Consider the following 70,193-nt stretch of genomic DNA (forward strand, 5'->3'; position numbering starts at 1 on the left):
TGTTGCTCTGAGGGTTTCTTAAGTCTTTCAAAGAAAGGGAAGTTATCCTTATGACTCAGCCTCTTCAAAGGCTAAATTTAGCCAGGTTTCTGTACACGTATTTTACCTCACCTTTCAGTGTATATAAAAACCAATTATGAATCAATTTGATTGACATCATTTTCTTAGAGAACTTTAACAGCTAATCTTTCTGCGGTTCCAAAATGTTACAAACTGAAAAGAAAACCAATTTATTAAGGTCTTGAACCAGGTTGGTCAAATCTTGTAGTAAATTGATTGGCAATAATCAACTGAACTCTGATGTGCTTAATCGTTTCAATCTTTTGTAATTTTTCTAATAAACATTCGCCTGTTACAAATTGGTACTGTATGTTTTTGTATTAGCTAATTTGTTCTTATTAAACCACAGGACCTTACTGACATCATATGTATCACAACAAGCTGATGTGACACTAACACTGGAAACACAATTTATAGATACATTTTAACTAAATGGAATTATTGAATTTGTTAGAATGTTAAACACAGTGTAGCACATTCAGAGCCAATGCACAATTGTTTTACATACACACACACACACACACACACACACCTTGCACTATATTTTCAGCAACAACAGGAATTCACAAGAAAATGATATTAATAGCTGGTATCAGCTAACATACAAGGAGTGACAAAAGGTGAATGCACATGTGTGCATACGGCTGTCAACCTTACAGTTAAGATGAAACCAAGAACTTGTGAATTACACATGTGATAAGGCTCCAACTTACACTGGTCCCCGTTCACCTTACATTTATGTATGAACTCCACCCAATTTAATATTTTCCCTAGAGGTTTAAATCCAGGGGAAGATGTTAATACCTGTCACCTGAGCAGACAGACACTGTAGAAGCTCAATTGTATCAGTTCAAATTAAAGCTTCAGTGGTGCAAATGATACAAATACTGACAAAATTGTACTACTCTCTTATCCTAACACCCTGTACCTGATAGAGTTGTGTTGATAGGTGAAACTAATGGGTGTGTTCAGCTAGAGAAGAGCTACTTCATGATACTGAGGTGGATTACAGGGTGCAACAGCGCATTCTTGTGGCCAAAAGAAAAATACATATTTTTAACTGACAGCACAGTGAAAGAGGCCTTTTCATTTCTGATGCTACAGGTTTAGATCAAACTTGTTTGAGGGTGCCTATTGCCTATTTGCTGTGGGGAACCACCGTTAGAGGAGGTCCAGATTATCAATTCAATTTAATTTCATTCATATTGTCAAATAATAGATGCTAGATAGAGTATGTCTAGACCACGCTATTATTTACAGAAACCCAACAAATCCCCCAAGAGCATACATTTAAATAAATAAATACAGAATTGTGACTCATAATAATTATAGAAATAGGCATAATGGAATGACATCATGGCAATTATAGTACCACATATATTATACATAAGTATTATGAAGTTTAAGTTTATTAATTATTATTAAGTATTATTAAGAAGTAGGAGTAGCAGTGGGCAACGAGCAGGATCCCGGCAGCAGGTGCAGGTGCCACCACAATCCAAAGATATCTGCGAGGCGAGAAAAGCACAAGGACTCCACAAGGAAAGCTATTTAGTAACATGGATTAATGGGACATGAAAGCACACCGATGGAGAGAGAGGAGAAGAGAGGAGCTCAGTTGTCATAGAATGTCCCCCAGCAGTCTAAACCTATATAGCAGCACAACTGAGCAAGTAGTACAAGGCAAACCTGCGACAGCTGTAACTACAGTATAAGCTTTATCAAAAGAGTTTAAAGCGTTCTCTGCATTCTGGAAACAGTGTTCTAGTGGGGCAGTAGCGTACTATGAGCTCTTTAAGATATGGTGGTGTCTGACCATCAGGTGCTTTGTAGGTCAGTAGGTTATTACCACCAGATGACTTAATAATCCTTGACCAATACTGCAAACGTTCAACTTCAGCTAAACTGACAAAACTAATTTGTAATGCAAGTGGTGTAGTGGTATGCTAAAAGTGAAGCTCATGAAAATAGACAACAAAAGAGATGAGATCTGGAGCTGTGTGGTTTAGAAGATATATCATATGTGGTATATACAGTATTTATAGCTGAGTCCATCCATGCAGAAAAAACAATCCCAAACTCTGAGGCAGAGGCACACACATACCTGCACACATGGTGAATGCACACATTCACTAGAAAACACTCAGCCATTCATGCCCATAGCACCTCTCACACTATTCCATATCATGGACCCTTGCACACACATTCACATTCAATTACATGAATACAGATGCACTCATGCAAGAGGGACCGCACACAAACACCCAGCTGCATGCATACAGCTGTGTGTTTGAGAGTGCATCCACATGTGAGAGCGCAGTTTTTAAAAACAATACATACATCATGGAAACAATGGCAGGCTGGTGTGTGGATGCACCCACTAATGTCTGCAATGCTGCCAAACAGGCCATGCTGTCACTCTGCTGGCAGGAAACCTAATCTTTATTCTTTAAAGACTTATTTTTAGCAAAGCTAGCAGCATGGCTCAGCTAGGTATGGCAATTTGTTGCAATTGACTGTTGATTGGTCCATCACTTTAATCCAGAGGAAATATCTATTAAATGGATTTACACATTTTTGTTTAACAAAGATTTATGGTCCCAAGAGGATTAGATCCTGACTTTTCCTCTAGTGCCATTAGCCGGTTGACATTTTTGTTTTGACATTATTAAATAGATTGCCACAAAATTGAATACACACATTCACGTTCCTTTCAGGGTGAGATCAAATAACTCCCTTCATTTTTTTTTTTAAACGCAAGGTCAACATTTCATACCATATTAGGCATACTATAATACTTGTGAGATTCCTAACTTCAGTTTTACTTTCCGTTTAGTGCAAATTAGCAAATGTTAACATGCAATGGTTAACTGACATGGTGAATATTAGTGTGTAAGAGTTATTCTGAGCATAGTTGTATATTGTTAGCATTTCACGCAAAGCATTGCTATGCATAAGCACAACGGTTGTCAAATTTGTTTAGTCTTGTTAATACGCTGATACTGTTTGTTTACTGACACTGCCCCAACTCAAAGGTCTTACACCTGTTTCTTTTACACTCTGAACTTTACTTGTCCTCACATTCAGTTAAAATTGCCTTTGTGTTGTCCCAGATGAATACTAGTTTAATCTTGAAGGGCCAACAACATCCTTTTTTGCATCACATCACCTGCGGTGTGGTCAGTGTGCACTGCTGTTTCTAAATCCAGATCCTACAGACACTGCGTGCAGTTTTTTCTACGATGAACTTGTGCAGGATGACCAACGAATCATCCCATCTGAGGAAATGAGCCAGATGTGGCATGTTGTTTCTCATTAGTGACATGCAGCTCAGTCTTTTCCTTGTTAAAACAAATACCATGCCTTGACTTTTTGTATGACAGCTGGAGATGAGTACTCAGTTAAGTGGAAGAAAATAAATCAAAGCACTTGCCATCTTTTTGTGATGATTTGTCTAATTCTTGTCTGGCATGTCCAAGGGAGGGGCAGGAGATGAAGAGGGAGTTGAGGAATGAGTAATGAGGAGAGATGTTTTGAGTGTGTGTGTGTTTGTGTGTGTGTGTGTGTGTGTGTGTGTGTTGGGGCATGAGAAGAGAGAGAGAGACAGACAGAGAAAGTGTGTTTGGACCAGCTGCACAGCAAATCTGTTTATTCTGCACAATTTGGCATCAAACACAACAGACTGCTGAGTGCCTTCTCCTGCTTGTGGTGCCCCATTAAAATGGAATTTATTGCTGCCTTAAGAGCAAGCCCAAATTACACATTTTTCCCTCTACTTTCCATCCTCCCCCTTTTACTCACTCATTTGCAACTTTTCTTTTTCTCCTGCTGTGGTGATGGTAGTGGTGTAGGCTTTTTTTCCACATCTAGCAGCAGCTGTCAGACAAGTCGTCAGATCGGCTCATTACAGACCCAAACAGGCAAGTACGGTTGGCATGCCCAGCTACCTGTCAGCCCTCTCTGCCATCTCCACTGTCACCTGAGTGAGTGGTGCTCAGACATCAAATTGAAAAGAGCCTGCACCATCCATTAATGTGGTGGCATCTCATGCACTCAGTATACTACAGCGTAAACCATGCCCTACGCTGAACCATTTTAGGTTTTATTTTCTTCCATTCCCCCTCAGAGGCCAGTCATAAAGGTGTGTCATCACAAGTATGAAAACATTCTTGTCACTTGAAGGTAGCCTATGGTGCGTGGCTATTTTTTTTTAAAGGGCAGTTTAATGTATATTTATGTGTCAGTTGCATCCAGATAACAGAGACTAAAATCACCACATCCCTGTTTAAGCTTAAGGACACATAACACCATGAGCCTGACAACCTGCTACCCATTTAGTTTACACAAATTTGTAACTAGACTATGAACTTATGCTGTAAAGAGTGTGTGGACTCGGGGCCCACATCTCGCTCCATAAATCTCCTAAGCCAATGATAAATTCATATTTAATGACCATGGCCGTCGTCTGGGAAGGAGGAGCATTCTTTCATTATTGCCTCTTTCCCCTGCTGCTTGGTCGAGATAATTGATTTCTCTGTGGTAACAAGGTATCGACCATGCAGGGTAGCCGGCTAAGACGGCGGCTCGATTCAAAGGAGGGGTGGAGATAGGAGAAGAAAAAACAGAAGGAATAAGGGAAGAAGAGATAGAGTGAGAGCGCAAGAGCATTGAAAGCCAACAAGCCATACAATTATTTGCAGTTAAAAAAACTCACTGACTTTAGCTGGGTGTAGATTGGACAATGCCTCTTGTCGTATCTTGTTTTTCAGGGCTTTTATAAGCCTTGTGCAGAACGGTGTGGTATTTCAGTGTTGTATGTTTAATTCCCCAAATGGAAAACATATTGATCACACAATCTGTCACACAATTCACTGAAAACAGTGTCAGAAAACAATCTGGAGGACCATTTTTCAAGCACATGCTTAGCCTCCTAAGGAAGTATATTGGTCCTGGTCCACATGTTTATACATATGCAGCATTCTCTAAACCTGATTGACTGCTCCCCTGCCCATTATTATGTCATTTCAAAAGCAAATCTGCATGATGCTTATCCTGATCCAGCAGTAAATCATCCAAGAATAGTGAGCAGGTTCTACAAATGACCACCAGCAAGTGACAAAATATGTAAAACAATGTGTTTTATGTAACAAATGTACATACACAAGTGGTCAAATACAATAACTATTTGTCTTGTGGCTGACATGGCTTTTTGCTTTAACATATTGATTAGATACATGATCAGATGGGTGGATTTGACTGGCAGTTATTGAGTTGACATCTGAGGTGCTGACATTATTGACCCTCACCTCAAACAGACACCCACTTCACAATACACAGCAAGCACTTGACACGCATATGCTGAATGTCAATAACTAAAATAAACCTTATGAATTGAATAAAGTATTGATTGTATTTGGCTTCCAGAGACAGTAATAGTTTTGTTGGTTTGTTTTGGCATCACTGCCTGGAGGTCACTCTAGAAATAGAGGAATTAAATAGTGCTATTGCTGTATTTACCAGCTTACATTGTAATTTATTTAAGAGCTCTCAATTGGACTAGTTACTCATTTGGCCCTCGTTGGTCCCACAGCAGAATGGAGCGCTATCACTGCACACTGGGGCATGCTGGAATATGGAGCATACAGAGACTCACTGTACACAGCCAGCTGTTTGATGTCTGCAACCGCCAAGCGCATGCTGCACCGTACAGCATAAATAAACACACAATCCCCCGATGAGAGGACACATCGACACACAGGAGACCTTATTTCAGGCTAATGAACTATTAATGTTGATTTGAAATTCAAACATTTTCCGAGGGCCTTCTCTGCAGTCATGCATGGCTGTGTGTGTGTGTGTGTGTGTGTGTGTGTGTGTGGTGTGTGTGTGTGTGTGTGTGTAAGAAAGGATAGAAGAGAGAACAAACTTGTTTTGATGAACTCTGCCCAGCATATTTTGATTCCTCTCCCAAACAGCTGGGCTCAGATCTCAAAGGGCCTCATGTATTGTTGAAGCTCTGTATTGAATGAGGCCATACAAAATGTATGTCAATGAGTTCAGCCTGGCTTAGCACTCTCCACAGTAACTGTTAATGGAATAACTATAAGATGTATAAATGATCCCTGCTTTAATTCATAATAATGTTGGACCTCATCGCCTGCCCACTCAGCCCAACAGATTATGGAAATAGCTGTAATGACTATTGGAACAATGAACCGAATCACATTATGCTTCAGTGCCACATAGGCTTTGGAATAACAGACGCTGGGCTTTTGCTCTTTCACTGTAGATCTTGAATAACAATGGTCAACAATTAATTTCCACCAGGAAAATGAAGATAAAGTGTAAACACGAAGGTTTTGGGCTGCGTTAATTAGGCCTTAATAACATACTCTGTTAATAGTGTTACCACTATACCACGTGCAGGTGTAAGAGGAGTTTTTTAGGTTGAATTGCTGGTAACACAATCCACAACCCCTGCATGTTTGCCTTGCATGCTCTACGGTCTCATTTTAGCAGGGTTCCTCACCACACATGTCCAACTCATACGTGAACATCCCCCACCAGGACAAAAGAACCACTCTTGAGGTTTTATTTTAAACTCAATGATGGACTTTTGTGAAATCCTTTTTGAGCCAATACAAAGAAACAAAGTTTTACATTCAGTCCACAAAATCTTTGGTGAAAGTAACATCAGTTAGATAATATTTCATTAAAGAAATAAAACCATATAATGCAATACATGTAGAAGAAACATAATGTAGTACAACTGGAGTCTTACAACCTCAAAACGATGCACATTTCTTAATTTGCAGGCAAATCATGGTTCAAATGACTTTTTGTCAAACATTTCTCCTCAATAATTAATACTTAGTAAATAACGTCAACATCACTCTAAAATCTGGAGCATCTAAAGGGTGACAGTGAGAGCAGCAGAGAGGAAATTTCTTCAGAGGAAGCGTTCCTTCTTGTGCATTACTGGTGATGTAACTGTACAAGAAAGCCACTGTTAATACGAATATTTATAGTGAGTGAGTGTGCATGCAAATCGATATTCATAATTTAAACTAGCTCTACGTTTTATTTTGTAATGACCACACAGATGCGATTCTCAGATGTCTGTCTTGTGAGACAGAAAATATTGACTTAAGTGTCCTTGGTCACAGGAATAACAGTTTTTCCAATGATCTGTTAATTGTTTTCAGTGTCAGTGTTACTGACTGGTTGTGTGCATGATATACAGTAGATCCTCTTCATTGGCCAAGGCTTGCATATCTAAAGTGGTGCAACAGCAGCCTCTAGTGGCGTGTTTTCCCGGTAGAATACACATTTACTAAGATTGTTACATAGTGCAATATGCAACATTATTCCCATTTAGTATCAGTGTTTAAATTGCAGTATTGTTAAGGTATATAATTTGTCATGATTGGTATACATACTAACACACAATCAACATAAATAGAAAACAAAATGTTAAATCATGAAAACAAAAATGATGTCTTCAGGACAATGACAAGGCAACCGATGCCAAAAGAAAAGAAAAAAAGACACTGGCCAATAATACAATTGATTCCCTCTTTGTCCAATACAGCTGTGTACTTCACGTGTGCTTGAGCACCCCCGTTGCTGTGGTTACAACCACAGGTTCAAAGATGGACCTACACCAGTGAATGCATAGATTTTTTTTAACATCAAACCAACGTGTTTAACACAAATCAGAAGATACTGATCCTTGAATTGGATTAAAACGGTTGCTTCGTCAAAGCCTTCAAACCTCCTACAATCACATATATGGCGCCACAGTTTTGGTCAATAATAAATCATTAGTAATCAAAAGATATAAAGACAAACTCAAACACTCATGCAGGAATCTTTTCAAAGGAAAACTCTTGTAAGAAAGTATAAAATACTTGAATAAAAAAAAAAACTCAGTGATAAAACATGTTAAAATTGCACAGTAGTTTTCCCATATGATTATGTGAAAATATATTCAGTTTTTTTGCAGTTAGTACAATACGGCTATTTTGTATTTGTCCTTTGCCATTACTTCAGTTGTGGAGAGGCGAAGAAGGTCCCCTGGCGGTTAGAGCCAGCTGATGCTTTGCTTTTGCTCCCAAATCTAAGGAGGGGGCGAGAGACAACTAAGTTAGCTTTATTTGATTAACCATTTGACATGAGCTTGGACTTTTTTTTTTTGTTGAAAGCTAAAAATGTATCTGGATCTGCTGTTTGGGCTTTACACTCAAATCTGCAAATGTTCAAACTTTATCAAAACTGGATCTTGACCAATAGGCCTACTTTTTAGGATGTACCTGCTCTTCCACTAAGGGCCTGTGCTCAACCTGCAATTCCCACACAGAGTTAAAGTTTATAAGATTATTTTACATTGAACCAGACCTGTGACACCTCTGTGTCAAGCTGTCTACACAAGACGTTAGTATAAGCCTCTAGCAATGTTTCCCACACAGGAGCAGATACATGGCTGCATTACATCGGTCAGCAAAACATTTATGAGTAAGTTTTTTTTCCAGTGGGATATTGTTAATTTCCGTTTCTTTCTTCAAAAAAGGAAAATACCTAAATAGTCACCGTTTATTAATTTAATTAGTTTTTTATAAATCTGACCAACTCAAGCCGTAGAGTTAATGGCACACACACACACAAACTTTGCTTTGTTTTTAACTTATGCCTGATTAGACCCCTTCTCAGGACATTTGACTTGTCATAGTAGGAAAAGCACATGTACAACATTAACGATCGATCTGTTCATTTCAAATATCCCAGGAAGTCATGACAGTGAGCCATAGAATAGACAATACCAGGACCCTGAAACTAAAGTCATAAACTAGTTTATTTTTTATTTTATAGTATTATTTAGACCTGTGGTTTATCTACAAAATGTCCATTGGGGAAAAAAAAAAAAGATATTTGAATAAAATTACCATTATTATGCCATTCCAATCATCATTTTAAAACGCACAATGGAATGAAAATAGTTTCTAATGCCCCTTTGGAAATGAAATACTAAATGATCAGTCAGAAGGAGGTGAGGATTTTCAAACAGATAATATAGTAATTAAGTAATTCAAAGTTTTCTTTCATTTTCAGCAGCAATGTGCAGGGGCTCACAAGTTACCAGTCATATTTAGTCATACTAAAATTCCCTTCGGGATGAATAAAGTATATATCTATCTATCCATCCATCCATCCATCCATCCATCCATCATCCGAGCCCTGATCATAGTTTTTACTGTCCACACAGCAGTTATCCAAGGTAACTTTATCCAAGGTTAAAGGAACATGCCACCTTTTGTTGAATAAGGCTTTTCACGGTCTCCCCTCGCTGTAGATAGGTGGGGTCTTTTGTCTCAGTGTTTTGTTTTAGTCCAGTGCAATGAATGTTGCCCTGCTTTTTCTCTGATTTGTTTTAACAGACTGTGAGAGAGTTTGAGTGAGCTTACATGGTGGTGCTGGAGAGGGTCTGCCTCATGCGCTGGGACAGCGAGCTGGAGGAGGGTGTTTTGGCCATCGCCTGGTGCTCTGGAGTGGTCAGTGGTCCCAATATGCTCACTACAATTAATTAAAGATCAACACATCAACAGTTTTACACAACTGATTGTGTTATGTGTCAACCAAAGAGAATAAATGCTTAAATGGAGGTATTCCCCTTTTGGTGATTTACCTTGGTGGTCTGGAGTATCAGTGTGGCAAGCATTGTCCATGCCTGTATTATCTGGATAAGCAAACTGGTCCCAGTACTTTCCCGGAATGCTGAGAAGGCGCTCTACAACCTACAAAGACATCAATTAAATCCAGTATTTGTAGTCAAAACCGTTCTTATGAAAAGAAACACAGATCTTGAAGTTAACAAAAGCACATACACCATTTGTGCTGCTTCATAAACACTGGGCTGGGGCACTGAACGTAATGCAGAGCAGTTATTCTTTATTCTCAATGACTTTACCCTTGGTTGCCTGTTAGTGTCATGCAGGATGGTCATAGGGTCTGGGTTGGGAACAGCATGACCCACAAGAGTAGGGCCAAACACCATGGCCAGGTTGTTCACATCCATCTTGGTATCCACACACTCAGAGACCCTGGGAAAAGAAAGGGGAAAAAATGTCACCGTCTTAGCTAAAATGAAAGTTGATCTGTACTGCAGAGATGTATGAGGTTACAATTTGTCTTGTCTCAAATAATTTGGACGAAAGTCTTTCTAGAATACAGGTAGTTGTTTACACTCCTCTCTAATGGGTGGGAGGTAAGGGGAGGATGAAAAGGATAAAAGAAAAGGCTTCTTAGCACTGCTGAAATGTAATGCAAATTACTTCTGTAGATGGATCATCAGGCAGGCCAGAGTGTCTCGGTTTGGTTGAGGCAGCTCGCTGATGGTCTGATACAGCATTGCGAGACTGTTGCCATCATCCTGGATTTCTACAAAAACATTAACACCAGTCTTTTCATATTCATCTATGTGCATGTTACCTGTTTCCCATGGAGCTTCTTGATTCACTCAATAAAAACCATTGTTCTTTAAATAATAATGTTGCGTAAACCACTGCGGTTACAGCAAACTTCTGCAAGTAATTCTACAAGCCTCTGAAACTCACCGGCTGCTTTTATGAAGGCTTTGTTGAGGTTGAAGGTGAGCAGTGGCTCTGGCAGGTTTCTGAGGAAGTCTTTGAGGACACCTGTAATGACGTTAATGTCATCCACTTTATTAAGTGGAGGCAGAGTCTTTCCTCTAATCAGCTTCTCCTTCAGCTCTTTCACCATGCGCTCTTGGCCAGAGACTCTGTACAGGCCAACCTGGTGCAAGGAAATTATAAAAGAAACCAGCTCTCATTGTCTGGCTGCCTGTTGATACCTTACTACTGAATGAGATTATCAATTAGAGAGAAATTATCTGTTGTAATTGCTCAAGATACAGGATCAGAGCATAACATAACATGAGGGTGACAAGTTAACAAGGACTTTAAAAGGTTCAATGCGTAGGAATTTCTCCCATCTTGCGTTGGACCAAACAGTATATCACAATCAACTCTCTCGCGCCACGCAGTTCAGAGTACAGAGTATTAGATTAGCAGCACCTGTGAGTTAATCATGTGACAGCGAAAACGCAAAATGCGGAGCAGTATATTCTGTATGTCCCTTACTGGCTAATGTATTTCAAGATGGCGCATGAATATAGAGCGTCTACCCTAGTTCATCGAAAGGTTAAAATTTCAAGCCACAAGGATTACTTGGAATTGATGGTGGTGGTAAATATTCATGAAAAAGGACAATTTTGTGAACGGGCAACACAGATTTTGATAATGAGGAACTAAACACGTTACACACTGGACCTTTAATAAAGTCTGTCTCACCTCATGTAGGCCTCTTTGTTCAATCTCCCTAATGCAGTAGATAACCAAGGCTGGGATCTTTGGGGAGGTGGCTGGAGCAAAGTCAGCCAGGGTGATCTGCATACAAAACATACAATTAATCTAAATATGAAAGTAATAGAAAATAATGAAAAAATGGTGCAAACCTACTATTCATGTACCTCCGTGTTCTTAATGGGAGTGCCAACTGCTGTGGGATTACAGGGCAGGGGACAGCAGTCACGACACTCTGGGTGGGTCACAATCCTACAATCCTGGCAGCGGAGGTACATCTTGCCAAACTTTGTTCTTCTTCCACATGGTATGCAAAACTCAGACTTGATCACCTTAGTGATGGAAGGACCACAGTGCCCAAGGTAAGTATGTACTTCAAGTAGTAGTGCCCAAACAAAGTGAACCAGATTGAAATTTTGATGCAGACAGAACAAAACGTATACGGTCTTACGGTTTTGGGAACAAACTGATGCTTCTTCTCTCCTCTATTAGCTCTGGGGGTTTGGAGCCGGGCAGGAAAATCGGAGACGGGTGTGCTTGGAGTCTCACTGGCAGTCTCGGATTGGTCAGTAGTGGTTGTATCACCCAATGCTGGAGCAAAAGTAGGCGCAATCACATGTTAGTAAACATCTCCAAACCAGTGAAGAAGTTAAAAAAAACATTAATTTCAAACATACATTGGTTTTATAGTCAAATTAATTTTGTTTTCTTTTGTTATAAGGTCCTATACAGACGAATCATACAGAAGATCTACAAAATTCTCACCATTCTTTCTGCTGCGTGTCCAGTAAGGCACAGTTTCAATGGTGGAGACAGCCTCAACAGCACCACCATTCACTGGCACGGTGATGGTGGTTTTGGCCACTATGGACTCATTCATCTGAATCATATTTTTAAAAAAATGTAGATATATATACATACACACATTGTAAATACATTTAGGGCTCTGTCCAACCAAACTGAACAACATTTGAGTGACAATTATTAATTGACAATATTAAGGGTTTACTTTCTGTTGATAGCCATTTTATGTGTCTGTTAATTTAATAAAGAGACAATCACATCAAGCTGTGTTAGTGTTATAGACAAATTTAGTGGTGCATTCAGCAGCATTGCATTACCCTTTCTGATGTGCGGCCAGCGGAGCGGGGTTTCTTCATTGCCTGTGGAGGAACCTCAGGGAGTTTTCTGGAGGAGCGCTGTGGATTGAAATGTACAGGAATTTAAAAAAAACAACAACAAAAAAAAAAACAAGATGTACACCAAATAGCAAGACAAAGTTCTGCTGATGTACTGAAAAACATGAATAAAAAAAAATGTTTTATTAAGATTAATTCATCAATAATGCATGAAAGGAGGCATATATTCCTAATGTGAGTAAAGAAATGACTCACTCGTTTCTGGCGTTTACGCAGTCTTACGGTCTTCATCGCAGAGGAATCCCAGTCCTACAGGAAAAGGGGAGAGATAGAGCATAGTACTTAATAAACTAAAGTTAATTAATACGGTTGTCCCACAATCTGATCATCAAATCAGCAGTTCTCCTAAAATATACAGAAAAACTTTAAAAGTAAATGGGTCAATATACCAAAGAGTCATCTGTTTGGTCATAGCTGATGTCTGACATCAAAGAAGCGGATTCATCAATGGTGGTTAACCTGTAAAATAGATTAAAGTCAGCATATAATCGTACTATCTTAAAAGGAACATGCCGACTTTTGGGACTTTAGCTTATTCTCCGTAACCACCAGATTTAGACAAGTCGATACATACCCTTCTCATCTGTGTGTGCTGTAACTGACATCCCCAGGATTAGCTTAGCCTAGCAAAGATCCTGCAGGTAACTGGTTCCAACTAGCTACTGCTTCCAGTAAGTGACAAAATAACACCAACTTGTTCCTATTTACATGTTGTTATTTGTATAGTCACAGGGTGTACAAATAACAAGGTCACATGAGACACAGCCATATTCTAACCGCATATTAACTGAGAACTATATTCCCAGAAAGGCAAAGCACTGCTACTTCTGCTACTTGGGCAAAGTGATTTACTCTCTGCACCTGAGAAGACCGGGCACGGAGCAGAGAGTTCGCCTGGAGTTTGGTCAAAGTTGGAGTAAGTCAACAATTACTAGATACTAAAAGCATAGTTTACAATTGAAGGTGTTCGCTGTATTGTTAAGAGCTCCGACAATAAACAGGTGAGACCAGGTAATACCAGGATGTTTCATAGAATTCCAACCAAAAACGCTGACTGGCTGAATTTATGGTTATACTTGCTCTGGATATGGATCCAAAAATACCTGTAGCCAACTTCAAAAACATTTGGTTTACTCAGAACATTTCACTGAGGATTACTATTATGAAAAAATGGAATTAGCCACACGGACCATGAAACGTGTGCTGCAGGATACGGCCATCCTATCAATAGTACAGACCGGACAAAGTGGATCCCCTGCAGCTACGGTGAGTGTTCCGTTATTTTTTTCAGAGGACTAACTATTTTAATAGTGGTAACGTTAGTAACACTATTACATGAATAGGGTGGTCAATACTATTGCAGTTCTTCTTGGGCTTAATTTATCCCCTGTAATGTTATTGTGTTGTCAGAAATGCACTTTTTCAACCCAGAATAAAATGAGCGGTCTGAGAGCGAACGCTCATGACTGTAGCCTTTACCTCGCTAATGAATTGGATTCCACATATACACCACCAGTTCGTGTTCATTCTGATTCTCCCCTAGACCTCAGTCTGTTAGGCATTTTGTCTATCAGCTTCCAAAATTTGTAACTCATCGTAGAGATCTTGGTTTGATACCAAGTAAAAATCCTTTGACAATTCCTCAAAGTCAGCCATGATCAGCAGTGTTGTTTGCTACTAGCTAGCTATTCACATTGGTTTTGTTGACGGAAGTAACTGTGCTTTTTGGTGTTGTGCTAATTACTCCGCCCAAGTAGCCACAGTAGCAGTGCTTCGCCTTTCTGAGAATATAGTTCCCAGTTAGTATGCGGTTACAAGATGGCTGTGTTTCATGTGACCTTGTTACTTGTACACACTGACTATACAAATCACAACATGTAAATAGGAACATGTTGGCGTTATTTTGTCACTTATTGGGAGCAGTAGCTAGTTGGAACCAGTTACCTGCAGGACTTTTGCTAGGCTAAGCTAATGCTGGGGGCGTCAGACAGAGTTACAGCACGTACGGAGATGAGAAGGGTATGTATCAACTTGTCTAACTCTGGGGGATATGGTGAATAAGCTAAATTCCCAATAAGGCGTGTGTTCCTTTAAGTACTTCCTGTGCCCAAGGCTAGTTGAAAATGTATTCTGGTGAATCATACCAGCTTTAATATAGGAATTATATTTTACATACGTAATTCTATTTCCTACAATGTACAGAATGCTGCAACTCTATACAGTTTATAGCAGAAAATGCATTCACTAACTACATAAAGTGCAGTAGTAAAGAAACCTTAACATAAGTGAAAGGTCAAGAAAGGTACAGTACTGTCTTGTAAAAAAATAAAAAAAGATTTAATAGTGCACTTCTAGCCGTTTCCAAACCAGACAATGAGGACCTGACCTTCGACTGGAGTCAAGGTTGCCCTTGGCGGCCTGTGCTGCCTGTGAGTGGGCATTGAGGAAGGCAAGGGCGGAGCGCTGCTCCTCATTCAGGTGGAGACTGTTACCATTGTTCTCGGATATCAGCAACTCCCGTATCAGCTGTAGCTGACGTTCCTGTTATACCCAAAAACCAACAGGTTAACAGGGACAGGTCAATATATACAAAACAAAGACAAATGCAGAAAAAAAAGTATTATTATTATTATTATTATTATTATTATTATTATAATAATAGTGAACAATAACCAGATAGAAAATCTATTCACATACAGTGACATACACGTAAGCTTTACCAAGTGCTGTGACCAGTAGCATTATTTGAAGATGAACATCTAGATTTTTCATTTTTCCTATTTATCCCATCAACAACCACACAATACACAAGACTTATAAGTAGTGCTGCACCAACCAGCTTCTCATAAACAGTCTCAGCCTTCTGCCTTCGGCGGATCTCCACATCCACCTGGTTGCGGGCATGTTTCAGTTTGACCTCCAGGGCTCCCCTTTCAGTCTCTGCTTTAGCCAGCACCTCTTTACAGGAAACCAGCTCCTCACCTGCCCGCAGCCACTTCTTACGGCACTCCTCAAAGTTCACTGCCATCTGAAGGAACTCTGAATACCACAACAGAACAGGAGATTGTTGTATTGCTGCTGTGCACAATATACTATACTTCTGTGGTGGCTTTGTGTATTAGACCTCCAAAATTCCATTAGTTTGCAGTGGCTTATTGCCCTTGCTTAATTACCTCATGTTAGTTAAAATTGAAATGAATTGCATCACCTGGATTATTTTTATGTATGCCCCAATATCTGTTTCCACCCCCATTTGTGTCATGGGCTGCACCATCAGTTTCCACAGCATGTCTGTGGTCCGGGCCCTGTCAGCATTTGCTAGCTAAAGCAAAGGATCTACACTATTACTTAGAGCTTGGCAATATGTCAATATACTATCAATATTGTGATATGAGACTAAATATTGTCTTAGACTTCGGATATCATGTTGTAATATGACATAAGTGTTGTCTTTTCCTCGTTTTAAAGGCTGCATTACAGCAAAGTGATGTCATTTTCTGAACTAAGGACTGTTCTAGCTGTTATATTATTAGCCTTTACCCACTTAGTCATTATATCCACATTACTGTTGATTATTCATCAAAAACCTCATTGTGTAAATATTTTGTGAAAGGACCAAGTCAACACTACAATATCGTTGCGGTATCAATAGAGGTATTTGGTAAAAATATCATGATATTTGATTTTCTTCATATTGCCCAGCCTACTACTAGTACTACTACTACTTACTGCTTCTGCATTCATCGTATGTTGCTGCCAAAGAGGTGGCAAATACTAAGACAAAGTGTGGAAATAACTTACGTGGTTCAATACCCTCATTGAGACCGTCCACCTGGGCTCTCAGATTCTGGAACTGGTTGTACAGGTTCACAACAGACGACTCCATCGTGTCTTACTGCAGCTACTTTTGGTAGGTAGAAATGGATGGGTAGGACAATGGTTAATGCTAGTGGGATACATTACTATACTTTGTTGACATTTCACTTTGTTAACGTTTAGCGCTTTAGGCATAAACGCCACATTCAATGTCAGTGTTAGCTACGTTAACATCAAACATGTGAAATGTAACCTTTACAAATACTATTAACGTTACAAAAGTTAGCTACAACATTAGCTAAGAAAAACGTCATTCATTGTTATGTCAGCTAACGTTCTTAGCTATGTTCAAGCGTTCGCCATGACTTTATCTCTCCACTGTGTTTGAAAAAAACTCTCAAACGTGTTAGATAAATTAATGTGCGCCATGTTTAACGTTAACGTTACTGCCCTGTGCTAACGTTAACGTTAGCTATATAACGTAGCACGATTGTGTTGACTTAACGTTAGCTAACTATCGTTACGTTGGTCAAAAGAAAGAACAAAACACTTACCTGGGCAATAGTTTTCATGTAATAGGGCTGACATGTAATGTAACCAGTTCCGATGGTAAAAGTAGATGTTAGATGGTTTATTCCCACACCAACAACAGCTCAGCCACACCTGTCTGACAAAGTTTGCACATCCTTCTTCAAAGTTCAAAATCAGCGCCGGTTTTTTTCCTCGTTGGCTGATTTGGCGGAGGTCGGAGCGCTCTATCGCCCCCCCACACCCAGTGTTGTAAATGCAGGGAATTGTGGCGATTAGTGCCATTTCAGGCATAGACATAATAAATATATATATATGTCTATGATTTCAGGAGGACATGGAGTGGTCAACACACAACAAAACAAGATATTGCCTTATAATGACCCAGTATGGTTCTTTATCTACTAGAAAGACAACCTCTGGCTCAAAATATGTGTCGAATTGGACTGGGCCCATCATTTTTGAAAAGAGAACTGTGCTTAAAATTACTTTCTTTAATAAAGGCCTATCTTATCTAACTCATTAAGTGTAACCAATAACCCCATAAGCAGAGGTGTAGTGGTAAAAAAAGAGGTGGGTAAACTATAAATTCTGCGATCAGGTGGACCACGACGCGATCACCGATAAGGGGGGCCACGGCCTACCGGTGCACCCTGATGACATTGCTACAGGCAATTTATCACTGGTTGTTCCCTCATAGGTCGCACAATCAGTATTCAGTTCATACATTAATCAAAGTTCTTGTTAAAAAGACTCTAGAAGGAATTATATGGTTGAAATCTATAAAGTTACTAAATGACAAAACAGAGACAACAAAAATATGTGCAAAATATTCACATATAACAAGCTGGAATCAAAGACCTTTTTACTTTGTTCTAACAAAAATTACTCAAACCAACTAATTGATTAACAAAATAGTTGGTGAATACAACTAATACAATAGTTGTTTTTTCCAATTGCTAACACAATAAAATGACATGCATAGAACAATTATTTAAACTGACACACAGAGCAAAACCTCTTCTCAAGTCCCCAAAAGTCTACACATATTTAATGCTTCACACACATTTTGCAAGACACAACAATCTGACATAAAGTCACATGTTTACCATTTTCAAACCCATTCATCATTAACTACATGCAGGATAGTATGACATGACTGACGAATCTTTGACTTTAGTCTGCCGCTTCCTGCTTATGTTTTAAGCCCTCAACTTTGACTTCCAGGCAGCGCTGCGACCGGGACTTCAAGGCACCCAACCATTGCCCAATCCTAGTACATTACAGGTAGCGCTGCCTGGAAGGCAACGCTGGGGGCTCAGTACCCCAAACACCGCAAGAGATTAGTCAACACTGACAGTAATGCAGCGCAATATGATGGACTTCGTTTTAGGTTAAACAACCTATGAAACTAATAATGAACAATATGAAACTAAAACGACATAAGCTTAATTTAGAATGGCTTTGGGACAATAGGCTATTCAGAGGTGGGTAAACGCACTTTGGAGGTGGGTAAACGCCATTTCCGAATTTTGAGAGGTGCATAAACGGCGTTTACGTGCGTTTAGCCTCCACTACATCACTGCCCATAAGTAAATAAAAAGTGTAGTTTTGACTGAGGTGAGTCAGTCCAGTATCTGTGCCTCCTGCTCTCCTTACTGTCCATCAAAGTATCAAATTCAGTATGGTGAAATTTAGTGTAAAATCATAAAATCCTATATTGTGTCTTGTTGCTATGGGCCTGGCACATGGGCTGCACACAACAGCATCATTAATCAGCCACGGATGGCATATATGGGAGCAGCTCTACTGAGCAACATGTAATGAGGGCAACACGCACACACGCACGCACACACAGGCACTTTGCAAACAGTTTATATGTATATGTTCATAACACATTAGACATTTTTTAACAACTCAACACTAGATTATAACAGATTTGTTTGTGCATGTGTTTTTTCTAATAATCAGCCTGATTTAGCATCACACTTAACACAAAAATAAGAAAAAAAAACTTCCAACAGGCATACATGCCACCATATTTGTGGCACAAACATTGTGTGTGTGTGTGTGTGTGTGTGTGTGTGTGTGTGTGTGTGTTCTGAATACTGCAGGTCCATTAGAGGTGATTTGAGATAATAGGATCTGTCAGTCAATACGCGCTCTCTGTCTTAGTCAATTATTTATCTCTATACGTACATTTCCTCCAGTCACAGATAATTTAACTGCCAGAATTCTCTTGCTACGTCAATCACTGTCTGCCCTTTCTTAAACTGAGTTGACTAGTATTGCTAGTGCATTAAAGTGCATTAATCTGTAATCTGGCATAAACCAAGTGCATTACCAAGAGGAAAAAAAAAAAGAAAAAAAAAAGGGAAATAATTAATTTTGCAAAACAGACCATTTTTTCATTCACCATAATGATTTTATAACATAATGCAAATATATTCTTTGTCAGATGAGACAACATATTGTAAAAGGCACGTTACCACATTGCTGAGTTTATTCAGACAGGCAATATTTTACAAGCAGTTTTTAAGACAGAGTGTTTACCTGAATAATGAGTTCACAGATTTTTAGTTGTCTGTCTAAAATGTGAATGGATAATACAACAACAAGATCCACATTTCATAAATGCATCTCAGAAGTGAAAACAGTATCAGGAGACTCTAATGCACCAAAGTTTCAGAGGAAGCACCACAGATTGTGCTGACTGGTTAGGCCTTCTCAGTGGCACCATTGGAAGGGTAATGGATCCACAAACTGCCTCATGGGGAACACTTGGCAGATAAACATCTACTTAGCAGGATGCACTGAAGCAGAACACACCCGCTATACATCCTGTTCATATTTGTGCACACTATCCAGACCCTTCAACTTCACTTGCTTTCAGATAAATGAAACAAGCTTTTTGATACACAGTAGTTTTTCCCCCATTGTGCATAGTTTCTGTCCTCTTTGTGTAAACATTGAGAAAAGTGCTTATCTATTGTTGAACAGAAACAAAATCATCCATATAAATGTAAAGGGAATGGACAGAAAAACATGAACACCTAGAAATTGTTATGCAATCCAATACATTAGCCCTTCAATAGAAGAGTGTTGAGAAAGTTTTGGTTTTTGAACATCTCTATTTTGTTACTGATAGGGTTGTATTGCAAAGTATGCCTCTTATTTCGACCACACTATCATGCACATTGTACATGGCATTATAGCCTCAACTTAGAGTCCTATTGACACCGTATAAACATAAAAGGAACACTACAAGCGTCACAAGATACTTTTAATTTAGGACATATCAATGAATTTCATTATATTTTAAAAGTGTGCATGTCGTTGTGTCAACCCCCTTAGATTTTACAGTCCGGCACAAAAAGTCAATTGAAAGGTAATGTCTCCCGAGTTAACGGGATGTTTTTACAAACTGGAATGTCACACCGCTGGCAAGACTACTTTTATCGTCTGTAAAAGCAGCCCAGATGAATTTATTGGTGAGTGAGTCTGCAGGTGTGTGGAAATGCTCTAGCCAAGTGAGTAGAGTAATACGATAATGTACATAGGTGCACTCCAAACAGCGCATCAATTAAATTACAAGTGGAATCTTCCACTCAGAGCATGTTTACTGGAAAAGGCTCCCTCTTTCCTTCAGTACTTCCACAACAAATCTTCCAGGTTTTAAAACCTTACACTTGATGAACATCCAACCCAAACAGATTCACAAGTGAATTAAACAGCTTATTTTTTTAGTTTGAAAAATGGGAGAGAACTTAAAAATATTTGTTTGTGTTATTTTTAAGCAGTAGCCTATATCTTGTTGATTAAAAAAAGAACAAGAAAGTAAAAAAAAAAAGCTCCTCATAAATAATATGTCACACTTTATGAACTGTAAATGTAAAACTGTTATGTACTGATAAAACTTTAATATTACAGAAAAGTCAAATAAGCCCTGTGATGTTGATGAACAGCAAGATAGAGCAAGCGTGATTTGTGGTTGTGCGAAGGCTTCACGCAGAGCTTTTGTCGTAGCCTACATAAGTGGCCTGAAGTTTACACTTGTGCGGTGGTGTGTGCATCAATGTCGAGAAAATAGCAGGGCCTGTGTGTGTGTGTGTGTGTGTGTGTGTGTGGGGAGTGTGTGGTAGCGCAAATGAGAGAGTGACAGTGATTAGCTTCAGAGCGAGTAGTGACTCTAGAGTCATGAGCCGCTTTCCGACCAGGTAGTCACAGGAACGTTATGGGAATAGTCCATATTTAAACAGTTCTACAAACTACTCTCCCCCAAAACCGTCCGTCTGAGACCTCCAGCTTACAGCGGGGTCTCCAAGCATAACTGGACAAGTGATGAGCTAGCGGCGCCGGCAGTTGCATCACTTTGTGGAGCTTCTCAATTTCGAAAACTTTGACGCAAACTGTCAATTCGCCAAAATTTTTGCATTACTGCCTATATTCTTAATCTAAACAGTTTATTTCTCGCCTAAATCGTTATCAGAAGTGAAATTAGTGATGAAGAAGATGGCAAAAATTGTTAAAATTGTCCCGTTGTTGGTCTGTCTGTACCGGAAACCCGACTCTCGTTGACCTAGGTTCCTATGCGGAAAAGGGAACAGCGAAAAGACCCTGCCCTGAAGTAGGAGATGAAAGACTTACAGGAACTGTGGTCAGAGGAACTTAAAAATCCCCAAATTGGTTGAGTCGAAACACACAGAAAAAATGGTTCTAGGACTATGTTCTAGGAACTGCAAAAATCCCACTGTTCGGAAAGAGGCTATAGTGAGAGACACAAAGTGTCTCCCCTGTGCATTCTAACCACGGTGGTAAATATGTAGCTGGAAAACTTAACCCTCCCCTTGACTTTATGTGTGTTATGGAGAAGGTGAATCAGGAAGTGAGTAGGGGGAAATGCAATGCTACCAAGCCACGACCGAGCGACGTGCTTCGCTGCGACGTGTAGTTACATTTTTCAAGGGGTGCATGTCAGGCTAGGGTCCGGTGTAGGGTCCATGTCTTCACGTACCTACGTACATAGCCACGGTGTAGATTTAATGCAGAAGCGTAAATCATGCTTTAGGCAGTGCTCAAGGATAAAACTGTTTCACAATGCATTTGAAATAGTGTTGTTTCTCAGAAAAAAGCAGGCAAAATGAGAAAAAAACACTTTTGCATTGGCTCAGTATTACTAGTTTCAACATATCCTCTCAAATATATTTTTAAATTATTTAAAACATTCATCCTTAAATACTTCCTTTCGCAGCCACAAAAATGACGTATAAAAGGAAGAGAAAACTTGGCATGGGAGATTACTTACAATTTATTGTAACTGCACGAGGGAGTGACTCGGTGTGATTAGTAAGCTACAGCTCGAATCCTGCTATTTTATAATGTTGCTGCATGCAGTGAAGTGTAAGGAGTTAATGAATGTTAACTGATCACCAATCCAGTGTCACATGTCTCGTATCTACTTATCTCCATGTGAATGGCGTGCATTCTCCTGTGTACAGCATGTAGCTGCTGAAAATAAATAATTAAAATTAAAACAGGCAACAATGTGGAATCTTTTGTAAGATTCTTCATGACCCCATGGTGCAAATGGGAATAACGATGATAAGTATGATAGTTACTGCAGTGGCAATGAGTGCAAGCAGCTTGCAGACCTTGGCTCTGCGGAGATCAGCCTCTTTACGCCTTAGTAGAGCATCATAGCCTGGAGTATAGATGTCATCCATCCAGAACTCCATGTTGTTGGGGTTCAGAGACTCCTGGGTCTGAGGAACACGATGCCTTATAAAGATTTGTCTGAGCAGATATAAACTCATGCAGATTAAATACAAATCCATATTGCAATCTGAGATGTTTAAGGAATTCAAACATTGTATACTCTTTCCTACTATGCATCATTCATTTGTGATGTGCTATTTTATGACACTGAATTATGTTTATGTTATCTACCCCCACTTTTCTTGAGCCTGCATGATGTATTTATAAATACATATATTGCACTAAAACAATCCAGAAACCATATCATATTTAGTCATTGATAGACTAAACCTACTGAATTTATATAAAAGATATGCCAGAAAGCAGAATGATATTCAATGTTTTAACTAATGTAGCCCTTACAAAGCCAACAAATCTTACCTGTAAGTCCAAAGGGGAAATACGTGCCTCTTTGTCGTCTACGGTCCATATGGGCCTCCCTCTCCCCTCAGACAATCTGGGGTCCAGGATATTCCCAGAAGTTAGTCCACCTGTCAGACTGCTGTCTTTGTGACGGAACAGGGACGAGTTAAACACTTGTTCCACCAGGTTGGAGGATTTTTTGGAGATTAGGTTAGTCGTGCTGCCTGATTGATCTGCCTAGAAGGAAAATGGGCCAAACACAGATTTTATATTGTCTGTATATTCAACACCTATTTTAAACCTTTACACATTTGTGAAATGCTTCTTTGCAGCACTGACCAAACAGTGCTATATATCATTTTATTATACATTATAGTTTATCCCTATATTTTAACTTTATTTCATTAATAACATTATTTCATGTTTTAGATTCTCACTTTTTACATGCGTGATTTCTTTGTATACATATTTATTAAGCATTGTTAGAAGGAGCCTAAGATCTGAGATTTTAATTGCCAACGGCTTGTTGTGCATATAAATAACGTCAAGCATTCACTGTAAAGGTTCAAACCAACACCCCACAAAGTGGCCTGATTAGCATGTCAACCGACCACACAATCACATGTGTCTACCCAGCATTCAACAGGGCCAGCTACTCAGGCACACATTTTGTGGTTGCACAGCATGGATGTACAGTACAGATAGTGTGAGTATTGTACTACCTTTTGAATCTCTTAAAAAACTGCTGCCCGTATGCTGACTCGTCTCTCATCTAACAGTTATTACTTCATGGAAAATACAAATAAATGTACACAGTAAAATTACTGTACCTTTCCATGTGAAGCTTTGCCATCCTTACTTTTCGAGAATGACACTGTCCAGTCTCTTGCCGAGTTAGAGACATTCAATTGTTTGGAATCAGAGACACTTTTTTCTTCAGGTTGAGTTTTGGAGGTACGACGAGATGATGCATCCTTCTTCCCTTCTTTCCTCCCCTTTGAATCAGCTTGACTCTTGCTGCTTTCTGCTTTCTCCCCAGGAGTATTCCACTGGTTCCAGTCCAGACTACTAGTGCTGATCCCTGGAAAAAGATGCTCAGACACAGACAGAGGCTGAGGCTCAGATGACTCAGAAGGAGTTATTGGGTGGCTCATAAAGGAGGACACACCACTGAGAGGCTCCAGCCATCGCCCACCAGTGCCTTGTCCATCTCCACCGATAGGTTGCTGGATCTTTTCATCCAACCGCTGCAGTGCAGACAGTACCTGGGAAATCTCAGCCTTTACATCATTCAGTGACTCCAGTTGTCTTTCTATCTGGCTCATTCGGAGCAGCAGTTTACAGACACCGGCCTTAAGCCCATCATCACTACTTTCCAGAGAATGGAAAAGCCTTTGGAGTTGACCTAGGCGGCCACGTCTGGCCTCGGGGGTGTCCTGATTAATGGCCCCTGATCCATCGGTAGGGTGCAAGACTCCAGTGGAACCGCACATGCTTATGTCATCTAAGAAACGAAAGATGGCACTGATGTCATCTTCAGCAAACTCAGGGTCGTCTAATGAGGTCATAAAGGAGAGGCGATCAGCGTGGACCAGGCTACGGAGGCGGCGGGTGTCCGGTTGGTCTGTCTGGGTTCCTTGAGCCTTGACTCCATCACTTCCACTTGGCAATCCACTATTCCCACTCTCCGCTCCTGAAGACCCCCCCAAATTGCTGATTGCAGGAGTTGATCGTCTTGGAAGTTGCCCCACTTGCGATCCCATCCCCATTCCACAGCTGCCCAGGCCTATCCGGTCCTCTAGACTGTGACTCTTGTTGCTCCAGATGGGCCTCTGGGTCCTGGGAGGTTGAAGGTGTCGGGGGGACCACTCTGGGACTGACCGGGGTCCGAAGTATGTTGAGTCCTGTAGGTCATCAAGGTTCTCATGTTTAGCCCGCTGCTCTGTCGATTGGTTGACTGTTGCTGGTGATGAGTAAGGATTTGGGATTGTTTCAAAACTGTGATTGTCGAAGCCTATCTTACCCTGTTTGGGACTGGGAGACTCACTGTTAACAGTTACCTGGGGTATTAGAGGCGGCTGGTTATGGAAGTCCTTCCTAAAGATGTTTCTCTTCTGGTTGACGGACGATCCCTGTTCATCCTCAAACACCTCCATCGGCACAGAATCGCCACTAGACTCACTGTCTGTCTCCAAAGGCAGGTAGATATTCTTAATTTCCTCGTTTGGGATTTGACCACTTGGGTACAAAAGTGTGGTGTGAGGCAAGTCAAAAGACACAGCCCTCGTCCTGATTGGAGGAGAGGACACAAGTGAGATGGGATCGGGGGGAAGACTTGCTCGCTTGTGGGCAGAGTAATTCGATCTTGGAAACAGCAAGTGCTGATCGATAGGCCTGCCACCGGAGTCAGAGTGGGCACGTGCTCTTTCTCGACCAGAAATGTTCAGCTGATGTATTCCAGGCAGACTGGGGCCTGGGGACTGGTCGACAGGGAGGACCATCTGGGCTCTCATTGGATGGCTGCCATCAGGAGCCCCAGCCGTCATCTGAATGAGATTGAAGATAGTTACAATGTCAGCAGCGACACCTATGGGTGACAGCCCTTGGCCTCTGGTGGATACCCGGTCTCTGAAGAGAGTAGCTGGGAAACAGGGGTCATTGCTGGCAGCAGCAAACAGCAAACTCCTGAGCTCGATGAGGGGCTCCAGGTCAAAGCGGGTGCTGACCATGCGACAAAGATCCTGGAAGGTCAGCCATTGGCGCATATTGGCCAGTTCCTCCAGGATCTCCAGAAGGACCCCAGGGTATTCCTGCTGCAGGTTAGACATGGCTTTCACCTGAAAGGGAAAACCAGGCAGTTACCAAGGCAGAGCAAGTTTATTTGTATATCCCTTTTCAAACAGGTTATTCAAAGTGATTTACATAACACATAAAAAGCTATTAAGGCAATATAAAAAGACATACACATTATTCCAATTAAGTTTCATATCCAATCTGTTAAATGCATGGTAATCTTAAACACCATCTCTCTTTCTTTAATGCAAGAAAACAGTTTATTGAACATTTAATGAACATATAACAATAATAATAATAATAATAATAATAATAATAAGTTGTATAGTACATACAATATATATGTTGTGTAGCATTGTATATTACATGTTTATATGAACAATAAAGCAAAGAAACACATTACTAAGTATTACTTTATAAATTAAATAAATGATTATAGATCATTACAAGTTATATTATTATAGAATATTACATGTTAATAATAGCAATAAAACGATGGTACTAATAACGTCGGACGTTTTGTATTAAAATAAATTGGGAAGCAGTTCTACCTTTAAATTACTTAAAGTACAAGTTTCACTTAAATTAACAGTGTTTCAGATCTGATACTGTATCAGCATATAATCATATAATTGGTCAAAAATATGTCGAAGTAGAATCAATCAAATTGTTAGCTCGAATGGAGAAAAAAAAGCCCTGTGAGAGGGAATTTAGAAAGCGACCTTAATTTTGGGCCCTAAAATAACCAATCATCTGACCTGGTGACGCCGTCTCACTGCGCACATCTTTCTCGCTGGACACTTTTAATCTTGTCATTTCTAATATCAGCCTCAGGGCATAGTCGCCACTTTACTGAACAAACGCGGGATGTGTCGATGAATGTACGAACATGCATTCTGGAACTAATTCCCTTTTCCTGTAGAAAGGGTAGGACAATCTCTACCGCGAGTCCCCGTTTGTGTTTCAGCTGGAACAAAACCAATAACATGGCAGTGTTGGAACTGCTATGTGGGTTCTCAGCATCTCTGGTGTAGCTTAAGAGGTCAGCCTAGGAGTATTTCCACTTACCTGAATCTACTGAAAGACAGTTACAGTCACGTCTGCGTCCATGAAAATTGACAAATAAAATCCAGTTTTACGCCGTTAGCGAGGCCGTATTCCATATAGATTCTGCGTGGCTCATACTGTCACACTTCTTTCATGGCTTCTCTGTTTGTAACAGCGCCTAGCCCACAGCTCAGGCAGGAGAGGAGAAAATTAGAAATCAGGTCATCTTCCCACAAGTCCTTGCAGCCCCCTAAGGGACCTGAAAATACATCCAAACGGTTTACCCTCACCAAAGATCAGCGACGACACAAGTGTTGAAGTCATCAATGCACCACTTTTCTGATTGATGCATTGGAGAAGAAACCCCCTGTTGACAGGATACTCCAGTGTGTATGAGTGGGTCAGGTCCAGGAGCATATTTTCTTAGAGTGCCATAGCAATGATTGGTTTATGATTATGAAATTGAGCACAGGAATTAAGGACAGATTAAAAATGTATGTTAGCTAATTGACACTCTACACTGATATTAAGCCATAAGGTATGATACCAGCTAGATTGCTGCCTACACACAGAACTACCTACTAGGCTTCAGCCCTCCCAGACTTTTCACCATTACTCTGCATTATCATCCATAAATGGTTGTACTTAAAACTCCATTAGAGCAAGAGAAGGGCAAGGCTTTCATCGGCGAGTAGTAGCACTCCACTACAATCACAATGGACATCTCTAATTCATCTGAAAGCTCACAGCTCACAGCAGAGGAGCACATCCATCATCCCATGTACTCAAGAATCACTGGAAATCAATGCAGTAAGTGAGCCGTGGTATGTGTAGGTATAGGATAATAATATATAACTGTCAGGCCTGCAGCATGGTACTTTTGTATACCAAGAGAAAGAAGTACAAACGTTAAATAATGCATTCAAAAGATAATCTGCTGTTATTTTATTGCATTTTTGATGGTACATGGAATTTACTAAAATACAGACTACTTGAGAAAAATACATTGTTTTTGTCATTGCAACATTTCAGTAACCTAATTCAATCACACTCCTAGAAAATTTTAAATTAGACTGGACAGTCCACTTATACATAAATTAGGCAGATCCCTCTGGCTTAATGCAAACAAAGCTGAGGTACCTTCCTAACAACCAAATCTGTACCAGCAGACAAAGTAGTGGCAATACTTCCTGATGCACCAACTATAATAAGAGTAAACTTTTTTTACATGTCATGACTGCATGAATATGTGAACACTACTGTGTTAAGATTTCAGCTGAGATGAGATTCTCGTTCTCTTTTCTTCTTTGGTTTGGATTTCACCACTGGGGTTACAATCGTTGGGGTCAGTGAAGGATTCAAGGCTGGATCTAATGCTGGGTTCATGGACAACAGGTCCAATGTAGTAGCACTCTCATTACCTGTTGAAAATATGACACCATGAAGGACAGAGACAGAGGAGTGGTGAATACATATATTTCCTATCTGAGCTAAAAAAGGTGCTTACTAGGGATGAGCGAGTACAGCATTATCTGTATCTGTATCTGTTTACCACATGAATTATGTGTATCCGGATCCGTACTCGGACTGGGCGGGGCCTAAACCGGAAGTGGTCAGATTTAACCCGGAAGTGGGTCAGGTTCTTTGAAATGTGCGGGACTTTAACCGGTATGTTATTTAAGCATGCAATTGATATGGGTTGATCAAAAATTGTTATATTTATTGCTGATTTGAAAACTATTTACATGACAGCATCGAGCTTCAGATCAATGGTGTTGTCATGGTAACAAACAAACTATATACAGAACGTTTTGCAACAATGAATACAACACATGCGGTTGCAATTATGAAGTAAAATGTAATGAACAAGAGTTTTCATACTCAATATAACTTTCTTTTTTTAACTTTTTATTTTTTTATGATCAGTGTGATTTTTTATTTTTTGGTTCTTTTTTTTTTTTATTTCCACACCAGGTAGGATATGTGTGTGTGTGTGTGTGTGAGTAAGAGAGAGACACAGAGAGAGGGGCGCGGGGGGCAGCTGACAGTAAAAAAAAAAAATCTCCGATGGCAGAGACGCAACGGGAGTCACATTTAAACCAAGCAGCACGTCTGAAACCCACGTTCACCAGAAATCTACTGGTTACTATGTAAGGACTACAAACCGAAGTTAAAAACAAACCTGAAGCTGAAGAAACCCTAAACGTTAACGGAACAGATCCGCAGACCCGATTGACTGACGGAGCGGGAGAGAGAGAGAGAGAGAGCGAGCAAGAGAGAGAGAGAGAGAGAGAGCAAGAGAGAGCGAGAGAGAGAGCGAGAGAGAGCGAGAGAGCGCATTTCTCCATGTTCTGTGTGTGTGTGATTGATCCAAGCGGGTTTGTAGGCGGGGGGGGGGAGTTGAGGAGTTTTATTCAATCCGAGCACGGATATTGACTCATATTACTCGTATAATACTTGTACTCGGCAAAAGTGCTTTATCCGTACCGGATACTCGTTTCAGCCGGGTACTCGGACCACCCCTAGTGCTTACCAGTGTTGTCCTCCTCATCGCTGGGTTCTGGGTCTGGTCTGTGGAGAGAGACCCGGGCCAGGGCTGCTAGCTCAGTTATGAAGCTGTCTTCTGCCTCCTAATGGACACAAAAAAACATTGCTTACAAAAAATTACTGCACCATTTTAAATCAAGTTATATATGTTTAGTCACACAAGGAAGTACAGAAGATGTGAAACATACTAACCAGCAGCTGTGCTTTGATTTTTTTCATGTTCTGATCCTGGGCTATTTTCTTCCGCCTCAGTTCCTCATATATCGTTTCCTGGTCCAGATCACACTGCTCCAACACCCTCCTTTTGTGGCGTTCAACCCTGACACACAAGAAAAACATTATGACATTATTATATGTATTTAAGACTGACCAAAGTGTGTAGTGCAGACAAAGTGTGTAGTGCGGAAGCGGTATTGTGGTGCACGATTGTTGCACCTCTGTTGAAACTCAGCAGAGTTGGGTTTTTTGCCCCAGTTCACCAGCTCCCTCAGCAAGGATCTGTTCAGCTGACTGCTCCTCTCATGTTTCTCATTCACCTCTGAAGGAACAGTATTAAATGCATTCATCAAATAAATAATAAAATAAATGTAATAAAATAAAATAAAACTAACACAGTAGATTCTGCATCGTGTTTTTTCTACTTAAAACACTATCTACTATTGTCTACTTTAGATAAGATAACAAGGCAGTGTATAACATGTCTAACACAGTCCTCATTGTACTATTGCAAATATTTTCCCTATGACTTAATGAAATACTGTAAATGTAGCATCTATTACATACAGTACATTTTGTCAAGATAAGTAAGGGCACAGTCGCTACAGCATCTAAAACAGAGTTTATACAGATGTGGACATGTGCATGTGTGTTGTGGTTGTCATCTCACCGTGGTTTATGTTTGACTGATCCTGCTGTAATTTCTTGATGATGTCCTGTAGGTGGGAATAGTAGCTTTGGACCAGTGCAGTGAGAGAATCTTTGGTCACATACACACTCTCTGAGGCAGCCTCTATCAGGTGGTTCTAAATGAGATTTTTTTTTGTTTTACTCTAATGTGCTTAGCAAACATACCTAAAGCAACAAGCCAAAGAAAGTTAATTCTAATCCATAACCCAAACCTTACCTTCAAGCCATTGTCCTGTTTGGGAGAGGTCTGCGGTTCAGTGGGTGGGGTCTCCATCATCTGTTGGATGGCGTGGCTGAGGGCGTTGCCTAACACCAGCTGTGCATGGCTCTGAAGAAGCTCCGTCCCTGTTTCCAGTTCAGAAAGAAACTCCTGCTGGAAGCTGTGGCCCACCAGCTGACTCTCTGGACCCAGATGCCTCTTTGCTAGGCTGGCACTGCTATTCTGTGATTGGCATGGGACAACAACAATCTGCTGTGAACTTGAGCTATTACGTTAGATAAGTGAATAGGAGGAGACATAATGTATTTTGCGGTTTTTGAGGTGCTTCAAAGAATGTATTAATAAAAAAGACTACATTTATCCCACCTTGAGAGCTGAATTGACACAGGACTGGCTTTTACTTGGATCTTCCATTAGCACAGCCCTGAAATCAGTCTGAGAGAGTGCTTTCAGCTTGGACAGCCTCATTTCCTTCAGCATGTGCAAACAGAAGTGCCTGACCACAAAGTACCTCTGCACCGCCACCAACAGGTGCTCATGTTTCTTCTCTATCAACCTCCCAACGTTGCTGAGAAGAAGATGATGTTGCATTATTTCCAAGTAACTCATAAAGATTGATTTTGATACTGTGGAGGCCATAAGTGGATAGAAGAAAGGTGTGTTAGTGCAGATTTCCTTTTTATTTGCATGAGGTAATGTTTCATGGCGTACACACATTTTGACAGAAGTCTTCCAATCGTACCTGTTGAGTGTGTAGCTCTGTCTGGCCAACATGGCTCGGAGGATCGTCATCTGTTGTTCGCTCAGATGTTTAAGACAGGCCTGCACCAGAGCCATCTCCTCACTCCACAGCTACAGAGAAAGAGGCTCAGTTAGAAACAATGGAAAGCTTTTAGCCTAGTTAAACTTGTGGAAATATCTCATGTACTTACATTTAAGAGACAGAAACAGTTTAAAAACAAACGTGAAAAACGTATTGATGAAAAAATCAAAGTACCAAGCACTGATAGATAGGCTGTATGTATCTGATCCACCAGATGGTGTCTACCTGTTCATCTTTATCCAGCTGAGCCCTCATGTCCTCCAGTTGCACCTTGGCAGTGCACTCTGCCTGCTGCAGCTGTGCAACCAGCTCCTGCTCCAGATCCAACCATAGATTCTCGCAGCGCTCAGCAGAGACCTTTGACTGGGCAGGAACAGCAGTGAGGAAAATGTCCTTGGCTATCTCTCCAAGCCTCTTTGACCAGGAGGCACGGAGTTTCTGCCAATACAATAACGTACATAAAAAATAATGAAAATACACTCACACAAGTATGCACAAAAATACAAAATGCAGTTTTTGATCTCTTACCTTCCAATGGTCACAGAGGGCTTCAGCCACCCTGTTGTCCTGCTGCTGCTCCAAGTCAGAAATCTGTTGCCTGTGCTTCACTAGTAGCTCCTGGTACACCTGCAGGAAAGGTTACAGCTCGACATTTTGATACCAGTGGGGGGGGAGGAGATATATATATGTCTACATATTGAAGTAAGGAAGCAACATGTTTTTACCTTGGTGAGCTGCTGTAGGTCACCATGAGGCTGTCTCAGTTTCAGGGCGCAGCTCTTCTCCTTGGTTTGGCTCCTCAAAAGCTTCTTCTTCTTGGACTCCATTCTGCTGCAATTGTCATTCACCAGCTCTTTCGTCTTCCTTGTACACTCTGCAACATGATCAAACAACTCCTTCACCACTAACGGAGCGAGCTGGAAACTAACGTTTCCCAAACCCCGTGGGGAGGAGGGCCACAACATCACGGCCACCAACAAAACTCAGCAAAGATTGTTCATGCTTGGGCTTTGACCTCTGGATATTTGGCAGTGCTGCCACAACGGACCGAATGGCTTCGGTCCCATCTTTCTCCGCCGTCATTACAATACTACAACTCAAAGTAGTACACAACCTCAATGTCATTGTTCTCAGTCACTCCCTCTGTTCGCTGATTGGACCGGTAAAGATTTGACCAGAGAAAACCCAAGAATATACCGCAAACCTAGACGGAGTACTGAAGGAAAATCTAAATTTAGAAGAAGTACGTAGGAGGGCGGAGCCTGGCTAGTTTGTAAAGCCAGGTAGATGACTGTGGTATAAATAAATAAATGTTCATTAATATGAATTGTTCTTGTAATAAATTAGTATGTGAGTGGCAATATATTCAGAATTACCTAAACACCAACTCTTTGAAGAATACATTTTACATTATATTTTCAGGTGCACCTCATAAATTCTGAGAAACTTAAACTGTTGTTGTAACCTAGCTTTGTGCCATTTAGTGGCTCTTATTGTGGAATTGTTGTTGCTGCAGGAAAATGAATGTTTAAATCAAAAATTCAATTCAATTCAAGAAAATCAATTTTCTTTCTGGTCTATGAAGAGCAGTAACAACGACCTAATAGTAAGAGGTCTTGTCTTCCTCAAGCTTCACTGAGCTACCCTGCACTTGTCCTCACTTTACAACAGTGGCTGTATTGCTGTATGCTCTAATAAACCTATATCCTATAAGGTTGTTGAATCCTGTTGTCTATAAAGAATCCCTGTGTCTTTAATTTTGAGGGACAGTCAATATTGTCTTGTTGTTGTTTTAAACAGTTACATGGTTCAAAATAGCTATTCAATATCCCTCACCATTTGTACTTGGAGAGGCAAGCAGCCCATAAGAGTAATCTATTGTAAAATAAACCCAGAAGATAAAGAAAACTAAAATAAGACCAAAAGATAAAGGACTTTGCTAACTAATGTAAAAACTGATTATCTAAGCATTAATAACATGTTTTTTATTAAACAATAGATCAACAGCAACAATCTTTGTCAATCGTTATGTTGAAAGATTTTCCATGAGAGACCGGGGTGCACTAAGAGTGCAAAACATATTATGTCCTAAAAGAACCTGACCTTATTTGAGGAGCTGAAGAGGATTCCTAGAAAATTGTCTATTTTGAAAGAGTATGTCATTTAAATGTGAAAAGTAGGCTATACATCGTCCACTGCTACCTGCCACCAGAAAGTAGTGCACTTGCTTTACCCACAAAATGCTTACTATTAAATGCCCTTTGTCTATTGTCTAATAGTGCTAGTACATTGCAGTGAATTTCCTTAGATGTAAGTGAAATCATTTTCCTCTTCACGTGTCTTACCCTCAGTACACTGTCGAAGGCCTTCGGTCAGAGTTGCCTGGACCTCTGAAAGTATCTTTTCCATGTGGCTAAAGGTCAAGACATCATCGCTTGTCAGCTGCTCCAGTGTTGTTGCTATTAAGCCCTGCCTCACAGACACTTCCAGCCTTAGCAAGGCCGGTTGGGATTGAAGAAGCCCCATCAGCTCCTCCCACCACAACAACTTTTGCTGGATTCTCTAACAAGGAGTGGAAAATACATTGTCAGTTCCTCACCCAATGACACAAGGGATGAAAAGCAAAATAAATTGTCTGCAAACCAATATCTAGCATTGCTTTACCTTAAGATCAGCTTCTTGTGTGTTCATCAGATGATTCTCTACTAACAAAAGAGTCTGGATGAGAGAGAGAATCACATCCTGGGCTTCATCTGGAGAGAAAATGCTGGTCTTCTTCAGCAGATGCTGGCACAAGTCCTCCACCTGTTTGCCGAAACACCTGGACTGTGAAGAGACATGGACATTCATGTTCCCGTCAGAACTGTCAGAGTAAATAAAGGTGGTCAAATAGATTTAGTATATCATAAGTATTAGTGTAATTTTTAAATAATTTGCTCTACGAGGTTTTCTTTTTGCTTTTACCACTTGAAGGCCGTGTTCAAGAAAATCTTTTTGGGCTCTCTCTATTTCTTCCAGAGTACAGGGAGCGTCATCATTTTTCTCGCTGGTAGTGGGGCTTGTTGACAACTGTTTCTTCAGCTCATTCAGTTCCTGAAATGACAAATGACAACATATACTTTTCTATGTAAGTGTTTCTATGCACAGTCAATAAAGAACTGCAAAACTTATGTATATATGTATGTATGTATGTGTAATAGACATCTGACCTCGATCTACCTTTTCTTGTATTTCAAGAATATTTTTGGTGAAGTCAGCAGCATTTTTGTCTTTTGGAAAATGACAGCTGAATATTATTTTCACCATTTGAAGAAACATCTATAGCAGGATAAAAGTAGAAGAAGAATACAACAATTTTGTTTTGCACTTTTAGCAAAATACTTGATAACTATTTCATAGCTGTATTAATTTTAAAAAATGACAAAAACTCACCAGACATTTTTCTTCCTGAAGCTGGGAGCAATGTTGTTGTATATCCTGCAGGGCCAAACAGTAAAGGCTGATCCTGCCCTCAAAACTGCAGAGATAACAAGAGCATCATCACATCCAACAAACTCAGGTTCGTGCATACTTGCTTTAAGGTTAAGGTGCATGGTTTTGGTTATGTAATTTAGAGATGACTGTTAGATTAATGGTTCCTACTCTGGTTGTGTCAGTGAGTGAGGGTAGTGAGAGACCCTGGTGAAGCTCTGGTTCTGCAGGCTCTTGGGGACCACCGAGGAGGAGATGAACTGACTACTGTCGTCGTTGTCCTGCTCTTGGCTCAGAGACTCTCCGTCCGTGGAGGTGGATAACTCATCATTAGGCATTGCTGGCAACTTGGAGTGCTCATGCAGCGATGGATTGGACGCTCCGTCTGCTAAAGGCTGACAGATTCAACGAAAGGTTGCAGGTAAGTAAAGGATAATCATAAACCAACTGATTGAAACGTACTACGTACATGATATCTTACTCACCCATGAATTGATTTGCAACCGGTTACTGTTCTGTTATGCAACCACTTCTAACAAAACAGCACACATTTTGCAAAACTTTTTTTTGTAGATGTAATACTCTTTAGTCTAAAGTCAAACTACAAATTATACAATTGTTAGTGCTTAAAAACAAAACAAAAATACTGTATAAAATCAGTTGCCAAGTAAATAAAGCCTTTATATTAGTTGTTTTGTAAGGAGTCTATCACCTTGTGTACCTGGCAGAAGGTGTATGTTACAATGATATGCTTTAGATCAAGGCCACCCAATTTGGGGCCTGTGGGCCAAGTTTGGCCCATCCTCTCTTTGTCTTGGCCTGCCATGGATTTGACATCACAATCAGAATCAGAATCAGAAATACTTTATTGATCCCTGAAGGGAAACTCTGTGTTGCAGTTGCACAAATAATATAAATATCAGAGTAGAAATATAAATAAAGAAATAGAAGGAGAGTGGATTTGTACGATATTTACGTAGTTAAAGGAATGTTATTATACATTATTTACATAATTAACATAATTAAGGAATTGCAATGGTAATGCTCATGCTTATTCTCCTCTTATTTTAAAAGTAATGACTACAAAAAATACATTTTGTGCAGTTAAAAAGTATGTAATTTGAGTTTAACTGCAATGTAAAGCACAGTGCTGGCAAACTTCCTTTTAAAATGACATAAGTACGTTTTGTCTACGGAAAATGTCTAGAGTTGTGTTATTCTTCAACACCAAATATTATTTGTGGCCCGTGGCCCTCCATCCAGATACATTTTGGCCCTTCATATAAAAGAATGTGGGCACCTCTGCTTTAGGCAGACTTACTCTGTATTTTTGGTTGATAGGATAAACCACCTTTGCTCTGGATGCAAATGCAGCCACATCACTGTTCACAGGCGGCTGCTTCTTCTCCTAGAAAATGAAACAGATATAAACTGTTACTTTAACTGTTAGTGGCAAGTTAATTAGTAAACATAAAAAATGGGTAACCCTGACTGAAGCATTAATGGCGTCCTATGCTGTACAATTCAAAATGGTTGAAAGTCATTTCCAGATGTTTAACATCAATTTACCAATACATATTTAATGTAACTAGTTCATCCACCTGTGTAAAGTTACAATAAGTCTCAGTCTTGGATGTTTAAGAGAATAATACTTTGTCATTGGTGGTGCCACTTATTGGAGCCTCCTTTCTGCCGGTACTGACACAGTCACTTTGGTTGTTGTCAGGTTCAAGCAGCCGCCTTGCATTGTAACCCTAATGGGACGATACACGAGAATAAGGTGACATCCAATGATTGAATGTAATGTATCGATGATGTGGTCAAGAAAGAGTGGATAGGAGAAACTGAGATTGCATGTTATTTGTTTAACTTACTTGTCTCGTCAACAGCAACGGCTTCAGACAGAAGACGTACAAAAGAGCAACAGCTAATATTCCCGAAAGCCCTCCACATACTGTAGCCAGCGTTAACAGTCCTGTGTAGACGTGCAGCGACTCGGAGAAACTGACCAACACATCAGTGCGACATCCCGCCATCAGGCCCTGCTGTGTCATTTTTTCATGTACGTTAAGACAACTAGCTAGCTAACGTTATGAATGTTAGCATTTTCTCGACAACATATTACGTTAGCTAACGTTAACTTATCTCGAGGAAAGTAACGTGAATTTACTGTTTACGATTTAATTTCTTGCTCTCATAGCAACATAACTTGGACTGTAAAAATAATCGCATATGATTTTCAACGAGTTCACGCTCTAAAGGGTTTTACATTTTGAAACACAAGCAACCTACAATTTGCAACGACTCCTTCCAGCAAAACTTTTTTTTCTCCAAAACGACATATTGGTGCTCGGAGCCAATGGGTGTACGGAGATGAGAAGAACCGAGCTGCGTCAAGACAGGAGAGCTCAGGCGAGCTAGCTAGATTTTGACATTACCCTTCAATATTAAAGCAAAAAAAAGATTCCTGGTAGAAAATTAGAAACAACTGCTTACCATAATATTATTGATGCAATGGCGGGTGGATTATGTTAATAAACATGATCTTTTTTATGGCGTTTTGGCATATTTAGTAATATATTTTAAGGTATCAACAGTTCTAATCATGCCGATGGCTCAGCTATGCCGTTTTATTTTGAAAGTCTGGACCGGAAACACATTAAGTACTTTGTTCTTAACATTCCTTAAGGAGTTTCCCGTTCTTCCCAAGTTTGGAATAGTTTTGCTGTACAGCAGCGAACGGCGATTATGGACTGTGTTCGTGTTAACTCTTTGAAACGGTATCCACAGTTTTCTTCTGAAATATTTGCATACTAGTAAGATGTTCATGTTCATCAGCTGCAACAACTAGCTAGCTAATGTTTGTCAAGAAAAAGCGGTGGAAATGTTTTCATCGCGGATTTCAACAATGGCAATATCCAGCCAGTTAGCTAGCGGCTCTCCTTGGTGAGAGTGGCACCCAAATTTACGAATGCTTCAGGTAAACCTTACCGCGAAGAGGGTCACAATATGGTCATTAATCTTGAATATCCAAGTGTCGTGTTTGTGTCTACCTCCTTCAAACTCCCATTGGTGTCACGGTGTAACCCAGCGTAAGACTCTGTGTCTATTGGAGTACAGTGCTGCACATCATAACGGGACAGCTCAGGATGCATCATGCTACACAACACTACCGCCACCCCCTTTCTCGGAGAAACAAGAGGTGAGTGGCCAATCTTATTCCTGCCAAGCTCTATTTTGATGATGTTGCTCAGTGATGTTGCACCACATGTTCTTATTACAGCTACACATTACATATCGTGGTGAAGTTAGTTTAATGTTTGACATTTGTCGATTTTCGCGAATGTTACGTTCTATAGCTCCTTGTCAAAGACTCGATTTCCCCCAGTTTTAGGGCATGTTACATCAACCTACAACCTATTCTGAACGTGAAAGATAATATTTATTTTATTGTATCCCAGAGCCTTATGTTAGGAACCATGTTCACTGATATTTACAGGTAAAATATAATCAGGTCAGATATAGCTTTGGCTTTGAGAGTTACCCTTGTTTATGCATGTCTGTAGGCTGCTTTAGTTATATCTATTTAAGATTAGTTAATAAACACGTAACATATTAAATAAGCAAAACTGAATGCCTCTTTTTCCGTTGCCAGAGCATCTCCAGTATCCATGCAATGCAACATGACCCTGGTGGGAAGTCAGCAGAGCCGGCATATCTTAGGATGGATGGTTAGTATGAATTTATATATGGTGTGTGTATATATTTATTGCAAATTTTAGCCTTTGTAACTGGCTGTTCACACACTCTATATGTAACCTGACAGGTACAATGGAAATCAATGGACACATGGTGTTGTTTGCAGAGGCCCCCCTTTCTTCTTCAGCTCCTGCTGGTCCATGGGGCCACTCTTTTTATACGCCACTTACCTACATGACAAACATCTTGCACCTCCGGAACCGCAGAAGCACACTCACCAGATACAACCCGGGCCTCGCTGTTCCTCAGGTGTGTTTTTAAAAGATGTTATGGTCGCTTCAGTTGTTGTACTCCGTGACATGTTGTATGTAATGCACCTTTTCATCTGCGTGGTAATTCATGAGATTTTTTTATTTTAGTTTTGGTACTTTTGCACTGAACATGTTAGTTGTCAATCAGCCATTTCTTTCCACTGTTGCAACATCTTTTATTTTTTTTTCTATGGTTTTCTATGCTTCTATAGATTCTTCTCAGGTATTCTTGTTGGGTTATGGTTGTTGAATTTGAATGAAGTTATGGATTACCACATAGATATTACAACCCATTCCCATACTTATTACTTGATATAATTCAAAGAAGATGATTAAATGAAGAAATATCATGTTGAGAGAAACTAATTATACAGTGTGTTGAATGCTTCTGCAGGTTCAGAGTGTGGCACCTCCATCTACATTTGGGGTCATATTTCAAAAGTGTGCACAGGTAAATCAACAAAATTGTTTTAATTTTTATTTTGGACCAATTTTAAACTGCAAACGCACATGTTGTGACGTATACCCTTACAGCTGCTCGTGTGTCCCACAGGTGAAGATGGACGCTGACCCTCCTCAGGTGACTTTCTTTCTGCAGATTTACAACAATGGCCCAGTGGATGGCACCAATCTGTCTCAGGTGGCTATCCGGGACTCCATCTCTGGAATAGTACCCCTAAAGTCTGAAGGCAGGGTTGTGGAAAGAGGCTACCAGACCTTTGCCATTGATTCACTGTCTGGTATGTCCGAGTGTCAGTTTTAAAAAGAGATTATTCTACCAAACATGTCTGGTTTAAACCATAAAATGTCAAATAGTTAAATGTTATGCGCACTGTTTTCACAATATATAACATATTGATTTTATTTCTTTAGCTGGATCTCAAGTTGTTGTCAACTATACCGCTTACATAAAGAGTCATAAGAGTGAAGTCCTGGACCTTCCGGCTTTTCTTACCTTCTCTAACGCCTCACAGGTAATTATTTTTCCCCTGCTCTATTTCTGGTCTTTTAAACTTGAAAAGCAATCTCTAAAATGTTATTCATTTTACATCTCAGTATTTGCAGTACTATAAGAACATTTCTCTCTTCTTACACAAAGTATTGTTTTCTTGACTCCACAGAATGATGTCAGTATGTTTGGTCCATTGACAGCTAGACTAACCTTGATGGTGAACTCCACCGACAGGGTAAGTTGTAGACAGATACTTGGAACTGAAAACGTTCTTGCACCTTCAAGCATTGCATGCTTTGTTCTTCTACGGTTTTCAAATTAACATTTACAAAATTGATTTGATGAGAAGTTTTTTGCGCCCCATTTTAGATCTATCCTAACCATGGGGTCCATTTTGCTGGATTTGTTGCTGGGTTCTTCGTCACATTGGTGCTGCTGTCACTGGGCTTTCTGGCCATGAACCTGATAGGTCTCCAAACCAGGCTGAACCTTCTTCAGCAAAGGGTATAACCAAATCCAATGTGTTTTGTTCTAGTTAAAACCTAATGTGTTAATTACAGATGGTATTTATTTGTGTTTGTTAATTCTGTAAAAATGTTGTTAATACTGGTACTTCTGTTAAAAGAAATTTTGGCATTTGTGTCCAACCAACCTGGGTATAATATTTGACAGGTTGTGATGACCAAACATGTTTCAACACTATTTTCTTTTCTGTTGACTAATTTTGGAATTTTAAAGAACTGTTTAATTTGCTCTTTGTTTTAGGTTTTATGATTTACTTCAGGTATACAGTAAATGTTACACTGTGCTTGCATATATGGTCTTGCTTTAGAGAAACCGAAGGGATTCGGCCCCAGAGTATGCAGACTGCAACATGAGTGAGACTGTAAAAGATGAGGCTGCATTTGAAGACAAGATGGTAGACACCATGGTGTTGGAAGATCCCCAGAATATGTACCAGGCTTTGGAGAAGTGAGTAGACCAGTCAAGATGGAATTAATTATCTCTCGATAATAGAGATATCTTTTTAATGACACAAAAGTTATCAAAGTGACTGCCAAGTGGAAGAAATCGGTCATGAAGACACTCAGTGCTTGTGGAAAAAAGGTATTAATCTATAATAAATGTAATGTATTAGAGTGAAGTTGGGAGTTTTCCCCTTTAATTCAATATAGTCCATTTATTTTGAGTTATATGAAGAACTTAATATTAATGCACTAGGCTTCAGCTATCAATCAGTGCTTTTTTTGTTCACTCCTGGCTTTATGTTGTTTACACAGTTTTACCCAATTTCTTAATCATTATAACATCTAAAGCCATCAGAGAATATGGTCTGTTCTAATTCAACATTATTATTGTCTCAAGTTATTATCAAATCCCCCCAGGGACATGGACTGTTATTGGCTTAATGTACAGGTTTACCCTGCTTACTCTGCATTTTATCTCTGCAAGCCTTGAAATGTCCACACTGCTGCATGCCACCAATAACCTGGAGGCCACCCGAATTCAGATCTACAAGGATGTGATGTCCTCCCTGCTGGGTGGCCTGCGTTCCCAGGGCCAGTGCAGCGCCCAGGCTCAGCAGAGACTCCTTAGTGTGCTCCACGGACAGATGCTGGGCATGGAGGGTCGGCTGAAGGAGGAGCGAGGGGCCCGCATGGCTGCTCTGGCTGGCCAGTGTAACCTGGAGACTCGGGAAGAAATGGAAGCAGAGCACCGCAGAGAAGCTGCTGAGAAGGCCCAGGCCGAGCTTCTGTGTCAACATGCAGACCAACAGGTCATCAAAAGTGCTTTGTTTAGTTTGTTAGCAAAGTAACGTTCAGAGAGAGAGTTTATTGCTTTCATGACACACCATTCCTACTGTAAAACCTCATTTTGCAATGTTACTAGGAGCTCCTCCAGTGCAGCGTCCTCCTGGAGAAGCTGCACAAGCTGAGCCAGAGTCAGCTCCAGCGCATTCTGTTGGTCCGACATGAAGAAGCCTCAGGGAAGGTCCAGAGGCAGATTATCGAGTGGCGCCGGGTGGAGCTGCACAAGATTTTCTCTGAAGAACTGGAGGAGGCCACCAGGATGGGCGAGTTGGAGAAGAGTACAGCCAAGAGTCTTCAGCACGATTATTTTGCCTGTCAAGTGAGTTTCAAGTGAGAATTTACTTTAAAAGTTGTCACACATCAGAGGTGACCATTTAAGTGACATAATTATGAATGTATTATTTGAGCTTCAGACATTTTTTTTGCATTTAGACAGTTTTATGCTTTATTCTTTTCTTCTTCTTCTTCTCAGCTAACTGTATTTGCGGTAATCAGAACATGAAGCAACGTTAAAATACATTTTGAGACCTTTCCTTCTCTTTTCTGTCTAGGATCAGCTAGAGGAAGTGCTGGATGTCGTCCTTGCCAACCAGCGCTATGTGCTCGCTGAACGCCATGCACAGAGGAAGTTCTTGGTGCACAGCCTTCACAGCCTCAACAGCTTGATTTCAGACAGCTTCTCCAGTACCTCCAGCAATCTGGATAGCTGGTTCACTCACATCAGGAGGTCGGTGCCTGTTTATTACCACAGATAGCATCATGGATGACCATTTCACATATAGTGGAACTACTACACTATACGTTAAATGTGGCCAAGTATGCTTCTACAGTATTGCAGCATTAATGTACAATTTTAGAATTTAATCTGAAGTGATTCTATAATGTGATCCTCAATATAACAGAAAATATAGATTTGCAAAAAACATGGCAGAAAATGAAAGTGCAATTTGCATTACAAAATATTATATATATATATAATATATAATATATATATATATATATTATAATTATATATATATATATTCAAAAGAAAGTATTTTCCTGGCATTTTAAAGACACTATGTACATTATCTCAGCCTTTGTTGTCAGTTCAACCTTGTAGGCAGCACTAAACTTGCACAATCTGAGTAAGCTCGACTGGAGTTGTTTTAACCTGGCATGCTTTCATCTCTCCACCAGAGGGAGCATTGTGCCTGCAGAGCAGATTGACCAGCTACAGGACAAGGCCCAGAAAGAGTTGGTGATGGTGAGGCAGAGACTAGATGAGGCACTGAGCCAAGAGAGGAGAGCCATGCGCTGTGGACTGATTAAGAAGAGGCGGGAGCTCATCTCTGACATGGTGAGGAAATCAAGCGCATTTAGGATTTTATTTCCAGCAGCTGCATTATCCTATTGATTGATACCACAAAACCCGTTCGTCTCATTCCGTAACTAATATACCACCTTCCTGCTTTTTCCAGCTGCGGGTCCACAAACAGAGACAGAAGGATCTGTCAGCTCTGTCCAAGGGTCTGGAGGAAATGATCGATGTAGTTCAGCACCTGCACTGTTGGCAGAACTTACTGACCGCTCAGAGTGTGGAGTTAGCAGAGCTCATCAACAATCTGGATGAGGCTGCTGCTGCCGACATTCGCAAGGTGCCACTTTAACTGCACACATCAGGCTTTTTCATGACCTAATCACTTTAAAAGATGCATAAAAACCCACACACAAACATCCCACGGAGCGTAAGTAGTTGGGTCCAGACTAATTTGATGATAGCCAGACAGATTGTTTTAAGGGGATAGATGGAGTAGTGGGCTTGTGAGATGGCTGGGTGGAGTTGTTTGAATGTTACAGATAAACAGTTTGCCAGATTGGATGTATATACTAGAAAATGGATAGTAAAAGTACTTGAGCTTTCTGAAGGGCTCCTAAGAAGCTTTGTGCTGGGGAAAGACGTGTATGATGGACTTATGGGGTTGCAATTTATAAATATGTTAATTTGGTTTATTGACTATTTTGGAACTTATTTTGTTGAATGGTTTGAACTATTGTATGTTTTGTATTTTGTTAAAAAATTATTAATCACAAAAAAAAACATCCCAATGAGCTCGACTGAGTTTGATTTGCTCTCTCTCTTGATACTCCATCTGTTTTGTAGGTGACCATGCGTATGATCCAGGGTGCCATAACAGAAGTCAAAGCCATCCAGCCTTCTGCAACCCAGGCCTTGCTAACACTTTTGCCTCCAGGGGCACAACGCTCCCTGCTGCAGGTGGAACCTGAGGGAGGACCAGGGCAAGCCCAGGTACAAGGAGCGAGCGCTCTCTTGCATGGCCAGGAAAAGTTGCACCAGGAAGGCAAGGCAGCCTTACGCACTCTCAGCTGCACCAGGGAGGCTCTGCGGGATGCCATTGAGAGAGAGCTGCAGGAGCAGAGAGAGCTCAGGGCGCAATGCAGAGCTTTCTTCAGGTCAGTGATATAATAACACCGGCCGTTTCATTTCAGGGGATTCAAAGTGTGGTTCATATTTGCTGTGGATTTTCTGGGAGAGGTAGACCGAGAATGAAGCACTGTCTGGATTAGATGGGGTTGAGGTATTCAGATGCGTTCTCTACAGCAAAATGTATTACATACCAGTCTGTCCCCCCACAAGAACTTTTGAAGATTGAAAAACAACATCAACAAACAATAATTACACCATCCAGGATTCATGTTATTCCACTCTCCAAACAGCCACGTGAAGTTAATGGTGGAACTCCTGTGTGTTGATCTGTCTGCCTTTTCTCCTTCTGTCCCAGTTGTTTGTGTTTGTCCCAGTTGACCCTGTCTGAAGATGACCAACTCAGGATGAAACTAGAGTTTCAGAAGTGCCTGTCTGTGATGGACCGCTGCCTGGTGCTGCCCCACGCCATCTCCAGAACCAAACTCCACACCGCTCTTGCAGCTTGGAGAAAGGAGCGCGAGCAACAAATGGTGAATCCATAATCATCACACATTACTGAATTGAGTTATGTTCTTGAAACCTGTGTGTGTGTGTGTGTGTGTAGTATTTAAACATTTCTGACTTTGACTACTGCTAGTTTTAGTATCTAACAAAAGGCCACAGTGGCAGACAACAATACACCCTTCCACACTTATTTTGGTGTAGTATTTACATTACCAACATCCACAACTATGTATGTTTGCAGTATAAAAGCATCAGAGCTCAGTTGACCAGATTAAAATGCTAAAAATCCTTCTTTTTTTTCTTGGGAAGGAAGTCTCTATGATCACTTCTTTTACCTTTTGCTAATTTTGATGATCACTTTTTGTTTTAAATCTCCTCTCTTGATACAATTCTAAAGCCCTTGTGAAATAAACTACACAAGGCTAGAATGGTGCGGGGCTGGGTTGGCTCAGTTGGTACAGCAAGCGCGAATAGCACGGTGCATTTAATATTTTCTCAAATGAGTAAGAAATAGAGAATGATGACCGCCAGTGTAAACCACACTGTGTAATCAGCCTCAATTGTGTGGCTGCTGGACACATTAAGATTCTAACTATTTCTGGTTCCATTTCTAATCACATCATAACAGCACGCTTGGAGTAATTTCCTAGCCAACATGTTGATATTGTGGTTTTTGCAGACTAATAAGAAATCCAAGGAGATAACCAGCGAGGCAAGACAGAAAACCGGCACGTCGGAACTGCTGCTTTTCCAGAAAAAGCTTGAGGACAGCATCCAACTGTTCGAGAAGGAGAAGGAGATGGAGAGCAGTATCATGAACAAGGTAAAGTTGTAAAATGACGTTTTGATATACAGTTGTGTTCAGAATAATATCAGTGTGTTTTAAAAGTGCATTGAGCAAAGTGAATAATGCTCAAAATCCTTAGAAAAGCTTTTAATTCCATAATAAAAATGCATTTGGAACACTGCACATTTAATTCCAAATCAAAACATGACCAAAATTGATCAAGTTTGTGTTCTACCTTTACAGAAAGTGAAGAAAAAGGAATATAAGGCTGTTCAAAAAATGGCAGTATTGGCGTTTTTCTTTACAAACATTTACTGTATGAACTGAAAAATGTCTCAAGGGTTTGCTTTACTTTGAATCACTGCACTGATATATAGTTGCATAAACATTATTTCTGAGTACTGCTTCACATATGTAGCTAAGTTTCCATCCACTTGTCAATCAAATTATCTGAAGTGCGGTTAAAAAAACTCATGCGAATAAAGCTGGTGAAAGTGTGTTTCCATCTAACGGCTTTAAAGCAAAAAAAAACCTGGGCGTAATGACGTCACATTCTGTTTTGCAATTAAATTGGTATATTGAATTGATTTGAGACATTTTAAGGTGTTTCCATTCATTTTTGCACTGAATCACACAACATTCAAGCAAACATTTGCATACAAAGTTTTGCTAGACAAAATGAATTGCGCCGTCTACCAACAAATGATCAATACTGCACAAGTTGCAGTGCATATGTGCTAGCTGATAGCAACATATCACGCTATAATAAGAAAACAACAACACTATCAACACATTGCTATGATGATGCAGATGCAATCTGCCGTTTATTTTCCTCAGGCACCGCTGTGAGACAACTCATTTTTGAAAGATGTCTCGCTGTTTGAGCGCCTTCCATTTACTCCGGAGGACGTTCCACGGCTTGTTGTAACCTTTGTTGGCCATTTCCTTTGCAAGTTCCTGATAAATTATGGCATTTTGTAGATTTTTGCTATCTAAAATAACCGTTATATTTTGATCGTAAATTAAATTCAAAAAGTCTCTCGTCTCTTCTTCGTTTTGTGGCGGATTGCAACAATATAATGACCTAAAACTTAATCGCAATTTGGTATTTATTTTGGCAAATGACGTTTCCATCAGCGTTTTATCGCATAAGCCGTATATCAATCAAGATAAAATCTGATGACATATTTCCTTTGAGTCGATATTCATGAAATTCCATCAAATTTTACTGTTTCCATAAGGCAATTTTCATTCGTTATCACTTAATTTGGAAAAACCGATGGATGGAAACATATTTTGTGTTGAATGGAGTCAATCAACTTCTGACACCTGTGAACAAGTATTCCAGCCCAGGACGATTGAACTACACTACATTCCACAATTCCTGACCTTTACTGGGTTGAAACAGCATTTATGATGTCACCCCACAAATGTTCTATGGGATTGATGTCCGTAGATTGGGCTGGCCACTCATTAACATAAATCCAGTTCATCTGGAATCTGGTGTGTTTTGGGTCATTATCATGTTGAAAGACCCATTTCAAAGGCATTTCCTCTTCAGTAAAAGGCAACATGACCTCTTCAAGTATTTTGATGTATTGGAACTGATCCATGATCCCTGGTATGCAATGAATAGGCCCAACATCACAGTATGAGAAACATCCCCATAACATGATATTTGCACCACCGTGCTTTACAGTCTTCACAGTGTACTGTGGCTTGAATTCAGAGCATGGGGGCCGTCGGACAAACTGTCTGCGGCCCCTAAAGAACAATTTTGCTCTCATCAGTCCACAGAACGTTGCGCCATTTCTTCTTTGACCAGTCAATTGTCCTTTGGCAAAAGTCTTCTTTGATTTTCCTGGAGCGGATCATTGGTTGAACCTTTGCTATTTTGGCTATTCTTTGATTCATTCGAGTGGTAGTTGACCGTTTTTTCCCACGTCGTTCAGGCTTTGGATGCCATTTGAAGGCATTTGAAATCATTTTGGCTGAGCAGCCTATAATTTTCTGCACTTCTTTATATGTTTTCCCCTCTCCAATCAACTTTTTAATCAAAGTCTGCTGTAACTCAGAGCAATGTCTGGAACGTCATCATGCTCCTTTCAATTACAGATTCAATTACACAGAATGAGCAGCATGCATGTCATGACTGGGGTCTGTTGGTTTTCTATGACTCTACAGTACAACACATACTAGTAAATTATTTGCCATGTAGAAATATCATTTCTACCAAAAATATAATTTATGAGGTTAGTGATGTTGGACTGCTATTATTTTGAACACAAATGTAAGTCCTTTTTAAGTGCAGTAAGTTACTGAGAGGTATGAAGGGTGTATTAACTTTATACATTTTCAAACCCTATGCTCATTCAGTAGCAGGAGCAATTCTCCTTCAAGTGAAGGAATATCTTCATTAAAGTTGAATGTCAAGCTTGCACACAAAGGGGTTTGAGTTCATACAAGATGACTGAAATACATCAATCTGTGTTTTGGCAGGTGGTGGAGGAGATGCGTAGGGAGAGAGAGGACGATCTGCGCTCTCGGGGCGACAACCTGGCGATGCAGATGGCTACCATCCACTACCAGAAGGCTGAGAGGAGGACCAAAGTGTTGGAGACATGCGGAGCAATGCTCACTCTGCACAGCCTGCTCATTCCACAGCTCAGAGAGAGAAAGAGCCTGGAGAGACAAGACATGGCCCAGAGTATACGGAACCACTGCTTGGTAGGCACTAGGCAATGCTTTACTCCCAAGTTAACCTCTGTACTGTTAGCACTACATGATTGGAGGGCTAATCAAGGGCATATGTAAGGTTCAAACATATACATATACTTTCTGGAAAATTACTTCTAGTTTATTTTTACTATTAATTACTATTAGTTTCTCATTTAACCTTATAGACTTTACTGAGAGTGTAATTTGACTCTTGCCACAGGGCCTAGAGGAAGCAGAACAAGAGCTTCAGAAGGAGAGGACGAAGCTGGATTGCCTGCAAATGTCTCGGTCCAGAGTTGAGTCCAATCCAACACGGAGAGATGACTCTGAGGGCGAGGGGGAGAGTGAGGAGGAGAGACTGTTTCAACTGCATCAGGATTGCAGGATGACATCCATCCTCCAAGAGGCACTCTACAAGAGTGATCAGGTCATCACACTATTGGCTGAGAGGTGAGCTGTCATGTCTGTGTTAACCTAGGAGTAATGTCTTATTGGCAGACCAATCGCCACAACACACCGGGATGGGAGAGAAACATGCTCTGTTTTATTGGCATTTCTTTAAACCAATCACAATTGTAATGAACAAAGACAGCGTAAGGTGAGGGATATCTGGCGGCATCAAAACAATCCAGTAAATTCAACGTTGCCGATATAGACTAACTCAGGAGTACCGTTACATTTACTCTGGTGTTTTCAGGTTGCAGAAAATGACTTGCACCAATCAAGCCATGGAAGATTTAAAAGAGCAAATGGAGCTCAGGAGACTTTATGCAAACTGTGACCAGGTTTGAACTTATTAATTAAGACTTTTTTTCCAGTATTTTATTCAACACTAACATATTAACAACATGGAAAAATACAGAGACATCCTCACTTTTGTATGCATGCCAGAGGAAGTAGAGTAAAGACTGTACTTTAAGGTGGTCTGCTCTTCTTCTCAGGATTTGGAGTTTGCATCACAGCTGGTGAAGCAGAGTCACATATCTGCTGAGGTTCTCCTGAGGCCCTGCGTCTCCTCCTCCCCACTCTGCCTGAAAGCGAACTCATTTCCATCACTGACGCCCTCTGCCCCAAACAGCACCCTGTTTCATCACCGGCAGAGCAGGAACACTCGGGGTAAGAAGCAGGGTCAGGCTCTGTCCACTGGCAACATTTTGTACATCCAGTTTATACATCTATTTACACAGAGTAATCACATTAGGTGTGGTGGTTGTGTGTGGTGTTGTGTTGTGTTGTTGTGTGTGTGTGTGTGTGGTGTGTGGTGTGGGTGTGGGTGTGTGTGTGGGGTGGGTTGTTGTGGTTGTGTGTGTGTGTGTTGTGTGTGTGTGTTTGGTGTGTTGTGTGTGGGTGTGTGTTGTTATCAAATTGTATTGTTTTCCCATGGCAGCAGAACAATTGCACATAATCATACAAAATCTGTCTGGCTCTTCCAAATTGCAAACAAAGTTTTGAGTTTGGTAACCAACTAATGTGCATAAGCTATCAAAAGCTTTTGTCATTCACTTGTCTCCTAGTCCATGTTAGGAGCTCTCCAGAAAGCTTAAAGGGCCTATATTTTGCTTGTTTTCAGGTTCATAATTGTATTTTGAGGTTGTACCAAAAGAGGTTTACATGTTTTAATGTACAAAAAACACCATATTTTTGTTGTACTGCACATTGCTGCAAATCCTCTTTTCACCCTGTGTGTTTAGGTCTCTGTTTTAGCTACTGAGTAAGACATCTCACTTCTTTACTATCTTTGTTGGGAGTCGCACATGCGCAGTAGCTAGGCAATGATCAGACAATAACTTTCTCCAACTTTGGTCAGTACAAGGCAGGATTAGCTGGGAGTCTTCTTCTAAATGAGGGGCACTTGTGGAATACCTGCAGAACAGGGCCATGTAAATAGTTATTTTGTTCATTATGGTGAACTAGTGTGTTGTAGCAGTGTTTTTCCATTGAGAATGAGCTAGCATGCTACGGTTTGCCACCTTGTCTCAGCTAGTAATGTTTAAAACTGTGGAACAGCTCACCCGGAGACTAAAGTTAGAGGACGTTAAGAAACCTGTATCTCACTCAAAACAGTATGGATAGTTTTTTTTTCCAAGTCTGTATGCGTGTGGATGCACCAGAGACACAAAACAACACACCAAATCCCAGAAAGTGATTTTTTTTTTATAACATGGGCACTTTAAATACGTTTGAACGTTTCTAGTGTATTTCCCTCCTTTCTTTAAGGAAAAATAAATAAAACAATTTGAATATAGTAAAACCTTTTTGTTCCAAGTATGCAACCACAATCTCATCGATTCAAGTTATGTGGTTTAAGAAAGTGTTTTTTTTGACTGAAGCCACTGATTTAAAAAACAAAAAAACTGTGTTTAAACACTGGCTGAAACAAACCCATCTCCATGCATTGTTTTAGATTTATATACAGTTTGTACACGATTCCACAAAGGTCCTTCTTCCCTGAGCCAAGATCAAGAGATAAATGATTATACCCTTCATTTAATTTCCCCTCTCTTCCTGATACTCTGGAACCTCCGCTGAGTCTGGATTACTTAACTGATGAATCATGTCTCATGCATGAGGACCGAAGCTGTCTGGCCAAAGGACAAGAGAATGAAAATGGAACAATATGCAAAACATGTGTTTTTGTTCTCTTTTTCAGCTCTTTAGTTTCTGCTTTTTGTTTGCAGAATAGAGTTTAGCTGTTCTTTGGAACAATTTGTTATCTTTTCATTTCAATAGTAGGATGTGAAACATATGTTGCTAATATTTAATTTGAGAAAAAGAAATTGAGTATTTTTTGCATCTGACGATTGTAGATACTTTGAGGTCCTTGATCAAATCACTTTATTGCCATGCAGTAGTATTATGTATAACAGCTATATCGAAAGACAAAAATAAATTATCAAATAAAGTTGAAGTGGACAGAAAATTGGCCTCTTACCTGCCCAACCAAGCAGCTGTGTTTTTGAGAAAATGGTCTATGTAAGTTAGCATTTTTTTTTTTTTAAATGCAAACGGGCATCAGCTAGATATGTTTTAACCTAGTTAATAGAGTAGCTCCAATGCACTGTCCTTTAAAAAATGTCTGACATTATCTACATATCTCTCTACCTCCAACATTAAACACTGTTTTCAATTGTCTTGCTAAGTTGGACTCAAAAGTAATAAATTAAGCCTGAGTTATCTCAAGAAAAACTTTGAAATTTGTGTCCTAGGGTTGCTGTTCTTTCTCGGCGTCCTTTGTTTGCCCTGGTACAGTTTGTTACCTCCCAATTTGATCATTTACTGTATGCTGTCTCATATTTGTAGCTAGTACAAACATGAACTTTTCCATTTTGCCTTTATGAACATTGTAACCACAGACACTGTATTTGATGTGTTTTTTTAAATGTGCACATGAACCAGGTCATGCACATGATTAGCTGATTCTGTTTGCTTTGGGAAGCTGCTCCTTCCATGCAACATGATTGTTAAGCAAATAAACTTTTACTTATTGGAGGCATTCTGACATATTCATTCTCTTATAAGAAAAACAGCCTTGTGTGATTTTGAAGTTAGAATTATCCATACTTAATTATTGATTGGACGGTCCTAAAACAATTTACCCTTCTAAGAAAGGGAATAAATATCTAATCTTTTACTTTTAATGGAAAAGATCACAAAACTCTCTCCTCTAAACCAATGAAAAGTTATGACCGCGTATCAGATAGCCAGGCATCCCATACCATGTTTTATTAAAAGCCAATTATTGTCTGCAAAATCGTATCGCTGTTACCAGCTTCATACTTTTATTTTATGACCTTTTGACCAGGTGTGCCGGGGGGGTGAACAGACGTCTTTCTGTCAAACTGCGAGAAGACATGGTGCATAAAAATATGCCAAATATGCCAAGCAGCACTTTGGAAAGAGAGAGGTGAGTTCAACACATTTTTGTGTCTTTCTACTGGCTGCTGTATAAGGACCTGACGTTATGCTTTCTGCATCATTGATCACCAACCTCATAGACAAATCCTTATTTGATGTGTAATATGCCTTTCATCAGTTAACATGGCTGGGCTGCAGTGAGCACATGCATGCATGCATGACGTAAGCCCTTTAACACTCCAAGCCCACTAACAACAGCTCCTTTGTCCTCCTAAATCTCAGGCTCCAGGAAAAGAGGCAATGCTTGATGGAAAAACTGCTCCCCAGAGACCATCCCCTGGCTTCCAGAGATGTTGCACCACTGGTGGTTAAAGAGAAAGGAAAGGAAGACAGTTTGACTGAAGCACAACGGCCTGTTCATGGATCAACCCTGACAGAAAACACAGTTACAGAGCAGAGAAATGACACTGCAAAAGAAAGGTTTGTGGACACAGTGAATGAAACATTACACAGCCCGGCAGAGGAATACATGGTGCCAACCTCTGCCAGCAGGGTACTGGGCGTCCCTGCTACCGGAGAGAGGTTATTTGTGTTCCGGGATCAACCTGATTCAAGTGGCAGTGTGGGTGCTCCTAAAAGAAAAAAGAAAAAGAACTTTCTCAATCTGAAGAAAGGCTCAGTGGCTCCATCAAACCTTTCTTGAAACTGTCTAACATTGTCTTTTGCAAGGTTTTATGATGATGGTACTTTATCACGATATATAATATTAGAATCCAAAATCAGCCAATATATTTTCAGTGTGGTATGTTGCATGGTGGTTACATAAAGGAGGTTGACAAACCGTTACATTGTTTTCACTGGCTTGAATCTTTTTAGTGGTGGGAAATATCCACTGAAGTACAGACTCACTTTCACTTTACAAATGTGTTATTGGGGAAAAAAACAGATGAAAACCTCCATGCTTGCAGTATTGATGTGCACTGCATTAATATTAATAGTATTATTCTTGTTCAAAACTCCAGATATTAGACAAGTTAAAGTTTTGATGTAAGGATTGAATAACTCCCTACACTCCAGATGCACAGGTAAATGACATGTATCAAAACTCTAAGTTCTTTCATGTGCAACAGTTTAAATCCATTTTGTAAAATAAAATTTGTTGAACGTCATAAATACAAATCAAACGTCCCACTGAATTTTTCCATTCTTGTTTTGACATGTACCGTGTATATTGATACGTGATAGCTGTCATTAATATCCTAATTTTTTGGAATTGACAAAGTCTCCACATGTGTTGAGGGAAAAGTTGCGAAACGTGTGGCTGTGTTGACAGCAGGAGAAGCTCAATCGTCCCTGGCATTTGGTAGCGTGCGTGAACGGAGTGTTTGCGACCCCAACTGTCTTCCCCCCCCGCCCCCCCCCCTCTCAGACTGCTCCACGTCATCGTCGTCCCCTCCACCACTCCATCCTTAAAACGGCTGCAAAACTACTCCTCTTTACTATTTTCCCTCCGTTGACCGTCACGGCAGCTGGAAGCAGTCCGGAACAGCAGTGTTGTATCCGCCATGAGGCTGGGACTCGCCACCCTCGCGTGTTTCTTCAGCTTTGTTTGGCTGTCGGAATGCGCGCCTCCGACCTGCTACTCCAGAGCGCTCGGCCTGAGCAAAGAAGTCATGTCTCTGCTGGATAAAATACACACGTCCAGTCGAACGGTAAGCGCTTTGACGTCCATTACATTGTCACATTCTGCACACTGGGCTGCGTGGACTAGTGCACCGTGTCATGTACTCTCTAACGATCACGTTTGTTGGGTTGCAGAAAACGTGTGCTGAGGTTCTGCCCACGATCTTCCTTGATGTGCATGTAAGTTTCAAACAATGGAGGAGTGCATATATGATGTGGGACGCACTGCTGCTGAAAGGGTTTTAAAAGGAAATTTGGAAATTTGAATATCAGTTTTATTTTTTGTTTTTCAACTAGCAACCACCTTTCCTCCACTGATAACCACCCAGTCATTTCAAAATCCCGGTTATATATTAAAAACTAAGGGAGTTAATTTAATACAAAATCAATAAGTTAGATGTGAGCTGGAGCTTTCACTCAGCACAACTTTTAATTTTGCACAGGAAGCCAATTCAATGCAAATCAATGTACACTGACAAATCCTACCTAATATGGTAGCACTTCCTGTTTGTGTGTTTGAGGGTTTATGAGAGTAATCTAGAAAAAAAAAATGTAAATACTGTTAATCTTTCATGCAAAATCTAAATTAAAAAAAGAATCATTCACTAGAAGATTTGTATATAGTTTGAGAGAAACTGTTCATTTAAAAAAAAAAAAAAAATCTCTTATCTTTCTAGAACGCATGTGTCACAACCAAGCTCCGTGACTTTCTCTATGTGGTGCTGAACCATCCTGACCAGTCCTGCAGAGAGCGTCCCAGAATGGTGCTGCTCAAACGTAAAATCCAGAACTTGTACACCATTATCACCAGAGTCTGTTATCGGGTAAGAGCATCTAAAACACCTGCAATGGGTTTTTTTCTTCTTATTCGCTCTTGTTTTCAGGCTTGAGGTTCTTGACCACGTGTCTTTGTTTGGTTGGCAGGACCTGGTGTTTTTCACAGATGACTGTGAGGCTATTGACACTGGACACAGCAGCCCTTACTATGCAGAGGACAGGCTTCAGCTACTGCAAGAGGAGAGATAATCAACACACACACAGCAGATGACAGACGCCCACCGGTCTGTTATTCATAAAAACACATCAGCAATATGTAGAATGGTAACGCATATGCAACACACACCGCTGCCTGCACTGTATTAGATGCATCATAAACAATACACACAGGGTGCTGTTTCATGTCGTACCTAGTTGGCTCTGCGTTAGCTGCACGCTCATAGTAGTGGACATGAGTGGCTACATTCCAGCAAGGAGTCGAGAAATTTCCACAGGAAATTTGCTGAATGCCAACCATGCCATTGAAAACCTTTAAAATAATAAAGCAATAAGAGATGCTTGTGAGCCGGTCTTAACCGCTGCTTACTTACATGGGCTATAATCAAAGGACCATGTGTCATTAAGAGAAATAAGTTGTGTTGCCATAACCCTTGGTCTGACTTAAAGGAACACTATACAGCATTTTGTAAATATTTGAAGAGCTGAACATGGTGGTTTAAAATGTTACGTAAGAAACAGATGTACTGAACATTGCTTTCTCACACTCAGTCGTACAGTACACTCCTTCAGAATTTTATCACAAGAACTTAGGACAGTACTGCTGCTTGTGCTAAAACTGAATAAAAATGCAAATGTTCTTGGCTTGAAGCAGAATATATATATAAAATATGAGAGCCCTCACTGTTGTAAACATATTAGACACTTGCCTGTGTTTATGCACACTTAAAGACAATCCATATGGGTTGCATTATGTAATAAAACTTCTCTTTATGTATCAGCTTTTATGTACTTGGAATGTTCTCTGAAGTTATTTCCAAAATGTCTGCCAGTGGATACTGGGAAACAATAAACTACTGTGACAAAACTGGCCCGTGTCGAGTGTGTGAATCAGTATCGATCTCCGTTTCTACAATAAATATTTAATTTGTTTTTTTACACAAGGTTATTTTCACGCTGACTGATGCTCTGATTTTCACTCAGCATGTGACTGTTACTGATGCATTTTACTTTTTTTGAGGCAATATGAAGTTTTCACCACTGGACTGAAATACATTTGCATTTTAAGTAATCATTTTCCCTTTTGCTAAGCAAAATTAAACTGGGTGTTATGTTTTGAAAATGTGATTGATGAACTGTAAGTGAAGCAATGTGGGTTTTACACAAATCACAGCCCCCAGTCTCACAAATAAGCCACAGTTGCCGTTATTTTGATAACCTCATGACATGTTGGATTTGGGAACAAGTCAGCCCCTCTGATTTGATTTATGGTCTCTACTGCCCTCTGTTGGCCAGACCCAACGACCTGCACTTGCTGAAAGGCAGTTTTGCTGGCAATGCTATGTGTAGCTTCCAGCAAGGACTTGTTGGACAACTCTCCCTGTTGGTCCATTAAAAGACTCTCCAACATGACCCGGCTGCCAAAACGATGATAGATTTACCAAAAGAAATAATCAAATTCACAACCTCCATGTTTGTTTTTGAATGATTTTTCTTTCTGACAACATACATGGGTTCTTGATATTGCCCCCATTAATCCCATCTTGCATATTTTGCTGAATCATCTGTCCCATATGCGGAGCTCCAGTTTCTGTGGTTACTTTGCTGTTGTTTGCTGCTTGAACCTGGTGCTGACTTTATCTCTGCATTACAGAAATACCTTTAACTGGGAAATAAGATGATTTACATTTGTCCTGTGTTTGCATATGGTTTGATTGATTGAGATAGCTTGTGTTTCCATGTTGTCTAATTCACGTTTTAGGCCTGCTACCTTACACAATGACTTTGTCTTAGTATGGACTGAAATACATTGCATGCCTTGTGTGGGATTGAGGAGAGCTGAAAAACTTCTGGACACAGTTCAGATGATTTTCAGTCGTCTTGAGGGTTATTGGGGTACCAGTTATGCAGGAGCGGTGCTGTCCCTGAATCAGGCCCATCAGGCAATTCTGTCGGCTGATTAAGAGCCAGTGTACACATCCAATAGTCATCCATTTACTATCAGTTGCCAAAACTGCATGATTCAGGGTTTATCCTCAGAGAGTTTGATAGTGCCGTGATCTGTCACAAGGTGGTGCTGGTTGTTGCAGTTCCATATTGCCACATCAGATGAGGCTATGGCGCTCCATCATTTTATGCCGCCTATTTAAAGGTGCTACTGACAGACAGCTAAACTCTCTCCCTCTCTCTGTGTGTTTCACTGTGACTTATTATTAACAATTTCTTGATTTTTATTTCCAGATTTGATAACTGAGATGCAGCACTGAAATCTGTCAAAACAATCAAATCTGCAGCCGTTATGTTAAAAAGGTCCAAACTAGTTCCTGCTGTGCTGAGAAGTAACTAACATTGTTTCAGTAAGTGGTCCAAACTAATGTTTACAAAGATACTCAAACTTCTGATAATGTTGCAGGATTGTAATCAGCAAACCTAGAGGTTTTTAAGTTTTTTAAGTTGCACAATATTGCATGGTGGTTATATCACTGTTCACAATACCGTTACAACATTTGATCATTCTGTAAACACTGGGAATAAAAAAAAAACTCACAGCTCCGTCAGTCCTGTGCAGAAGATCATTTCATAATCATTTAACAGACTGCAGTTTAAAGTGAGCCTGGAATAAGTATGATTTTCTTTTTGTGCCATGAATCTGAACCCTCAGGTTTGAACCCATCACTGCTAATTACCTAACCAACAAAAATGAAAATGTTAGTCAGCAGCATGTGGCTTGTTAAGGAATCAGCCCACAGTGGGGTTATAAAGCTTAATTGCTGTGCTTATTGATCATCATTAGAGGGCCGCTTAATCCAGGGTATTTTCTATCATTAGGCAAAATGAGAACAGAACATTTAAACCACAGGCGGCCAAGTAATTTCACAATTTAATGTTCTGTGACACTGCACCAAAAATGTTAAATGCTGCACAATAAAAACAACAACAACTTAGCCAAAGGGTGACAGTAATCATTCTCTGCTTTGTTGAAATAAATTAGCTTGTAAAGGACAGATCAGAAACCTGTTTACATTAAAGCATCGCTGATGCAGTTTTGTTTATGGGGGTTTTTGGGCAATTTTCCATCACATTTAGCACTTTTATTGCAGCTCAAAAGAAATGTTGCCTCATTAGTCCACATAAGAAAATGGTTCCCCACCCCTAATTTCCAATAGATGATTGGCACCCTCTCCACACTGTTGTAACCATGCTGCTCAGTAAATTTGCTTGGTGCTCAAAACTCTCACATATTTGACCAAAGCTTCCCCTCCTGTCCACAGTAAACGTACCTTATAAACGCACAACTGCTCCATTATTTTGCACGTTGAAGTAATTATTTAAGAAAGGGTCACAGGAGGACTTCTGATGGCATGGGAGGTGAATAAAGTTAACTCAACTTAAAAACGGCTATTAACAATTGTAATCGATCATTGGGAGGTGACTCTATCAGTATATCAGGGGTTAATTCATTTCATTCATTCTCGAGATAGCCCTCATTCACAATGACATTGAGTTAAAAAGACAAAGAAAACAACACAGAGGAACAAGCAGCACCATCCTGAGAACATATGTGGCACTAAAACTTATCCGAAAAGGAAAAAAAAACAATGTGATAAACAGATCAGGACAACCAGGATGCACAAGAAATACAACTTGATAAAGCAATTACAAGTTTGGAGGTTTAAAATCAAATTTCCAATGTCCAAAAGACACAAGTGAGTTGATTTTAGTAATAGCAGCCTAAATGACCAAACCCTGGTTATGAACACATAGGTCAACCAAAAACTTTTCAGTGCAAGTAGACCAAGGCCTCTATTGAACACTGCAAGCCTTACAAGCTGAAATGAAGAGATGTATAACCAAATCACCTTAAACCAGGGGGTCTTTATCGTTTTTTAGGCCAAGGACCCTTTAACTGAAAGAGAGATGAGGTAGTGACCCCCTAATACATATGCTGTGTAACATAGTTGTCTATTAAACTGGGCCAGATGGATGGAAATGTATGGATATTATTTATACATCATGGTTTAATGTTAAACATACATGTGTAAAGCACAGTGAATCCTTAAACCATGATGGCTACCTTACCTGTTATCTTCAATGTGTAAATCAAATGTTGTTTTTCCCTCACAAATAGGCCAATTTATCTTTGCTATTTATATGTTGAATTCATACTGATGTAAGTTTTCAGAAATTTTAATTTAGAAAAAAAATATGTATACATCATTTGGTGAGCCCTCTGCACTAACTTTGAGGACCTCCTGATGAGCATCTCTGCTTTATAAGATAGACTCAACAACAGTTGTATCACCATTGCGGAATAACTCCAACTGATGAACAGATCAGTGTAGTGATAAATAGTAAGCAATAGCTTATGTATTATTTCTGATATAGTAAAGATATTCATCTGCAGTATATGCCCGTTGGGTCCACGCCATCCATCCACATAAATAGTCCATAATGTATTTAAGTCTATATAGTCCTTTTAATGTTGACTTTTACTGTATGATAGACTTCATGGTGAGCTGACTGCATTTCATTGCTTTGATACTTCCCTATGGCAACATCTGGTTGTCTGCAGGAGACTGACTTTATAGGTCTTTTTGGTAAAGACAGCCGCAAATAATTGGTGATGATGGCTATCTTTGCTGGTAACTGAACATTGATTTACAACATTTTTGCGGCATCATCAGTAGTATTTACGGCACGTGGCTGTGACTGACTGAGGCCTCGAGCCGTATTGCAGAGCAAGGACGTGGCGGCGCGTTCATGTCATACAGTCTGCCGGTTAAATGAGGTTATTATTTATATTTTAAGATGGAAATATTAACCATTGTCCTGCGTCCGAGCGGCTTTATTTTAGCCTGCGCTTTATTGTACATATACATGTGAAATTAAGATTGTAAGAATGTAAGAACAGGTGAAAAAATCTGCTGAATAGGCCTAATTGAAAATGTCTTTTTATTCACGCTTACCTTTTTTACACGTGGACAGGAGACATTTTCTCATCAAGCAGACAATAAAATAAACGTTTCAAGAAATAAATTCCTATACTGAAGGTGAAATCACAACATTCATCTTCAAATTTTTCAAAGGGCCCAGTGATTTGAAAGGTCGTTCCCAGGATAGTTTTACTTTTTGCCACTATTTTAAAAACAATTATCGCTCTGGTTTATTCACTCCCTCACTCAGTGTTTACATTTGGCTGAAACAACAGAAAAGGCCAGACGCCATATGTAGGCCTACTCAATGAGATAGGCCTATCTACATAGGCCATGTAGATTAATTTGGTCTTCGCGTATGGATATTTATCCATACGCGAAGACCAATAATTTCAGTATAGTGGATAGTTTATTGAGTTGATTTTTTTCTTTCTTTCTTTCGAAACAAGAGCTTTTTATGTTACTCCGAGTCTGAACAGAAGGTGGTGGTGTGGTATCTGACAGGAGAAGTGAAAAAGTAACCTGCAAAGGCTATTCCCCCCCCCCCCCCACAACACACCACACACACACTTCCCTCAATCAAATGATTAGGTTACAATGAACCTAGTTCAGCATACATTAAAGGTTCGACTCATTACACTGTCGACACTGTGTATGATATATTGAATAAAATCACAGTAGCTGATGAACCTTTGCAACTGGCGACCGCCAGGCTAACACCCATTTATTACTATCAAAGTCACATTAAATGTGCACACATTTCAGTACTCACAAGGCCATCAAAGCTAGAAATAAAGAACCAAATAACGTTAATACATTTCTATCAGCGACTTCATTGAATACACTCTGGTGTCAAATCATTGTATTTAAATACCAGGCTACTTGTTTTAGAATAAAGTTTCATTTGTGGTCAAGTATCATACAGTTCAAAAGGCCTTTTTATATTTGTTGGTAAATATAGATTTGGGCATATTATCGTTTCAAAGTATGCTACCCGGCAGATTTAACAGAAAAAAAAACAGCTTGGGTCTCTTAGTTTTTGTCTGGCTTAATAGCAATGTTTGTTAATTAAAGAATAAGCCAACATCAAATTTTGCTACACACTTATTTTGATAACCTTTGTTAATTTCTCACTCACAAAAAGTCCCAAAGCGTACAGGCTATAAGTGAAAAAAGGTTAAAGGTCTAACACACACTCACTCCTCCCCTATTATAATAAGCATCTATCCGAGCTGCACTGAAAAAAATAACATGTTGGATTAACTTAATTCAATAGTGGACATTGGTTGCACACAGTTGTTTTGCTTTGGCAGCAGATTAAACAATTGAGTTAAATTAACACAAGGTATTCATGTTCAATTCACCTGTGTATTTTGTGTTGATACAGAGTGACTGAAACATGTTTTGATAAAGTAATTTGAGCTCTTGGAACATTTTAATCCTTCACAATTTCATCACGTTATTTCAACACTATTCAATAATTTTTACTCCAATACTATTTGGTCACTTAAATACTACAAATTTTTTTCATAATATATAGTAGTATATTCTAGTGTCAATTACACTATTTTTTTGGCACTAAAACAGATTGTATTGTTCTCTAAAGATGGTTGCCTGTAACCCCTTTGCCTTTCAAAAGAAAATGTCTAATTTCACTGCAGTGACAATAGGTAAAGAATTGAACTGACATTACTGTTTTACTGTAAAACAAATCAACAGTGAACAAGTAACATCAGTTTTTCAGTGTTTTACCAACTCACAGTCACAATGGAAATTGGACATTTTTCTTTTGAAAAAGGTTTCTGACAACCATCTTTGAGAAGAACAATACAAACATAATGTTCAAGGTCTCTATTGTCGAGATTAAATTAAGTAACAATTGTAATTTAACACTTCAATGTAACTATAAAACAGATTTAAAATGCAAAAACATGAGTTACCATTCCAGCAATCATTTATTTTAATGTCTAATACCTTTCTATTAACGCTCTTTATCATTAAAATGACCCATTTTTACCAGTTGCATTTGCAGTTGCAAAACCTTTATTCAAGAGCCCAACTTCCAACACTCACAAAGAATCTGGTCATTAACTGACATTCAGGTTTAAGTGTCACTTACAGACACAGGTAAATATTTCAAAAATGTTACCTGCCTTCAGTCCGCCATGAATTCATCCTGTACATACATTGGCTTGCATAAGCATAACCCTCTCTGGTCCACAGATAGGGGCTGCACACAAAGAAAAATGTTCCCTATAAGAGCCAAGTCTGAGTTGTATTCTTAGAAGTATTAAAACTCTTTACTGCAACTTAATTAACCTAAAGTCCGGTTTCACACGGCCCTGATGGCAGTATTCAGACTGTGTACAGTTCTCAATCCCTTCACCTGTAAGACAGATAGAAACTAAGACTGAAGAATGCTGCCAATCAGAGTCTTGTAGAGGGGAAAAAACTGGCCCGTCCACATGGCCGTAAAGGAACGAACACTTGGCCTCACGTGCACAACAACAGTGAGCTCTCCTTACTGGAGCAGGTCTGTCTTTAAGCTCTGGGCTTTCCTTGAGAGTTAAGTCACATCCAACTCCATTAAAACCTTTTGAATCCCTTCAAAAGTGTAGCGAGCTGTAACGGATACCTCATCTCAAGAGTAACAAAGTCCAAACAGCAAGGCTGTTGATGGGCCATGCTGTCCAAATCTTGAAGAACCACCACACCCTCGATGATGATGCCAACTCAGAAAAGTCATGCCTGGCGTCTGTTTGGTGACGTAAATTCCCACTGTCGTTTTCATGATGGCACTCAGCGCAGTGGCCTCAGTCATGTCCTGGTTAAAGATAAAAACATTTCTTGAAGCTTTAAAAATAATAAAAATAAACTGATTGCATTTGAATGCAGCAATTGCTAGGAGCCTTCAATCTTTACAAACTAATGTAAAGATTGAATTTTCATCTACATTTTTTCTGGAACTTGTTTTCATGTTCTTGGATTTTTATCATAACCTGGATTTATCCAAGTCCCAATTCTGCCCTTGTCAGATGAGGGTCAGTGTAGTGTAGAAAGATGGTGGATTTTCCTTCTTCAATAATTTGAATTGTTTGTCACACTGCCTTATTCCCTAATGTAAGAGACAATGTGTCAGAGGGGTCAAAATAGGTTGTTTTTCACTTTCATAATGGGGGACTTTGGAGAAAAAAGTGGACTGTTTTGACCATTTGTTATAATCTCACCGTGTACTCCCGCTCCAAGACGTTGGGATTCTCATTCAGATAGATGCAGTCCTTTAATGTGGGACTCCCTTCTGGCATCAATGTCATCCTTAAGAAATAAAACAAAGAAAATAAAGATTATTGAACTCAAATTTTCAGTAGCACAGAAGAAAGTGATCATAGACTGACTTCAGTCAGCATGTGACACCAGTACCTATAAAACAACAGGACTACCTGTTTGGACTGGACTTTATATCATCTCCAGGGATGAGATGTATATACATATATGTTTTTTTATATTTGAAGAAAAAAAATTCTCACAGTGGGACAGTGAATGCATGATTAAAATGTATCAGTAATCAGTACTCACAGGTAAAGGGAGTTGCGCTCAGCAATGCCTGCATATACATCTTATACTGACCTAATGCAATGCAGATCCACTTTATAGTTAAACAATGTAGAGTTGAAGGTTCTTACTGTCATCATGGCAGATATGACTTTCAGCTTTTTTCCCTGCTCCCCGGCCGCTTTGCAAACACTTTGATTGTAGAGGCATGGCTGGGATGCTCTTAAACTCTGCGTTTATCTGAAACATGAAAATATTTTCACAGAATTTAGAAGACATTTCTAACACCAAATCTATACCTGCCCGCCATATCATGGCGTGTACTGTGCATGGTTAATCATCTGGGCTCTGCTATGGAATATTTGAAACACATCCTAATAAAGTCAAGCATTACTTTCACACATTTCATTACACAACTAGTCAGGCAGAAATTTTTATTACCTCCGTTGCATCAAAAAGGGCGGTTGTTTGAAATTTGCAATCCGAGAACACTCACTTACAACCTCATTAAACTTCTAGCCCTATTCATTGTGAAAGTGGAAACAACGAAGGATTCAAAATTAGGGTAAACACGGTTCAAGCAGGCCACATTTTAATATTTAAAATGTATATTTATATACAAAATTAAGAGCAATACAACATCCTGGTCTCACCACAAAACTTGAGCCCACGATCCATCACTGACTCCAGGTGAAATGCAGAGTTGAGTTTGTCTGTCAATCTGCAGCAAAACAGGAAAAAATAATCTAGTCATTACAAAACTATTTCAAGAAACATACATTAGGTGTACACTCACTGGCAACTTTATTTAGGTACACTGCATACAACATTGTAAATATCAAATAATGAATGTGATTATTGCCTTCTCTAATGTGAACAGAGACTAACCATGTTCCATGTTCAAACACTGGGCTGACCGTGCAAAGCCAGCAGCTTGTGTCCCAAAAAGAGTTGTGTAGGCTACGTCAAGTAGTGGCAGGCCACCACTACGTGGTTATTAGGCTCCTACCACTGCGTTACACAGAGCAGACCGTTAATGTGTTTTTTTGAATTTCCTCTCCGTCTGCTCATGGTCCCATTGCACGGTGTGTGTGTGTGTGTGTGTGTGTGTGTGTGTGTGTTGTGTGTGTGTGTGTGTGTGTCGTCGCTAACTTAATGTCGCTGATAACGTTAGCTAAGGCTGCTCGACGGCCAAATCTTACTAACACTACGGTCACGGTGCAATTTACACACAATGTAACTGAACAGTCAGTTGGCAAACCAATACTAACAGAACGACTAATGAACACCGCAAGTTAATGTAAGATGAACGGCTCCCGCGCAAAAAACTAGCTAGCTAATTCAAATAAAACATGGTGATAAAATAGCGCGAGCAAAGAAACTCACGGTGCCTATTTAAAGTTACGTAGTAACTCTCAAGACATTAAACTACATTTTGCTGAGCTTTATCAACAGTATTTAATTAGAAATCCATATACTTACCGACCGAATAGTGGCGTGGAGTACAGTACGACGAGCCCTTTGATGTGACCGTTGCCTGCTTCTTCTGGCAACAATGTAAAGCGCGCCAGACGAGATCACGTGCGGTATCACGAGAATTACATCGCTTCTTTATTGACTCACTCATGCCAACATGATCTGAACAAATTCACGTGCCCTCTTTGCATATTATGTAGTTTCTACACTATAGAGTTACGTTTAACTTTAAAACATGAGTTAATTGTGTTAAATGCATCCAAGACATTTACATAAATCCAAGAGTAGGCCAGTCTCCTTTTTTTCAGTGTGTGTAGGTGACTTCTAATAACCCATTTTCCCTTTTCTTGGGGATCAAGGGGTTTAACAGAGTCAAACAGCCTCCTGTGATCTTTTGGATGATATAAACAAGGGAGTTTTGTTTTCCGTTGGGCTCCTGGCAAGATTGAAAGCCAGGGACAAAAGAATGAAGACTTACAAGAATGGAGGGATCCCCTTTGGCTCTTTTGTGTCAAGTTTCTCTTCTAGTCAGATGGAGCGTTCATCCGTGTGATTTAAGTGTATTGTTAGGGATTATGTATTAATTCATAGATATGGTCTAATGGAGCGGACGTTGTCAGAGGTAAATACGATGCTAAATAAATAAATAAACCTCCATGAACTAAAGTCAACTCTGCACTCTAAATTGAAACTACTTTCATTCTAAAAGAAGTATAGTAATGTTTTAAAATTGAGTGTTGGATTGAACACTTGGGAAGTGATGCTTTAAACATGTGTCTCTAAAAGCTATATAAATGCTCCTATTGCTGCCCTTGTGTAGGACAGCAGCTTGTTAGCGCTGAGGAGGAAATCACAGTGCAGAGAGGAGAAGTGTTGCCGGTCCCAGTCCCCCGTTGACATTTTAGGAATGATAAAAGTTCCGCCTTGCCTGGAGCTACAGCCTCGCTGGAGCCGGCCTCCGTCTGCGGCAGATTGCCTTTGCTCATTACAGCAATTATTTTACTCCTTAACCCTTGCCTGAATGGCAGAGAACTCAAGAGAAAGCCTTTAAAACTGCTGTTGAGTGGTCTGTAATTTTCCCCCTATCTGATCTGTTTTTTCTTTCATGTAGGTCTTCCTGATGGCAGAAAATGACTCCAGCGTTCATCTGAAGGATGTCATGTTTTCTTTATGCGCGCCAGTCAGGTAATTCGTTTGTACACACGAGTTCCAACACCCTGTCTTCTCCATAATGGGATGTCACCTGGCTCCTTTTACAACCTATAATACTCAATAATGACACTCTATGTTGATTGTTTACAAGCAATTTAGCCCAGAGAAGAAATCTCCAATATGTATCGGTATGTTTTGAAGTCAGCTCCCCCCCCCCACGCCCTCAACTCTTCTGGCGCCAACAAAATCTAGGTTAGTTGTTCCAAAGCAATAAGCAACAGCTGTAGCAATACATTCCCCCAAATAATATGTGTCAAGTTTAAATGCACGCTGCAAGCCGGAAATATGTGCACAGAAAGTGTGAAATATTCGAATTGAAGAACTGGGGACATTATATTATTGTCAATACGTGAATATGGCGTGGGTCACATAAAGCGTTTAGACTGCTCAATGGCATTCCACAAAGCACAATAATTAAATTGTGCTGATCAATATTCCTATTTTTATTTTTAACACGCTTTAACAGGCCTGATAATAATGATCCCCTCTGCTTTTTCCCCATATAAACTTGTTTGTCTCAATTTGCGATGCAATGTCCAAAAACTCACAACAGGCCCACACTTCTTCCTAAAAATAGATAAAGAATTGTAAAACACCTGTCCTAAAAAATAATAAAATGTTATTTTCAAGCACAGTTAATCCTACTGCTCTGTGAAAGAATCAGCAACAGGCCCCATGCAAGTGTCAGTCAAAACGAACAACCGCTTAATGAAAAAGAATAAACAATTTATTGTTAAGTTATGTCACAAATATATTCATAATATAAATGAGAATATTCTTCAAATATACATTATTTTACAGTACACATATCCCTTCCGAAGGGAATCATTCCAACAACAGACAGTGCTGTTATAAAAACAAATGCTGTGGTTCTCCAAATTCCCAAAGAGCATTACTTGACACCGGATTCAGTAACCCACTATAGTTACGCATTGATACAAATGCAAAAACAAATGTTTTTTTGCAGTGTGACAGCCGCCCACTAATGCTATATGATGCCCAACATTAATTGGTTGGTGCAAAATGTGAAGGTGCGCAATAGTCTCTGACTTACTCATAGAAGTTGGTTTAATAGCCCTTTTACCTGCTGGTGAAAGTAGAGCAGTGGGCTACCTTTGACACACTGTGGCACACAGCATAGCGTCCATACTTGACTGTCCACTCGTGATAGAAGGCCTACAGTTATTAAGTTGTTTTCCACCTCTGCACCGCAAAATGTCCATTTTAGAGTCATTTAGTCTCACACTCAGAGATTATTTTCTGAAATAAGATTTCCATCAATTCGTTCTTGATTGGCGTTGTCCACTGACAAAAACCGATGTAAAACTCAATATTAAAGGACTAATACAACTGGATTATTTTTTGCAGTGTTTGAACTTACTGGCGAGGTCAGGAGAAGTAGATAAACTTCAAGGTCCTCAGAAGGGGGTCTGTATTAAGGCATTGGCCCCCTGACAGGATGTGACACTGAGCTCACCGCCGGGATGCCTCTTCATTTTGTGTCAGCACACCTGTCCGAAGGGCCCCTCTAGTAGCCTAGTCTTAACACCTTGTGTCCCACTGCACGTGCCCCTCGTCCTGCGTCCCTGTCAAGCGAGGTGGTACATACTGTATCCGAGGTGAGCGGCGTACAGTCCCACGGGGGAAACCGGCAGAGAGTGCCTCTGGAACGGGTGAGACCCGTAGGACCCAGGCACGTGTGCACCGAGAGGAAATGAAATCCCGAAAGCTGGAGGCAGCATAGGTTTAGCTGCCATTTTCAGTTTTTCAAGTTCTGCCTCCTGCAGCCGCTTTGCTTTCGCTCTCCTGTTCTGAAACCAGATTTTGACCTGGGTCTCCGTCAAGTTGAGGGAACTGGAGAACTCTGCCCGCTCGGCGATGGACAGATACTGCTTCTGGCGGAACTTCCTCTCCAGGGCCAGCAGCTGGGACGTAGTGAAGGGGGTCCGGGGCTTTCGGTTCGTCTTGTGTTTTCGCAGGGGACACGCGGGAGGACTCAACCTTCCTGTAAGAGGACAAAACGCTTGATTTAAAACCTTGGATTCCAATGCGCAATGCTGAATCCACACTAGACAAATACACTGAGAAAAAGTTATCAAAACACGTCAACTAAGAAAGAAATCCTATTCCATAAAAGTTTAAACATCAGAATCATATTACAAATATTGAATAGATATGTTATTTATTTTGCACTGACGCCAAACTTACGTGGAGGAGTAGGAGAAAAACGAGGACTCTGTAACCATGAAGTTCTCTCATTACTGTCGGGGCTCTCGGGTTTGATCAATACGTCTTCTGGCATGTTCATGATGTCGTCCACCGAAAACGAGGAGCTCATGGCTAAAGCAGGAACTGAAGAATCCAGACTACCGAAAGAGCCCATCCTTACGCCCTTTCCCAACGCGTGGGACGTCCCGGGAACGGACGGGGCATCCGGGGACGCCACCTCTCTGCTGGGTTTCCTATCAGCCATCAGTGCCTCCACGCTGAAAGGCAAAATAGCAACTTTGGGCTTCGCTGTCTCCTCTGTGGGGCTCAGACTGGTCTGCATCTCGCCTCTGCTGCCGAGAACGGAGCGCGGAGGGAGGTCTTCAGATTTCAAACCAGCGGTCAAAGCTGACATGGCGATCGATGGGGCCATACAGGTCCGACTGGCACGGGTTAGGTGACTAGTTGACTCTAGTGGGTACAGTAGAAAGAGTTACACAAAGTTGTTCCACCCTAAGGTGACGGTATCCTCATGTTTATGTGACCGAATTGGAGTGCAGGGTTATAATAAGGCAGACGTGGAGAGAGAGGCGGCCAATCAGGGGCGAGATGGGCTGGTCCTGGACTCAGAGAGAGAGAGAGAGAGACAGAGAGAGAGAGAGAGAGACAGAGAGGGAGAGAGGGAGAGAGAGAGAAAATCAGTAGGCAGTTGACAATAGTTACTTTTTTTGAACGAGCAACTTCAGATAAACAAAGACGATAAACTCTTAAAGGGCCATGGCTTCATCAAGACTTAATAAACAATGATGTTAGTCCACCCTATAATGATCCATTACGTTATTGGCCTTTTATTATAGGACGTATGTGCATTATTTCTATTATTACTTTGTTGTTTATTATAGATCATAACTTTTATGTCCCAAACATTGTGACATGCTGTATTCACATCCACCCATATGATGGCTGGTTTTGGCTATGTGCTAAAACTGCTGCAGTGAGTCCGAGATGTTTACTGTTCTTTATGTGATGAGCCTATTGCAGTGCGCTGTTTATTGATGGCTGCGGGGCTCTAATCAGATTGAAACACACAGGCCTTCGCTGTCATTTGGGGGTAATTATCGGGCTTGGGGGAGGGATCACTAGGATTTTCCCCCTTTGACTACATCCATTAAAGTCAAAAATGATGTGGCGTCAGGGGCAAGGGGGAGGAGGCAGCTGGAGCCAAGGGGAGACTCAACCCAGGACTGTCATTGCTTTACCTGGCTGTACCTTCTCATTATCTGGAGTCCCTAATAGAGGGGATTTGTGTTGTTATAATCGCTTGCCGAAAAGATGCCAGTGGATATATGCTACATTTAATTTAGAATGGAGAACTACAGCATACAGTTTGAGTTCATATCCAAACAATGTTACTGCTTTAAATTTTAGATGAACAAATCCTAGTCTTCAAATCGATTACCTTTTTTGCTGTGTAGGCTAGTCAGTTCTCAGGATAGCGTCTGCGTCGCTAATTGCCAGGCATAAACAATCTGTCACGATTTGTCAGTCTCTCTAATGGCCAGACAAGTTATGTTGTTTTTAGGCGCCAGCAGCGCCTGGATCAAAGCGCTCGGCTTTAGGGAGACTATTGAAAAAGTTTAACCCACACCGAGAGCGCAGCACCGCCTCCTCCTCTACCCGCCCTAGCCCAGGGACACTGAGCCATTCAGCCTGAAAAATTAGCTTTTTCTCAGCCGATCGCACGCCATTTCCATCTATTCAAATGAGCGCTATAGTCGGTGTAATATAGGCTCCTCAGAAGAAAAGGTCAGCGCCCACTAGTCACTTTCAGAAAGTGCCTTACTGAAAAGGATTCCTTAGTGCAAGTGTTTACCAAGATACACATTAGACCGCAGATCCGTGTATGAGGAAGAGGCGTTTTTTATTAGGGTGAGTATGTGGGGCGTTAAATACAGTGGGGATTGTGAGACCTCAAACCAATCATCCTCATGATCTATCTGTCACTATGCCATAACTTTAAGAAGGAACATTAAAATAACCTAGTGGGGTACCGCAGATCCCAAACCATCGCCTCATAAAGTTTAAACTTGTTGTGGTGTAGCCTATAGTAATGGTTGAAATAGGGTACTAAATTGCTTCCTTCACTTTAACATTGCAATTAATAT

At 40.2% G+C, this 70,193-nt stretch overlaps 6 protein-coding genes and 1 long non-coding RNA gene across 10 annotated transcripts; 2 read left to right on the forward strand and 5 right to left on the reverse strand.

Moving 5' to 3' along the window:
* Positions 1-6,638: 6,638 nt before the first annotated feature.
* On the reverse strand, positions 6,639-17,182 carry LOC116688463 (rac GTPase-activating protein 1). 3 transcript variants are annotated; one of them, XM_032514521.1, is made up of 17 exons: positions 17,008-17,182; positions 16,439-16,541; positions 15,474-15,676; positions 15,024-15,178; positions 13,027-13,096; positions 12,833-12,886; positions 12,560-12,637; positions 12,204-12,318; positions 11,890-12,029; positions 11,606-11,770; positions 11,427-11,522; positions 10,671-10,869; positions 10,389-10,494; positions 10,025-10,157; positions 9,743-9,851; positions 9,522-9,630; positions 6,639-8,179 (listed from the first exon to the last, which is right to left on the reverse strand). In XM_032514521.1, the coding sequence occupies exons 2-17, from the start codon at positions 16,521-16,523 to the stop codon at positions 8,104-8,106; spliced, it is 1,893 nt and encodes a 630-aa protein (XP_032370412.1). In that variant the 5' UTR covers positions 16,524-16,541; positions 17,008-17,182; the 3' UTR covers positions 6,639-8,103. The 3 variants fall into 3 exon arrangements, with proteins under 3 accessions (XP_032370412.1, XP_032370411.1, XP_032370410.1); XM_032514520.1 differs by having other exon boundaries at positions 11,890-12,038; positions 16,439-16,538; positions 17,008-17,181; XM_032514519.1 differs by having other exon boundaries at positions 11,890-12,038; positions 17,008-17,181.
* A 3,707-nt stretch (positions 17,183-20,889) lies between these two features.
* On the reverse strand, positions 20,890-27,416 carry LOC116687383 (major intrinsically disordered Notch2-binding receptor 1). Of its 2 annotated transcripts, XM_032512727.1 has the most exons (4): positions 26,960-27,416; positions 23,929-25,935; positions 23,117-23,335; positions 20,890-22,743 (listed from the first exon to the last, which is right to left on the reverse strand). In XM_032512727.1, the coding sequence occupies exons 2-4, from the start codon at positions 25,924-25,926 to the stop codon at positions 22,549-22,551; spliced, it is 2,412 nt and encodes an 803-aa protein (XP_032368618.1). In that variant the 5' UTR covers positions 25,927-25,935; positions 26,960-27,416; the 3' UTR covers positions 20,890-22,548. The 2 variants fall into 2 exon arrangements, with proteins under 2 accessions (XP_032368618.1, XP_032368619.1); XM_032512728.1 differs by lacking the exon at positions 26,960-27,416 and having other exon boundaries at positions 23,929-26,154.
* A 458-nt stretch (positions 27,417-27,874) lies between these two features.
* evc (EvC ciliary complex subunit 1) lies at positions 27,875-37,339 on the reverse strand. Its single transcript, XM_032512713.1, has 20 exons — positions 36,780-37,339; positions 36,558-36,659; positions 36,227-36,313; positions 35,077-35,300; positions 34,867-34,951; positions 34,654-34,752; positions 34,399-34,527; positions 34,099-34,260; positions 33,780-33,996; positions 32,160-32,308; positions 31,963-32,061; positions 31,660-31,872; positions 31,354-31,463; positions 30,978-31,179; positions 30,609-30,833; positions 30,372-30,507; positions 29,921-30,023; positions 29,678-29,804; positions 29,472-29,568; positions 27,875-28,359 (listed from the first exon to the last, which is right to left on the reverse strand). The coding sequence occupies exons 1-20, from the start codon at positions 36,957-36,959 to the stop codon at positions 28,211-28,213; spliced, it is 2,895 nt and encodes a 964-aa protein (XP_032368604.1). The 5' UTR covers positions 36,960-37,339; the 3' UTR covers positions 27,875-28,210.
* A 241-nt stretch (positions 37,340-37,580) lies between these two features.
* On the forward strand, positions 37,581-52,918 carry LOC116687377 (limbin). The gene is given in 24 exon segments (XM_032512709.1): positions 37,581-38,107; positions 38,561-38,636; positions 38,732-38,913; positions 39,310-39,366; positions 39,469-39,655; positions 39,789-39,889; positions 40,037-40,102; positions 40,237-40,371; positions 40,700-40,839; positions 41,320-41,644; positions 41,758-41,997; positions 42,230-42,405; positions 42,858-43,017; positions 43,139-43,315; positions 43,822-44,132; positions 44,462-44,636; positions 45,290-45,433; positions 47,897-48,124; positions 48,336-48,565; positions 48,813-48,900; positions 49,057-49,111; positions 49,114-49,231; positions 51,918-52,019; positions 52,253-52,918. Coding segments are annotated over 24 exon segments (4,125 nt in total). The 5' UTR covers positions 37,581-37,876; the 3' UTR covers positions 52,674-52,918.
* A 467-nt stretch (positions 52,919-53,385) lies between these two features.
* LOC116687402 (cytokine-like protein 1) lies at positions 53,386-55,438 on the forward strand. Its single transcript, XM_032512762.1, has 4 exons — positions 53,386-53,682; positions 53,789-53,833; positions 54,331-54,477; positions 54,578-55,438. The coding sequence occupies exons 1-4, from the start codon at positions 53,536-53,538 to the stop codon at positions 54,677-54,679; spliced, it is 441 nt and encodes a 146-aa protein (XP_032368653.1). The 5' UTR covers positions 53,386-53,535; the 3' UTR covers positions 54,680-55,438.
* Positions 55,439-62,325: 6,887 nt separating this feature from the next.
* LOC116687405 (uncharacterized) lies at positions 62,326-63,628 on the reverse strand. Its single transcript, XR_004331529.1, has 4 exons — positions 63,574-63,628; positions 63,264-63,372; positions 62,808-62,895; positions 62,326-62,404 (listed from the first exon to the last, which is right to left on the reverse strand). It is a non-coding gene; the product is annotated as an uncharacterized LOC116687405 (long non-coding RNA).
* Positions 63,629-66,525: 2,897 nt separating this feature from the next.
* On the reverse strand, positions 66,526-68,584 carry msx1a (muscle segment homeobox 1a). Its single transcript, XM_032512750.1, has 2 exons — positions 68,029-68,584; positions 66,526-67,825 (listed from the first exon to the last, which is right to left on the reverse strand). Exons 1-2 carry the CDS (start codon positions 68,459-68,461, stop codon positions 67,410-67,412), a joined length of 849 nt encoding a protein of 282 aa, XP_032368641.1. The 5' UTR covers positions 68,462-68,584; the 3' UTR covers positions 66,526-67,409.
* Between the last annotated feature and the right edge of the window lie 1,609 nt (positions 68,585-70,193).

The sequence above is a fragment of the Etheostoma spectabile genome, chromosome 4, assembly GCF_008692095.1.
Source record: "Etheostoma spectabile isolate EspeVRDwgs_2016 chromosome 4, UIUC_Espe_1.0, whole genome shotgun sequence".
Classification (NCBI taxonomy): Eukaryota; Metazoa; Chordata; class Actinopteri; order Perciformes; family Percidae; genus Etheostoma; species Etheostoma spectabile.

Excerpts from the sequence above, each read along its gene's own strand:
- LOC116688463 (XM_032514520.1), bottom strand. The coding sequence starts at position 16,523 with ATGGAGTCGTCTGTTGTGAACCTGTACAACCAGTTCCAGAATCTGAGA. Across the intron at positions 15,179-15,473 it reads AGACTGTTTATGAGAAGCTG|GAACGTCAGCTACAGCTGAT; the intron begins GTTGGTGCAGCA and ends TGGGTATAACAG. Across the intron at positions 12,039-12,203 it reads GACACGCAGCAGAAAGAATG|TTGCTCCAGCATTGGGTGAT; the intron begins GTGAGAATTTTG and ends TTGCGCCTACTT.
- LOC116687383 (XM_032512727.1), bottom strand. The coding sequence starts at position 25,926 with ATGTCTAACCTGCAGCAGGAATACCCTGGGGTCCTTCTGGAGATCCTG. Across the intron at positions 23,336-23,928 it reads GCAAAGCTTCACATGGAAAG|GCAGATCAATCAGGCAGCAC; the intron begins GTACAGTAATTT and ends TTTTCCTTCTAG. Across the intron at positions 22,744-23,116 it reads TTTCCCCTTTGGACTTACAG|ACCCAGGAGTCTCTGAACCC; the intron begins GTAAGATTTGTT and ends CGTGTTCCTCAG.
- evc (XM_032512713.1), bottom strand. The coding sequence starts at position 36,959 with ATGACACAGCAGGGCCTGATGGCGGGATGTCGCACTGATGTGTTGGTC. Across the intron at positions 32,062-32,159 it reads ACCTACAGCAGCTCACCAAG|GTGTACCAGGAGCTACTAGT; the intron begins GTAAAAACATGT and ends CCTTTCCTGCAG. Across the intron at positions 30,024-30,371 it reads TCAGTCAAACATAAACCACG|AGGTGAATGAGAAACATGAG; the intron begins GTGAGATGACAA and ends CTGTTCCTTCAG.
- LOC116687402 (XM_032512762.1), top strand. The coding sequence starts at position 53,536 with ATGAGGCTGGGACTCGCCACCCTCGCGTGTTTCTTCAGCTTTGTTTGG. Across the intron at positions 53,683-53,788 it reads TACACACGTCCAGTCGAACG|AAAACGTGTGCTGAGGTTCT; the intron begins GTAAGCGCTTTG and ends GTTGGGTTGCAG. Across the intron at positions 53,834-54,330 it reads CGATCTTCCTTGATGTGCAT|AACGCATGTGTCACAACCAA; the intron begins GTAAGTTTCAAA and ends TTATCTTTCTAG.
- msx1a (XM_032512750.1), bottom strand. The coding sequence starts at position 68,461 with ATGGCCCCATCGATCGCCATGTCAGCTTTGACCGCTGGTTTGAAATCT. Across the intron at positions 67,826-68,028 it reads TTTTTCTCCTACTCCTCCAC|GAAGGTTGAGTCCTCCCGCG; the intron begins GTAAGTTTGGCG and ends GTCCTCTTACAG.